Here is a 60,948-nt window from a genome sequence, read left to right on the forward strand (position 1 = left end):
CCTCCCAGCTGTGAGGTGGGTTGGTGATGTGTGCTGTTGACCTGCATACGTAAATCTAATAACACAAACGGATGCCTGGAGCTTGTAGCAGAGCAAAGAGGAGAAAATTACGTGAAATGCTGGACATTGGAAATGGGAGGGGGAGGATGCCGACTGAGGCCTCATCTAGGCAGGTGGTCCTTGCAATCTGTGCAGAGGGTTCTCTTTGATCATGATCTTTGGATGACCGGATTTTAGGAGCCAAGGCCACCTGTGAAGTTGCTGACAGAGAACAAATAGCTGAAGAAGCAGGGAGGAAAACATGTTTCAGTGAAAGTGCACTCACATCCAGCCACCCCACCAGGCCCCACTTCCCAAGAGACACGGTTCCTGTCTGGCCACATGGCCTTCACAGAGACATGGCTTGCTATGACAAAAACATGTCACTACTGAGGACTGAAGCAACTGCCTTCCAGGGACTCTATTGAAACTCAGAACTATGGTCTCCAAAACAGAGACACTTCTTTAGAGCTTTGAGAACTCCCTTCTATTGACTCAAACTGTCAACCTCTTGATGTCCTATCTGTTTTCCCCAAACTTAATTTAGCTGCTGTGGGGTCGTACAGGCTGATATATTTTTTTAAGTAGCCTTTGGATTTGTAACCCTGTCTGAGTCCCTTACTTCAACATGAACCTGAGAGAGGAGGCTCTGGTCTCAAGTTCTTACTGCAAGGAAAACTCAGGAGGCCAGGTAAAGCACTACAGCTCCAGACACACCTGTCCTGGAAAGAGGTAGTGATGAATAAGATGGGACAGGTATGGCCAGGCATGGTGGCTCACGCCTGTAATCCCAGCACTTTGAGAGGCCGAGGTGGGTAGATCAAGACCATCCTGGCCAACATAGTGAAACCCTGTCTCTACTAAAATACGAAAGTTAGCTGGGCATGGTGGCGCATGCCTGTAGTCTCAGCTACTTGGGAGGCTGAGGCAGAAGAATCACTTGAACCCAGGAGGCAGAGGTTGCAGTGAGCTGAGATTGTACCACTGCACTCCAGCCTGGGTGACAGAGTGAGACTCCATCTCAAAAAAAAAAAAAAAAAAAAAAGAAGATGGGGCAGGTACATGGGTGGACCATGATCTCCATTCCTTACCGTCTTCCCAAGTTGGGAGGGAATCTGAGCCATCATATCTGAGTCTTGTTTATTTTTTGTTGCAGTTGTGAAGAACTGGTCACAAAAACATAATCTGCCAGCATACTTCCTTTCCTTTTCCCGTCCAGCTGAAATTCCTTCGAAATCCTGTCTGAGTTCATGAGCCTTTAGTACCAAAAAGGTAGAGAAAAGCTGCCAAAACTGTGTATCACCAGGAGGCATAGTTCTAACACCGGTTCTAGGGTCCAAACAGAGATGGAGAAATCTCCCGTTTTTATTTCTAGTAGTGAGAAAGTGAGTCTTCAGTGACATTCTCTTACAGTTTACACACGTGCAGAAATGGGGAGAGACCATTACACACAGAGACCGTTTGATGGAGAAACATCTATAGAGAGGGAACTAGAATAGCAACAGTAGTGTTTTAAAGTCCTGATAATTATAATGCTTTTTAATTTCTAATGTTCTTCTGTGCATTATTTTTATAGCTTCTTTATTTTTACAGCTGCCCCTATATTGAAGAAATGAAAACAAATAAACACAAATCGATTTCCCTTAGAAATTTAATTCTAAACCTGAACAACTGACTGGAATTTTCTGCCAATCCTCTTGGAAACTGGCCAGGGGACCTCCTTCCGAGGCAAGTGTAGTCCCCCAGAATATTGGCACTCTGGAAACAGTCCACATGACTGTCAAATTAGTTTAATTTTCCCGGTAGCCATAAAGAGGATCAGTGCCCCAGTACCAGAAACAATGGTGTTCAGAGCCAAACCATTCATTTCTCTCTTTCTGCCTCCTGCACTCACTTTCTCCATCTGAGACTTTGAATTATTAAGCTTGGGCTCCATCAGTAATGAGACTGGTCAGCTCTTTGCAAGAAATTTGTGTAGCCAATTCAGCCAAAATTAATGATACTAGCTACTACTACTATTACTAACATTAATTGAGCTCTTACCCTGTGCCAGGCACTATTCAAACTACTTTCATGTATTAACTCATGTAATCCTCAGAATGGTTTATAAAGAAAGATACATCTTTCTCCTCCTGATATCTTTGTTCTATGACTTTTTAAGTTTGGATAGAAATAGTCCATGGTAACTAATAGTATTTTCTGAGAGCATAGTTCCTTATGAAACACATCATATTTGATCAGCTTTCTTTCTCTATTTTTTTCATTTGGGAATTGGAGAACACCCCTATTATGTTGGTGTGGGGACTCAGAAAACAATAACCCAAAGTGAAAGCCTCAGAAGCAGCTTCAGAAGCAAAAGTTTTTCCCTGACCTTTTCCTGCTCTCCTGTCTCAGTCCAGTTCTCCCTCTGGGCCAGCCAGAAAAAGTAGAACCCCCAGAACCCCTTTTCCCCAAGGGATGTCATAGAAAGCAGAACTCCTCTTTCCCCAATACCAGCCAAAAAACCCAAAAATATTACTCTAATCCCCCCTTCCACCTTTCTGAGTAAAAGCTAGCCATAAAGAAATGATCTGATCTACCTTGCTTGACTGTAGGTCATCAGCCCCCCATTCCAGAGGATTCTGCCCCATACCCAGAAGAAAGGAATAGATACTCAGACCGGCCAAGAAGAATCTACACAGACAGCCCTTGCTGGGTTTCCCCACTTAGGCTGTTAGCATTAGATCAGACCCTTTTTGTCCAATCGTATCTTCATATGACTATTCACACTTTGTTGAGCCTAAGCATAAAAATAGACAAACTCTCCTGTGTCTTTGGGTCTTCATTCCGAAGACTCCCATGTGCACATTAAAAATAAATTTGTATGCTTTTTCTCCTATTAATCTGCCTCTTGTCAGTGATTTTCAACAAACCTTCAGAGGGAGAAGGCGAAGTTTTCCTTGGGCCCCTACATTGGAAAGTGAAGAGTCTGATATGAGTTGATCTTTTACTATATGCTAGATACAGTGATAACAACTTCCATATACAACATCTCATTGAATTCTCACAACAATTTTGCAAAACAGATACTCTTATGCTCATTTTCTAGATAAAGAAACAGAGGTCCAGAATTTCAAACCTTAGTCTTTTCCCCTCATGATACTATTTTTGCTTCCTACTTTTGAGCAGGGTCAAATCCTGCCAGATCACTTCTCCTTTGCCCAGACCCGCTTTGCCTCTTACCTGTCCTTTTCTCCTTCTTGGTCTCCACAGCCAAAGTGATCAATAGAAATGACAGGATTAAATTCACAAAGACATGAAACCATTTCAATGCCTTTTCTCTACTTCCAGATTTAGAGAGGTATGATAGCCTGGTATGACAAGAGACAGCTGATCACATGTGCCCTCAATCAGGTCAATGTCATGCAACAGCAGCACAACTTGCCAGGTGGAGTGACTAGTCATTATATTACCTACTAAAGACCCGTTGGAGCCAAGTGACATGGCTTGTGAAAGGCAGTTTTCCCAACTACAGTATGCATTGCATAATGATGGGCATACATTCTGAGAAATGGTTTGCTATGCAATTTTGTGGTTATGTGGTTATGCCAACATCATAGGCTATACTTACACAAACCTAGGTAATATAACCTAGATGGTACGCACCTAGGCTATATGATGTAGCCTATTACTCCTAGGCTACAAGCCTGTACAGCATGTTACTGTACTGATTACCATAGGCAGTTGCAATACAGTGGTAAGTGTTGTATCTAAACACAGAAAAGGTACAGTAAAAATGCATTATTATAATCTTAGGCTGGGCTCAGTGGCTCACACCTGTAATTCCAGCACTTTGGGAGGCTAAGGCAGGTGGATCACTTGAGGTCAGGAGTTCGAGACCAGTCTGGCCAACATGGTGAAACCCCACCTCTACTAAAAATACAAACATTTGCTGGGTGTGGTGGTGGATGCCTGTAATCCCAGGTACTTGGGAGGCTGAGGCAGGAGAATTGCTTGAACCTGGAAGACGGAGGTTGCAGTGAGCCGAGATTGCCCCACTGTAGTCCAGCCTGAGCAACAGAGCGAGACCCCACCTCAGAAAAAAAAATACAATATTATAATCTTATGGGACCACTCTCATATATTCGGGAAACATCATTATGTGGCATGTGACCATACACAAGAAAATCACACTGGCTTTTCATGTGATATGGCTTGTAGTATGGATCATGTAAGCCCTCAATTTGAGCTTCCTGTGATGTGACCTGGCAGTTCCTTTCCCTGAACACACAGAATCCACCACGTTTGATGCATCTCCTGTGAGGAACTGAAAAGACTCTAGCAGCTGTGCTCACTGATCAGACCCTGTCTAACATCATAGTATCTTCCAACCCATATCGGTTTAACTATAGATGCATGCTTACTTAGCTGGAAATGGATCCTTGAAGGCCTTGACAATGAACTGTAATGTTTATACGACACAGCCTATGCTTGAGTGCTTTTCTCCCCCTGCAAAACCCCAAATCTCATTTTTATAAGACGACTTAAGACTGTTAATCATCCAAGGCTAAAGTAATCATTATTACCACCCCCACATCTGAATGTTACCTAATAGTTTTCAGAACAATTCCATTCACTGTGATAAATTATAATATTGTATTTGTTCAAAATTCTTTCTTTCCTCCCGCCCATGGCCTTCTCTGTGGGCTGAAGATGTTTCACTTCCCTGTTGACACTGGTCTTGGCCAAGGGACTTGCACTGACCAGTCAAATGTTAGCCTCAAGCTCAGACTTTAACAGTCATATCAAGTTTCCACTTGCTCTTTTCCACAGCAGTCAAAAGCCATGAGAAGAACATAAACGAAATAGCCATTCCATATTAAGCCTGGGTCATGGAATGAGAGACACCTAAGCAGACTTGAACCTAAGCCCAGCCCAGCTCAGATGAGCCACAGCTGATCAAAAAACCCATGAAGGAAAAATATATGTTGTTGCAAATCACTAAAATGTTAAGATTGTTATGCATTATTATAGCAAAATCTGATTATAGATTTGTATATGTCTGTGTAATTTCTTACTTTCTCAAAACATCTCTGCAAATGGGTAGGAAAAGAACCTTTGTTCCCATTTTACAGTGGAAGCAACTGAAGCTTAGAAAGGATTTGAGGCCGGGCGCGGTGGCTCACGCCTGTAATCCCAGCACTTTGGGAGGCCGAGACGGGCGGATCACGAGGTCAGGAGATCAAGACCATCCTGGCTAACCCGGTGAAACCCCGTCTCTACTAAAAAATACAAAAAAACTAGCCGGGCGAGGTGGCGGGCGCCTGTAGTCCCAGCTACTCCGGAGGCTGAGGCAGGAGAATGGCGTGAACCCGGGAGGCGGAGCTTGCAGTGAGCTGAGATCCGGCCACTGCACTCCAGCCTGGGTGACAGAGTGAGACTCCGTCTCAAAAAAATAAAAAAAAATAAAAAAAAAGGATTTGAGAAACATCTAACATCATGAAATTAGTAATTTGGGGAGGCTATCATCAAACCCAGATGTCCTGATGCCAAGAGTAGTGCTCTTTCTGCTTCATATACTGCCTCAGTAATGTCCCTCTCCATGGGAAGGCTCTAACCCATCAATAACCATTTTCTTTTCCAGACTTCCAGCTAACTAAGCACATAACTAACAGCCATGCAGTTATGAGGTAGGAAGATTCTCTGATATAAAAATGAAGATTCAATTTGTGTAAAATTTTATAGGAAAACATGCTGTATGAATGTTATAAATTATTGAATATTTCCCATCTCAATTGATTCTCACAGTGCACTGCATTTTTCTTCATTTCCTTTTGTAGTTGTTGTTAAAAATGGAAGGATTAGCTTTTCAAATGCCACCTGGGAAACTCCATGCATGGTCCTTTGCTTAAATAGGTTCACTGGACAACTGCATCTCCCTGCAGGGTGCTGGGCAACATAACAAGGGGTTTGTGGGCTATAGAAGCTGCAGTCACTCTTTAGCAAAAACCAGGCTAGTGACCAAGTGGCCTGAGTCCAGATGTCCAACTGACTGTGTTAAATAGCCACCCAGGCAGGGAGCATGTAAACACAATGCCATTTCCTCGAGATATATATTATTATTACAGTTATTGACATGTATTAAGTACTTAGAATTCCCAAATGCTAAATGCATGTTAATAACAGACTATCCCCACACATGTGATTCAATTTGGCATGTACCCTATTTCTCTTTCTCTACCATTTCATCCACAGGGGTTCTCTAGGTTTGCTGACTGTGACTTCAGCCCCAGTGGTAGCGATGAAGAATGACTTAACAAGGGCTCCACTTTGGAACAGAATTAAAGATGGAAGACCCAATATTTACACCTGTAGGTGATGGTGAACTGGGGTCACCAACACTTTGGGAAGTAATAGGATCAGAAATCCAAGTGAGTTAAAGTGACTAGACCCAAATGAAATGAAATGCAGCAAGGGAAGTGTCTCAAAGTCTGGGCCCCAGGCAAGGAGGCAAGTAAGATGGCAAAGGCTGGAGCAAAAGGCATGAAGTGGGCACAATGGATACCAAGGAGGACCAAGCCAGTGATATTGACCTGCAGAGCAAGGAGCGTAGGCCCTGAGAATTCTGTCCTCCTCCGCTGACAACCTCTGACCAAAATACCATGATCACAGCCAAAGAGTTCCTTTTTTTAAAAAATTTAACAAATATTTACTGAGCTCTTTGTCCATACCAAGCCCAGTGCTGGGCATTGTTTGCATAGAATTGTGGCCAAGCAGACAAGATATTTGCTTAATTGCTTAATTGGATGATACAATGTAGTGGAGAGCTTCCTCACAAAAGCATCAATATAATCAAGTAATAAAAATAGCTTTTAAGAAATATGAACATGAACTGTCTGATTCATGAAGTGATGTAAAACCTAAATTTATGAAGGACTGGGTTCAGAACAAGAAAAAAATGGGCTTCACAAAGAGCAAGAGAGATTTAGTTTCCTGGTGACAACGACTTTGAGTGCTGGAAAAGTTTACTGAAGAGGTTGTGTCATCACTTTCCGAAAATTAGAACTGGCCTCATCTGTTTAGTATGGTATTAGAAGACAACCTCCTTTTTTTTTTTTTTTGAGACAGTCTTGATCTATTGCCTAGGCTGGAGTGCCGTGGCACAATCACGGCTCACTGCTACCTTGACCTCCTGGGCTCAAGCAATCTCCCCACCTCAGCCTCCTAAGTAGCTGGGACTACAGATGTGTGCCACCATGCCCAGCTGATTTAGTTTTGTATTTTTTGTAGATACGAGATTTCACCATGTTGCCCAGGCTGGTCTCAAACTTTTGGGCTCAAAAGATCTGCTTTGCCTCGGCCTCCCGGGGTGCTGGAATTACAGGCATAAGCCACTGTGTCCAGCCACGCATGTCATATCTTAGTATGCATCAGAATCACCTGGAAGGATTTGTTAAGGCACAGACTGCTGGACCTCATCTTTAGATTCAATTTCAGATTCAACAGGGTGAGAGCTGGGCCTGAGAATCTGCATTTCCAGTAAGTTCCCAGATGATGCTGATCACATTTTAAGATACATCAGTTTGAAATTGTGTTTCCTAAATCTCCCTATTGATAAGAATCACTTACAAATGTAGAGCTGGGTGTCTCTTCTTTTATCTCTGCTCCAAAGTGGTGTCCCTTTGAGTCCCTTGGGTTTTATCCCCACTTTGGAGTTGAAGCCAGGTCTAGCAGCCCCATAGAAGTCATGTGGACAGAATGACAGGGAGAAGCTGTGTATACATCCAATTTCCTCCGCCTATCCTCTGGATATTTGTATGCTGCAGAACTAGGGTGAGGAGCAGAAACTTCCATTATGTAAGTATTTCAAGAGATGCTCATGATCAGGTAAACCTGGGAATCAGGGGTAGATAAACTCTGCAGTTCCCTTCCACGAATTTCTGAAGACTGGCCGTTGGTCATGTAGTGCGACAGGAAGAAATACAGGTCTCGCTGTCCTTTGCAAAGTAGTTTAGTAAGTAAAAAGATAGACTTGAATTCAGAGATCTAGTCAGTATTTAACATTCCTATGCTTTGTGATTGTGAGCAAATCTCTCTAAGCATCAGGGTTAGCTGTAAAATGCAGTGTTATATGTAAAATAAGCCTGATCATAATTCCATCAGCACTCACTGTGTGCAAGGTGGTTACTGAGCTAGGACAGGCACGGCCCCACCCTCACAGAGCACACAGTCCAGCAAGCAGAACAGGAAATAAGTGACAGCAATGACATGTGATGAGGTGTCCCAACCAGTTTGTGGGGTTTCTGTGAGGTAAGAGGAGATCATGTGGAAACACTGGAATTATAAAACGCAGCAGGTATACAAGCATTTACTTCACCACCATCATCCTTATTTTAGCAAGAGAGAGGGCTCTGTTAATGGTCATGGAGAAACAGAAATTAGGGACCAAAAATGGATGTCCTAACTGGGAAATGTTAACAGAATAAATAAAAAGGGGAGAAGAATAAAGAGAGTCTAGCATTATAGAAGCCAGGAGAGGACAGAGATTTTGAAAGAGGATGATTGATAGTTCTTTTTTTTTTTTTTTTTTTTTTTGAGACAGAGTTTCGCTCTTGTTGCCTAGGCTGGAGTGCAATGGCGCGACCTCAGCTCACTGCAACCTCCGCCTCCCAGGTTCAAGCGATCCTCCTGCCTCAGCCCCCCTAGTAGCTGGGATTACAGGCACATGCCACCATGTCCGGCTAATTTTGTATTTTTAGTAGAGATGGGGTTTTTCCATGTTGGTCAGGCTGGTCTCAAACTCCCGACCTCAGGTGATCCGCCTGCCTTGGCCTCCCAAAGTGCTGGGATTACAGGCGAAAACCACTCACCCAGCCTGATAGTTTTTTTTGTTTGTTTTTTGGTTTGTTTGTTTGTTTTGAGACAGAGTCTTATTCTATTGTCCAGGCTGGAGTGCAGTGGTGGGATTTCAGCTCACTGCAACCTCTGCCTCCCAGGTTCAAGCGATTCTTGATTCTTGTGCCTCAGCCTCCCAAGTAGCTGGGATTATAGGCACCCGCCACCACACCCAGCTAATTTTTGTATTTTTAGTAGAGATGGGGTTTTACCACATTGGCCAGGCTGGTCTCAAACTCCTAACCTCAGGTGATCCACCTGCCTCGGCCTCCCAAAGTATTGGGATTACAGGCGTGAGCCACTGCACCCGGCTGATGAACAACATTTCTAATACTTCAGAGATATCAAAGAGAGTGAGAACTGAGAAATGGTATTCAGAAGGCTGAGTTGGGCAGTCGCTGATTCAAGAGATGCAGGCAGATGGTAAAACAAAACAGGCTATTTTCCATCAGTTTTATTGAGTAGGACACTGAACAACAGAGAGATACCCCCAGGTAAATCATTTGCAGAAATCAGATCAAAATGCTCTGTCTTTCTAAAGGTCAAAGTTATATCATCGCAAATTAGAGAGTCCCAGTCGCTTGCTGCAGTCTCCATCTCCGGCACCGATACCAGCCTGGGGAAGTCCCGGGCACCACACAGGCAAAATGACTTTCTTTTTAGAGGTGGCTCCTTTCAGGTTAGGGTGGCACTATTTAACGCATAGGTAAGTGGCCTGGCACTCTTTGTTATGCGTCTGTAAGGTACTTTGAGGTTTAGGAAGCTGGCACACTCTACATTGTTATATCATTAATAATAAATTATGCTCTGCAAGAAACCTGCATTGCAGACATGAGCGCTACAGTGTTAAGACAGCTCTACCATAGGGTGAATTTCACAGACAGTAGTAAAAGTGCTCAATTCACCTGGGTGGGAAGGAAGAGCTCAATATCTAACATATGTTGGGACTGATGTTTCAAAATGTATATTTTTAAAATGTGGAGGGAAAATTCTGCCTCTAGGCTGGCTCTTCTTATTCTACTGGGCTGCTTCATAAACCCGAGGCATAAGTCCTGAAAAAGTCTGACGCCAACAAAATGTAGATTAACTGCAGGAACAGATGCGAGGCCACAGCAGCAGATCAAAGCGAGGCTGCTGAGGGAGCCGCTCAGCCCACTGTGATGGGGCATTACCATAATGAATTTTGTGAGTAAGCAGCTCACTTTAAAATCGTTCCTTTTGATCTGTTAAGAAGGTGTTTACTGTAATCAGGAAAAGCTTTACTTGGCAGGGGAAAAGAAAGAAAGAGGAAGCAAGATAGACAGTTTTCGATATGGTTTTAAAGAATTTTCTTTGCTCTCTCTGGTGTCTAGACCCTCTTCCTAGGTCCTTTCCTTCTCCAATTTCCTTAAACTTCTTAGAAAAGAAAACTTAATTTTAACTAAAGTAGTTGAGGGTTTAATGTGTGAGGGGAAGGAGCAGATGAGAAATGGATAAACTCAAAGGTGTCTTGCCTTAAAAAGTAAATTATGAGGCTGGGCACAGTGCCTCATGCCTGAAATCCCAGCACTTTGGGAGGCTGAGGCAGGTGGATCATGAGGTCAGCAGTTCAAGACCAGCCTGGGCAAGATGACAAAGCCCCGTCTCTACTAAAAAAAAAAAAAAGTTAGCCAGGTGTGGTGCCAGGCAACTGTAATCCCAGCTACTCGGGAGGCTAAGGCAGAGAATTGCTTCAACCTGGGAGACAGAGGCTGCAGTGAGCTGAGATGGCACCACTGCACTCCAGTCTGGGTGACAGAGCAGGATTCCATTTCAAAAAAAAAAAAGAAAAAAAGAGTAAATTATAGTTTCAAACCAAAGGAAACTACACAAGTCAGAATTGCTAATATGAGGTAAAAGGATAGATTAAGTGTTTTAAGAAAAAGGCAAATTTCTGCTCTGTTAACTGATAATGCTTCCTTCCTCTTAGGAATTTCTGGGCATTGCTAGGAATGTGTCAGTGAAAGAATGGTTTTTCAGAATGCTCTCCTCCACTGTGGATTGCTCTTCCCATATCATCTCCTAGAGAGGCAAAGTCCCTGAAAAGCTGAATGTTCCTTCTCCTGGGGAGAGAGGGCAAGTTTCTCCACTCTACTAAATCTGAATGTGTATATAATCCTTTTGTAATGTGGAGGACTGTAATTAAGACCCACTCTGTCAGGCAGCTGGATGAAGTTCTTCTCTTTCCTTCCTCTTCTCTCTCTCTCTTTTTCCTCCCTCACCCCTCTTTCCTTCCCTCTCCCTTTCACGACATCTAGGGACCTTAAGAGAAGTGGCTTTAGCAATAGTCAATTTGTCCCCAAACTGTATATCATCCAATGTGACATAAACCATTATAGGGGAGAGAAATTAGTATCTTTTCCCCAGTCATTGCAAGGTGTTGGTTGAGACCTTTATAACAAAAGATAAATGAACAGGATAAAAATGTACAAAATTATTTGATATAAGTTTTATGTGACACGGGAGCCTTCAGAAATAAAGACCCAAAGAAACATGAAAAACTGTATTTTTGTGATTAGGTTTGTTGAAGAGTAGACAGTCATGCAGAAGTATGATTGGACAAAAGGGTGTATAGTCTAATGGTAATAAACCAAGGGGAATCTAGCAAGGCCTGTTTGTACAGAACCTTCTCTGACGTCTCTACCTTCATTCCTTTCCTCTGCGCAAAGGAAGGATCCCTGTGGAATGAGGGTCCTATAGCCTCTGTTAGAGGAAAGTCAGAGCATTCTTTTATGGCTTGCTTCTGGAGAGAATACCATTCCACTGGGTACTATGCTCACTTCTGGGTGAAGAGATCGATTGTACCCCAAACCTTAGCATCATACAGTACATTCATGTAACAAACTTGCACATGTATGCACTGAATCTAAAATAAGAGTGAAATTATATTAAAAAAATAAAATGAAACATGGTACCAGAAAAAAAATGTGTTCTTTATATGAGAGAAGGTCAAAGAGACCTTCCTGCTTCTGCTGTTTCCTCAAATGCCAAGCTGCCATATTGGGGGGTAGCACGTCCTGAACTTCTTCACCATCTATCTCCACATGACTACTTCCATTCACATTATTACTGTGCAAAGACTAGATGGAAAGCTGGAAGGGTGGGACTTGCAGATTGCATCCATCCCATTTACAGGAGGCCCAGGTTTGGGGTCTGGGGGATGTGGACAGGAAAGTCATGTGAGCCCAGAACCAGCTTCTAACTGTTATCATGTCAACAGAAGAAGTCACAGTCCTTACCCTTTCCAAAAATTCTCTTAGGGGAAGCCTTAAGAATGCTGAAAAGTTGCTTTGACAAGAGAAAAATCCCTTTCTGTCCTCATCAGATTTTGGTAAAGAACACAGGAGTCCATGCACATCCAAGAACAAAAACACATTCACACACCCTCTGGGTGAACAGGTTGTGGTAGCAGCAGCCACAGAGGAAATTCAAGGAAGGCAACAGCTGGGGCAACTCACGTCTCAGGAAAACCCACTCCATGTGTTCTTTTATTTCAGATGAAATTCCTTAGAAAACAGATACTTTGAAGCCCCTTAAAAGTGAGCGACTTAATCCCAACACTTTAATGGCTTTCCCAAGAAAACTTGTTCAACTCCCTATTCCCAGTGACACCCACGTCTTTGAAGGTTTTCCTAAGAGGTATTCAGCAAAGTATCTGGACATAGAGGGCACTCAAATATTTGTTGATGGAATGCTAATGGTAAAATCATAAAAGAAGTATCATTTTGGAGCATGTCTCCCTCAAAAGAACTTGAAAATGAAAAATTTAAACACTCATAGAAAATGTGTCTCAAATTGAGGTCAGTGGCCTGATTTTAATGTCTGCCCTAATATTGGATTTTTGCTGGCTTTTAAACATTTTAAAACAATTTTAGAAAAGAAATTCAAATACAGAAATATAAATAGAAAATAAATAGAATCAAATATTGATTCTCTGTATACCCATCACCCAGTGTTAACAATTTCTTAGTTCATTTTGTGTTGCTATAACAGAATACCACAGGCTGAACAACTTATAATGAACAGAAATTTATTTGGTTCACATTTCTAGAGGCTAGGAAGCCTGGCAGCATGGCACTGGCGTCTAGTGAGGACCTTTGTGCATTATCCCATGTCAGAAGGATGAAAGGCAAGAGATAGAGTGCGAGTAAGAGGGTGCTGAACTAGAGTTTATAACAAAGTCAATCTTGTGATAACAACATGAAGCCATTCATGAGGCCAGAGCCCTCAGGACCTCTCATTAGGCGCCCCCCTCACAACACTCTTGCATTGGGGATTAAGATTTCAACACATAAACTTTGGAAAACACATTGAAGCCATAGCATTCCAATATTCTGCTAGTCTCAGGCCATCTGTATTTTTACCTTCTCCCCACCCCCTCACTTGGTTATTATTATTTACCATTGTAGCCAAAGTTTGTGTACACTGAAATGGACAAATCTTAGCTGTATAATTGTAATGAATGGATAGACTCATGCAACCCTCATCTCATTATACATTTAAATATTTTCATCTCTCAGAAAATTCCTTCATGGTACTTCTAAGTTATTTGAGACAATTTTTGCCTGTTTCAAGAACATCAGATACATGGAATCATAGTTATGTATTTATGTATCTTTTTTCTTCATTTTGTATGATATCTGAGATTTATCCATTTTTTTATGTATAGGTAGTTTATCACTTTTTTGCTGAGCAGTATTTCGTTATAATTCTTTTGTTGATGGACACTCGGGCTGTCTTCAATTGTCAGCTATTATGAAAAAAGCAGCAGTAAACACTCTTGCACAAGTCTTTTGGTAGACATTTGTTTTCATTTCAGTTGGATAAATAACAAGAAATGAATTTCTGAGCCAATATGTGTACAACTTTATAAGAAACTGTACATATAACTTTATAAGAAACTACACATCAGTTTTCCAAAGCAGCTACACAATTTTACCTTTCCACCAGCAATGTACAAAGGCTCTGATTGCCCCACATCCTTGTCCACATTTGGTATTTGCCCATATTTTAAATTTCAACCATTGTGATGCATATGTAGTGGTATCTTATTGTGGTTTTAATTAGCTTTTCCTCCATGATTAATGATGATGAACACTTTTCAAGTGCTTATTGGTCATTGGAATATCTTTTTTTAAAAATTGGGTTTTTCTTGTAAGTGAGAGCTACATATTGGGTATCCATAGACATAAACATGGCAACAATAGACTCTGGGCGCTACTGGGGTCGGAGGTAAGGGTTGAAAATCTATTGGGTACTATGCTCACTACCAGGTGAAGAGATCAATTGTACCCCAAACCTCAGCATCATGCAATATATTCATGTAACAAACTTGCATATATGTGCAGCGAATCTAAAATAAAAGTAAAATTATATTAAAAAATAAAATTAAACATGTTACCAAAGGAAAAAAATGAGTTTTTTTTTTTTTTTTTGAGACAGAGTCTTGCTCTGTCGCCCAGGCTGGAGTGCAGTGGCCGGATCTCAGCTCACTGCAAGCTCCGCCTCCCGGGCTTACGCCATTCTCCTGCCTCAGCCTCCCGAGTAGCTGGGACTACAGGCGCCCGCCACCTCGCCCGGCTAGTTTTTTTTTTCTTTTGAGAGGCAGTCTTGCTCTGTCACCCAGGCTAGAGTGCAGTGGCGCGATCTCAGCTCACTGCAACCTCCACCTCCCTGGTTCAAGTGATTTCCCTGCCTCAGCTCCCAAGTAACTGGGATCATAGGTGCCTGCCACCATGCCCAGCTAATTTTAATATTTTTAGTGGAGATGGGGTTTCACCATCTTGGCCAGGCTGGTCTCAAACTCCTGACCTTATGATCCACCCATCTTGGCCTCCCAAAGTGCTGGGATTACAGGTGTGAGCCACCATGCCCAGCCATGCCTTCTTAACTCAGTCCTCTCTTATATAGACATTATAAATAAGTGTCTTTTTTGCAGTCTATTTAGTGCCACATTGCATTTGTGTGCTTTTTGTCAGTGATTTTGCCATTTAAAATGTCCCCGAAGTGTGAGGTGAAGTGCTAATAGTCTTTGCACAAGAAGGCTGTGAGAAAATAGTGAGATAGATAAATTTCCTTCAAGCAGGAGTTATACTGCTGTTGGCCACGAGTTCAATATTAATGAATCAACAATATATATAAAATAACTTGTCTTCAAACAGAAACACACAAGATTAAGTATTGATCAGTTGATGAATATGTTATAACCAGAGGATTTCAGGAGCCTAATCCTGTATTTCCCCTAGGAGCAATAATTCAGTAATTCACTAATTTCATGTTCACAGCTGCTTTACAGAACATAACTACTATAAATAACAAGAATTGACTATATTACATATGTGTGTGTATGTATGTATGTATGCATGTAAGTCTTTGAGATGTATCCACATATTTTCTATTTCTAGAAATCCTTATTTTTTCATGTAGACTCAAGCATACCATTTTCTTTAGCCAAAAGAACTCTTTTCAGCATATTTTGTAGTGCAAGCCTGCTGGCAACAAGTGCACTGAGTTTTTGTTCATGTTAAAATGTTTTATTTTAGCTTTCAATTTTGGCAGATATTTTCACTGGATGGAAACTTCTGGGTTAACAGTTTTTGTTTTTCAGTACTTTAAAGATATGTACCATTGTCTTCTGCCCCCCACTGTTTCTCTAGAGAAGTCAGAAGTTATTCTTATCATTGTTCTCTTGTATGGAGTATCTCATTTTTCATTGTCTGCTTTCAAGATTGTCTCTTTATCTTTGTTTGTTTGTTTGTTTGTTTTTCAGCAGTTTGACTATGATGTATTTATTTATTTTTAATTTATCCTGTAAAGCTGTGGCTTTCTGTCACTTGAGCCTCTTGTGGAATAGGCAGTACTTTCAGACTGAATACCACAAACTTGCAAATTTTATCTTTCATGGTTCCTCTTTCTTTCTTTCTTTCTTTCATTCATTCTTTCTTTCTGACAGAGTTTTGCTCTTGTCACCCAGGTTGGAGTGCAATGGCACTTTCTCGGCTCACTGCAACCTCCACCTCCCAGGTTCAAGCGATTCTCCTGCCTCAGCCTCCCAAGTAGCCTCCTGAGTGGGATTACAGGCACCCACCACCACGCCCAGCTAATTTTTGTATATTTAGTAGAGACTGGGTTTCACTAGTTGGCCAGGCTGATCTTGAACGCCTGACCTCAGGTGATCCCCGCCTTGGCCTCCCAAAGTTCTGGGATTACAGGCATGAGCCACCACACCCAGCCTATGATTTCTCTTTCAAAGTAAACCCTCCCTGCAGTTTCTGCTTACTTTTAATCACTCTTCTGAGCCCTTAATTGTGTGTGTGCATGTGTGTATGTGTGTATAAAAATAGTTTTCCAGATCTTACAGCTTTCTTTTTGTAAGAGAGAGTTAGTTTGATTGAGCTACTCTATTATTACTCAATTCACTTGTTTATAATTGGAAAATAAGGCATGTTCTTGAAAGTAAAGAAACAGTACCATAAATACCTTATGAATGTTTACACTGCATCCCATAGTTTTCATTTTATATCTGAGATTGACTAGCTTGAATTCTGATAGTTTGACCAATCTAAACTTAACAACAATGAAAAGAAACTTGCAGCTTATAGTAGGGTTGTTTTCAGATTCAAATATAAATGGGACACAATAATCTGTCAAGATTAAGAGAGAAGATTAATCTCAGTCTTCTTAAGAAACTTTCACATTTGTGATTTTAAAACAACTTTTCTATACATCATCACACTCTAATCAGAAAAGTAAGTAACTTGATGTTTTAGTCCTTCCACGCTGTCATAGTAAGGTGGCAAAGGCAGCTTATAAACAACAAACACTTATTTCTTACAGTTCTGGAGACTGTGGAGATCAATGTGTTAGTGGGTTTAGTGTCCCGTGAGGGTCCTCTTCCTGTTTCATAGATGGCACCTTCTCTCTGTGTCCTCACACAGTGGAAGAAGTGAGGGATCCTCCTCAGGACTCTTTTATAAGGGCACTAGTGCCTTTCATGAGGATTCAGCCCTCATGACCTAATTACCTCCCAGTGGTACCACCTCCTAATACCATCATCTTGGAGGCTAGAATGTCAATGTATGCATTTTGAGGGATACAAACATTTAGACCATAGCACTTGATTTGAGTCAGAGTATTAGTGTGTGACATTGACCATAGCTCTACTTGGAAATCACTATAGTTCCTCACGTTTCGAATACTCAAAACCCTTCTGAGGCTTCTCAGTTCTAATAATGACCTACACCACCATGCATGATTTAGACCTTGTTTTCTGTCTAAATTACATTCTGTAACTCTCTCCTTTGGCCACTCCACTCCAGCCATACTGATCTCCTGATTTTTCTTTAAAAATACCAGGTGACCAGACAGGCTTATACCTCAGACCTTTTGTCCTTGATGTTCCCTCTGCCTAGAATTCTCTTCCCCTAGATAGTTTCATAGCTAGTCCTCCTTTTTCAGGTGTTTGTTCAAAAGTTAGATTCATAAAGCAGACTTTCATTTCCACCATACATAAAATTACAACTCCACCCTCCACAACAGAAAAGTTTCCCTTTTACTTCCCTTATTACATCTCTCTGACATAGTATATGCAGTTGGCCCTTGAACAACACAAATTTGTACTGCATGATCCATTTACACACATACTTTTTCAATAAATCTTTCTTGGCTCACCTTCTACCTCCTCTACCTTCTCTGCCTCTGCCACCCTGAGACAGCAAGACCAGTCCTTCCTCTTCCTTCTCCTCCAACTCAGCCCATTTAACATAGCGAGGATGAGGGTGAAGACCTTTATGATGATCCACTTCCATTTAATGAATAGTAAATATATTTTCTCTTCCTTATGATTTTCTTGATAACATTTTCTTTTCTCTAGCTTATTTTAAGAATACAGTATATAATACATATAACCTACAGAAGACGTGTTAATCAACTGTTTATGTTATCTGTAAGGCTTCTGATCAACTGTACATTATTAGTAGTTAAATTTTTAGGGAGTAAAAAGTTCTATATGGATTTTTGACTGCACAGGGGGTCAGCACCACTACCACTCACATTGTTCAAGGGTCAACTGTAGTTTCTTTCTTTCTTTTTTTATTTTTGGGACAGGGTTCCGCTCTGTCACCCTGGTTGGAGTTCTGTAGTGCAATCACGGCTCACTGCAGAATCTCCCTCCCAGGCCCAAGAGTTTCCCCCACCTTAGCCTCCTGAGTTGCTGGGACTGTAGGTGAGTGCCACCACGCCTGGCTAATGAAAAAAAAAATTTTTCTGTAGACATGAGGACTCCCTGTGTTGCCCAGGCTGGTCTCAAACTCCTGAGATCCTCCTGCCTTAGCCTCCCAAAGTGCTAGGATTACAGGTGTGAACAACCACACCAAGCACGCCCAGCCTAGTTTCTTATTTATCTTATTTTCTAGATTTGTTTACTAGTGTTTTCCTAGAATATAACCTCCACAAAGTTAGCATTGTTTATGTGTGTTAATCATGGTATCCCCATACCCTTTAATGTTACCACACACACATTAGTGCTAAATAATTTGTTGAATGAATAAATAAATGAAACTCACGTGAAAGTTTCTGGAATACTGTTAAGCACTTACCATCTAGAACTTTCTCAGTTGACTTCAATGAACACAAGCAGCTTTTGCTATTACAGAAGTATGAGATTAGTATTTTCAATTCACAGTTGTATTTTCAATTCACTTTCTACATCGGGAAATGTTGCTTTTTATTTCACCACAGGGATTTCTACATTGTTATTACAAGACAAACATTATTATTATGAATATCACTGAAACCCAAAATTTAGTCTAATAAAAATATCTTTATGCTTTGACCAATGGTCCATGATAATAGTACCTTGTTGGTCTTGTTATAGCAAAATTTCCTCATATATATTATGTGTATGCAAGACACACACACACACACACACACACACACACACACACACACGCCATCTCAGTACAATCAATGTTCCATTACTGGTCCTAGTGGCTTGTTATAATGAAAACATCTAACACCTGACTGACTGTGTAACATAATGCAAACTGGAAGAGAAATATAACACAGTGGTTCTAGCTAGTGTAGTACAAATAAAGGGTAAAATATAATTATCCTTAAAAAATTACAAGAAATTATATTTGCCTTGGTTCTCTGGGGAATAAAACCAAAAGGGAACATGTCAGAGGGCAAAGAGAAATGACTTCTGCAAGCCTGCATTTCTGCCTTGGTCTGCATGCTTGGGCAGCTTTAATGAACCACCTCATCTTGGAGGGACATTGGCTCCTGCTTTGTCCTATGCCTAGTCCTTGACCCTGGGAAAGTGGCCTGTAACTACTGGCAATGAGCTTTCTAACAATGTTGATTATAGTAAATTCCAATTGAGTGAACCATCTTTTACCCTCCTTAAAGTTCTTTGTGATGGGATTTTTTTAGATAGTAGATAGTAGATAGTAGATAATATTTTTATAGATAGCCATAAATGAGCAACAAGGGGATGTGTAACTTGCACAGCAGGACTAATTTCTCTGATTATCTAATCTTTGACAATTGAAATTGCTTACATTTTCTAATATCTTAAATGCCCCCAGGCAAGTCAACCTTCCCTTGACACATCCTCCCTGTAAGGGTTCCTTGGGACCTCTATTAGTTTTCCAGCTCCTGAAATGTGAGGACACTTTTCTAACTTGATATCTTATCCAGTTCACATATAAATATCACTCTACTTCCACATCTGCGAGTAGGAGCACATTATAGCAATTATAACAGCTGCAGTGTTCTTACTTGTCTCCTTTTTCATCAAAACACACTATTTGTGTTTTATTAAAGAGTTAGCCAAACCATAAATCCTAAACTCATTAATATAAATATTGACAAATTAATGGATTGGCCAGATAGGTTTAAGTCCAAGATCTACAAAATCCTGACTTCGATTCCCACCTGGAATGCTCAACATACCAAAATTTGGTCTCTCCAACTGAGCCTTCACTGTCACTCAAATTCTACCCCATTCCTCGAAACATTATTTTTAATCTTTACTCTCTTCCATCTAAAGACATCGATTTCTTTCACATTATTCCTCACCCTACTTCTTTATTCAGTTACTTAAATACCCCACTCTAACTTTAAGCAAACATATTATAATCAATTTCAAACGAAAATAAATACGTATTTATTGTAGGAAATGTATAAAATGTATAACAGCCAAACACAGAAAAAAGAAAAGAACATTATTCCTACCACTCAGAGATGGCCATAGATAATGTTTTAGAGTATTCTGTATGTTTCTATAAAATATTGTAATGTATATATAATATGTATAAATATGTGTCTCATATGTGTGTGTGTGTATATATATTTAGTGTCTCTCTATTTCTATATGTATGTCTTAGTCTTCCTGAGCTTCTATAACAACATACCATAAACTAGGTAGCTTACAACCAATAGAAATTTATTTCTCACAGTTCTGGAGGCTGGGAAGTCCGAGATCAAGTGCCAGTAGATTTGGTGTCTGGTGAGGGCCCGCTTCCTCATAGATTCATAGATGGTGTCTTCTTACTGTGTCTTCACATGGACAAAAAATGATGGAGTTTTTCTTGGGTCTCCTTTATAAGGGTACTAGTTGCATGAAGGCCCCACACTCATGAGCTAATCACCTCCTTAAAGCCCTACCTCCTAATACCATCACTTTGGGGGCTATGATTTCAATATATCAATTTTGGGGGGACTTAAACATTCAGACCATATCAGTATATATATAAAATATATGTATATGAACTGTATATGAAATAATAATATATGTAAGCACTGATAATTAGAAATTATGTATGTGTGTATATATCTATATATACATAATCTATCCATATCACTGTATATGTTTTTAATCTACTTTCAAAATAACACCTAATACTATCTTTGCATGCAATTTAAATATGTCACCATAATTCTAATATTTTCTTAGATACTATCTGTGGTTTAGAGCAGGGGTCCCCAGCCCCCAGGTCATGGACTGGCACAGGTCTGTAACTTGTTAAGAACCGGGCTGCACAGAAGGAGGTGAGTGGGGGAGCCAAGTGAGAGACGCTTCATCTGTATTTACAGCCACTCCCCATCACTTGCATTACTGCCTGAGCTCCACCTCCTATCAGATCAGGAACAGCATTAAATTCTCATAGAAGCACAAACCCTATTGTGAACTGCACATGACAGGGATCTAGGTTGTGCACTTCTTATGAGAATCTAATGCCTGATGATCTGTCATCATCTCCCATCATCCCCAGATGGGACCATCTAGTTGCAGGAAAACAAGCTCAAGGCTGTCACTGACTCTACATTATGGTGAGTTGTATAATTATTTCATTATATATTACAGTGTAATAACAATAGAAATAAAGTGCACAATAAAGTAATGCACTTGAATCATCCCCCACTCCAGTCTACGGAAGAATTGTCTTCCGTGAAACCATCCCCTGGTGCCAAAAAGGTTGGGGACTACTGGTTTAGAGCATGGCCTCTGGAACCAGATTGCCTAGTTCAAATCCTAGGTCCACTACTTACTAGCTGCATGATCATAGGTAAAATCACTTAACCTCTATGTAATTCAATTTCCACATTTATCAAATGAAAATAATACAAGTACCTTCCTCATACAATTCCTGTGTAGCCTGTGTAGATTAAATAAATTAATATTTGCATGGCACTTAGAACTTGGTTTGATGCATAGTCATCTTCTTATATTATTATTATTGTTATTATTCCATTTAGGGGTATATTAGTCTGCTAGGGCTGTGACAACAGAATACCTTAGGGTGAGGTATTATGTTGTTTTTAAACAACATAAATCTATTGTCTCACAGTTCTGGAGACTGGAAGTTTGAGATCAAGGTGCCAGCAGGGTTGGCTTCTGGTGAGGCCTCTCTCCTTGGCTTGCAGGTGGCCACCTTCTTGCACCTTCATATCTCTGGTAGGCACCTTCATATCTCTGGTGTCTCTCTGTCTTCTTATAAGGACTCCAGTCCTGTTGGATTAGGGCCTCATCCTTATGATATCATTTCACCTTAATTAACTCCTTAAAGGCCCTAACTCCAAGTACAGTCACATTGGGGTTAGGGCATCAACATATAAATTTTGGGGGAACACAATTCATCCCATAATAGGATATGTATGCTCATTCAATTATTATAAGACATTTAGGTTGGTTTCTGTTCTTGCCACAAAAATATTCATGCCTCAGTGAACACTCTCCATTATTATTTCCTCAGTATAAATTCATGTAAATTGAAATATCAAAGAATATGTGAAATATTAAAGCTTTTGAGACATATTGCCAAATTGCCATCCAGAAAGGTTATACCAATTTACATGTCCACTAGCCATATAAGACTTTTTTTTTTTTTTTCAATTTATTGCAGGAAATACAGGCTTTTTAGACATCACTGAAGCCTGGTTATGCCCTACCATCTCTGGACCTTGACCTACTCCCTCCCCCAATACACATACAAAGTTGTCCTCTTGAAAAGCAATATACCAGAAGGCAAATCAGAAAAAAATATATGTTGGCCTACCCAACATCAGCAAGAAGATTTATATTAATAGCATTCCATTTACTAGTATCAAGCTTTGCAACTAAAAAGTGTAGAAAACACCAGGATTATATCAAGTCAAAGCAGAAGAGGAATTTGAGATTTAAACAGCAAAAATTAAAATAAACATGCAAACAAATGTTATAGGGAAAAAAGTCTTAAAAGGAACATAAAATTAAGCAAATAAGATTAAAAGAGAAAGTGAAAACTGAAAGCTCAGTTTTACAAAAATTAAGTTACTTTTTAACAGAAAAGTAATTTAAAACAAATGAATTACTTTACTGTGTTCAAATATACAGAGAAATAGAAATAGTAGTACAATAAAAACTTTTATAAACCCACAACATAAAATAAACAATAGTTAACATTTTGTTTGTCTACAAACTATTGTTTATAAGAATAGGTAACATATTTGCTTTATCTATGTTTAAGTATTTTTTTTAATCAATAATTTGAAGGTTGACACTCCATTCACTGTCATTGCCTTTATTTCTTATATATCTAAAATCTTTTTGCAATTAGCAGGTAATCTAGGGCATAATACTTGGAAACATGTGAAAGCTCAGTTCCTTGTCAACTTTTTACTTAATGGGGTTAGCTTGTGGTGGTGATCTTTGATTGGATCAACTTATTTCATTGTGGGGGTCAAAATGGATTTTTTTAATTTTAGAGTTCCTTCTGTATTTATTAGCTGACAATTCTGTATAAATAAGAACTTCCTTCACTAATTCATTAATGAAAATATCTGAACACATGCTGTATTCATTTTTTATCAACAATTTTCACATTAAGAAGTTGATATAAGAGTCATCTTCAATGGCGATAAATGCCATTATTTTTCCCTGTGTTTTAAGGATCATCAGAGACATACACATTTTTAAATTTCAGTATTAGTTTCTTCCTCTTTTTATTCTCAAGTTGTCTTAAATATTGCCGGTGAGAGTTCTTTCAAGCCATCTTTGTGTTCTTTTGACATAACATCATTGGGTTTTGACTGTTTCCTTGCTTTCCCACAAAACAGGCTCTAAGTTCCCCTGTTTAACATCAGTTTGGTTTCTATTAAGTATTTCTCCAACACCTTTTTACATATATATGTATATATGTATATTTGTGTATATATATACACACACACATATATATCCCAAGAAATGTGAAATAAGGAAGCAAATAAGTACATCAGTTTGGAACAGAACATCAGTTAGGTTTCTATTAAATATTCCTCCAACACATTTTTACATATATATATACACACACATATGCCTGTATATATGTATATACATACATATACATCTCTAAATAAATGTGAAATAAGGAAGCAAATAGGTAATTATAATTTTTAATTTTATTTAATTTTATTTTATTCTTTTTAGAGAGAGGATCTTGCTCTGTTGCCCAGGCTGGAGTGCAGTGGTACAATCATAGCTCACTGCAGACTTGAACTCCTGGCTTAACTAATCCTCCTGCCTCAACCTCCAGAGTAGCTGGGATTACATGTCACTCCTGGTTAATAATTATAATTTGTTATTCTTAGTTGGAGTTTTCCCAGAAGCAAATTCTGAGACAGTGACTTGGGTACAGGTGGGTTTCTTGGGAAATGATTCCAGGAAGCCAGCATGAGGGAGAAGATAGAGAAATAGAGATGAGAAAGGGAGGAAAGTCTAAAAAGTAGGTTAATGACCTCATTACCACTGTGGGCCACAGAGGCTCAACTCCTGGGGGGCTCCTGAGAATATGGGAAGCTGAGATATTTATCAACTACATTTTCTCCTTTGTTGAGAATTTCCCTGGAACACTGACTCTTCTGGATGTAGATGATCAAGCATTTGAATGCCATATCAAGCCCTTAGGCTGAGTGGCAGAACTCTGTCAGTGTGCCAGGGTTATAGATGAGACAAAGAGATGGGGTTAAGGCATCAGGAGCATCTATTATCCTGAGAAATTAAAGTTGGTGGTTCCTTGAGTGGAAGGTTCTGTTTCTTTCTTTCCTACTTGGCCCTTGGTCTCTATCACTCTGAACGCCAATTATATCTGAATCCTGGTGTCCAAGTGGGCAGTTTCCCCCTGTATCTTCTACTTCCTAAAGACTGTCCATGGGGTTCTATCCCATGGGAGAGGCTATATTTCGCTTAGATTGCTTTCCATGCTCCACACTCACATTTCCAAGTATCTACTGCACACGTCCAGTTGGATGTCTCCTAGATTCCTCAAATCCATCACATCATCATGAGGGAAATTATCCCTTCCCCAGTCCTGCTTCCTTACCACTGGTAGCATGAATGGCACTGCCTTCTACCCAGTTGCCCAAGACAGAAGCCAAGCATTGCCTTGCTTCTTTCCTCTTGCCAGTGCCAAGTATTCATGTTCCAAATGCTTTTGAGACTCATCTACATCTCTCCATTACCACTGTCTCTACTCTATTTCATCTTCTTTTACCTTGAATACTGCATCAGTCTCCAAACTGATTCTCTGATGTTGCCTGGCTCTAATCCTTTCTCCATACTGCAACAAGTTGAATTCTCTAAATGCCACAAGAGCAACTCATCCTAACACTATTTTTCTTAGACTTCTGCTTGCTTTAAGTATAAAGTTAAGTCTTTAAAGTGGCTGGCATGCCCTTCCTGATCTAGCTATTGTCTTCATCTCTCTACCTCATAATCTGTCACCACCACCCACTCCAAGCCCCCCCACCAACCACATCCCCTACCTTGAACAACATACTCTGACTACTGGGTTTCTCTCAGGGCTGCAATGCACTTCACTCTTTCCTTCCCCATAGCACTACTGCCCTTTTAACATAGTACACTCCTCCTGCACTCCTTGACCTCAGATGACTACTCCCACCCCACCTTAAGGTCTCAGAAAACACATCGTTGAGGCACCTGCTATAACCACATACTTCTTTTAGTACCACATACTTCTTTTAACCTCCCTCTACCGCCATTTTCTCATCTATAAATGAAATACATAATATTCACCTTGTATGAAAGTTATAAGGATTACATGAATTAATGTTACAGGATCTTTGGGGTGTCACTATTCTGGCTAGAAACGTCTGTGGCTGTTGGCACCTTTGCCCGACTTTTTCTTGGGCCCACTTGGCTCATTGAGCCCACTCGGCCTGGCAGGCTGTGTTCAACTTACACTACTGGTCTGGATCCCATGTCTGCCAAGGAAGGGTGACCCAGGCTTGGAGTGGCAAGGAGTGTGTGTCAGATCTGGTCATTGCACACAGGAATGCCAGTGACTGCAGTGGGGTGGGCAGCTCCAGGTGCCAGCACAGGCACCGGCTCTCTGCAAGGCTGTGCCTGGACTAAGCGCACTGCAAGAAGCTTCCCCAGCTGGCACCAGGGAATATGGTAGCACTCAGAAGCTTGGAGATGCTAGGAAGCACAGGGCCTGAAAGAGTCAGTCACAGCTCTAGTTTGGGGAGCTCCCAGGTCTGGGATCCCCAAAGGGCCGCAGCTCTTCTCTCCCTCTTCACTGGCAACATGGCAAGCAAGGGGCATGTTTCAACCCTGTTTGTGTTCCAGCTCTTCCAGCCTTTCCATTCAGGTCGCAGGTCCTGAGTTCTTTTCCTGTGACCAGGAAGAATGAGGCATGCAAACAAGTGGAGGGTGAGCAAGACAAAGAGGAGCTTGATTGAGTAGTAGAACAGCCCAGAGACCCAGTGTTGGCAGCTCCTTTCTGAAGCCAGGGTGTCTTGACTAGTGTTCAGCTCCATGCAGAGAGGAGGCGGCTCTGGGGTGGGTGGCTCCTCTCTGCTGTTGGGCACCCTGATGTCTCCACAGTTTAGCAGACAGGAGGCCCTAGAGTGGGTTGTTCCTCTCTGCAGGCACGTCATCTCTGGAGTGGGAGGCTCCGCTCTGCTGTTGGTCATCCAGTGTTCTCCAGCAATCAGCAGAGAGGGTAGCTACTCTCTGCAGCTGGTCGTCCAGTCCTCTGCTCTGTTCTAGCGAGTCCAGGGGCTGTGACGGTCTTCAGAGAGGAGAAGTGCATGCTGATTAGTCCATGGGCAGCCAGGAGTGGGCCCAGGAAAAAGCATCGTGAGTTCCTCCTCTGGTCTGCAGGACTGGTAGTCCAGTCCCCAGGCTTCAGGCCATCCCTGGCCCAAAGATGGGGCCTCACCAGGGTCCCACCCTCTTCTGCCCAGGAGCTTGTCTGCCTCCTGCTGTGGTCCATGGCACCCAGGCTGCTTAAGCCAAGAGGTGCCTGCAGGCCAACGCTGAGCTTCCCTCAGCCCCCACTTGGCTTCCCTCCTATGCTCACTGGCGCCCAAAGTCCAGAGGGGTCCGAGTTGGCAGAGGGCTGGCGTGTCAAGCTGCCTCAAGTATGCGCCCCGTGGACTGGGCTGCAACAGCACCCAAGTGTGACCCCAGCCTTGCTCCATGATCGAAGCAGGCTCCAAGAGCAGGAAGAGGCCAGGCAGCGGCAGGAGGCACCTATAAGACTGTCGGGGGTAAGGTAATTTTCCTGGGCCCCCAAGAGCACAGAGACGCCCCAGTCTACAGCCCAGCCTGGGCAGCTCCAATGGCACCTGGGGAGGGCAGGGCTGTCTGCTCCGTGGAGTGTGAGGCCCTGGCCAAGCCGCCTTGCTGCAGCTGGCATCTTGGCAGCCGCAGACCATCTGCAGCAGCCACCGCCATCATTAATATATGCAGAGTACCTAGCAAGCATTCAATAAATGTTAGCTATTATTATTATTACAGTATTTATCATATTGTGTCTGGAATTTACGGGTTCTTGGTTTCACTGACTTCAAGAATGAAGCTGCAGACCTTCACGGTGAGGGTTACAGTTCTTAAAGATGGTGTTTTCCGGAGTTTGTTCCTTCTAATGTTCAGATATGTCTGGAGTTTCTTCCTCCTGGTGGGTTCATGGTCTCGCAGGCTTCAGAAGTAAAGCTGCAGACCTTTGTGGTGAGTGTTACAGCTCTTAAAGGCGGTGCATCTGGAGTTGTTTGTTCCTCCTGTTTGTAGTTGTTCATCCCGCCCACTGGGTTCGTGGTCTCGTTGGCTTCAGTAGAGCTGCAGACCTTCGCTGTATTACAGCTCATAAAGGTGGTGCAGACCCAAAGAGCGAGCAGCAACAAGATTTATTGCGAAGCGCAAAAGAAAAAGGTTTCCACAGCCAGGGAAAAAGACCTGAGTCGGTGCCGCTGCTGGCTCGGGCAGCCTGCTTTTATTCCCTTATCTGACTTCCCCCCTCCCCTCCACCCACATCCTGCTGATTGGTCCGTTTTGACAGAGTGCTGATGGGTGCGTTTACAATCCCTGAGCTAGACACAGAGTGCTGATTGGTGCAGTTACAATCCTCCAGCTAGACATAAAAGTTTTCCAAGTCCCCACAAGATTAGCTAGATACAGAGTGCTGATTGGTGCATTCACGAACCCGGAGCTAGACACAGAGTGCTGATTGGTGCATATACAATCCTCCAGCTAGACATAAAAGTTCTCCAAGTCCCCACCAGACTCAGGAGCCCAGCTGGCTTTGCCTAGTGGATCCGGTGCCTGGGTCGCAGGCAGAGCTGCCCGCCAGTCCTGTGTCAGGTGCCTACACTCCTCAGCCCTTGGGTGTTCGATGGGACCGGGCGCCGCGGAGCAGGGAGTGGCGCCCGTCGGGGAGGCTCGGGCGGTGTGGGAGCCCACGGGCAGCGGGGGAGGCTCGGGCATGGCGGGCTGCAGGTCCTGAGCCCTGCTCTGCTAGGAGGCAGCTGAGGCCCAGCGAGAATTCCAGTGCGGCGCAGGCGGGCCGGTAGTGCTGGGGGGACTGTCCGCAGCTGCTGGCACATTGTCATCTCTCAATGTCAAAGTATAACTACCTGTTTAATTGTCTGTCTCACCATCTGGACAGAAAGTTCCACAAGGGCAGCAATCTTTTGTCTTGTTCATAGCTGGTTCTTCAGCGCTGTGTCCATTGTCACATGGCAGGGATTCAGCCTGAAGCAAGGCAACTTCTCAGAGCTGTAAGGAGGTGGTGGAGAAATGAATGTGTGTATAACTGATTCGTGTTAGGAGAGGAGAGATATTTAGGGTGTTACACGTGTTCAGGTTTTCAGGGACAATTTGCAGCAATGACGGAAGAAGAAGAACACTGAATGATCTTATTTAACTCACAATGGTTCTGTGAAGACAATAGCTTTACTGAAGAGGCAGCTGAGCAGCGGAAGGATCAAAGGGCTGCTCTAGAGTCCTAAAGTAAGTGACACAGAGAAGCTGCCTGCCCAGCCTCTTCACTCATCTCTTCCCCAACTATGTTCTGTATAACATATTAGCAACTCAGTATGTTAAGAAAGGTTAGTGAAAGAATTTAAAGGCACAAATAAATATGGAGACCACAGGGTTAAGTAGAAGTGAATGTTGTTATTTTCTTGCAGGGTTGCTCAGAGCTTTTGCTATGCTAATGAGAATTGTGACTTTCCAAGAAGAGAAAGCATGGAGCATGCCTAGCTCACTTAAACACAGAACCCTATGTTCCTAGAGCCCTCCTGGGAATCAGCGTTGGCCCTTGCTCTTAGTCTTCTACCCATGTTGCCTACCTCCCTTCTGCCGTCAAGATTGGTAGTTTCTGATCCTTGATGTTTAAGGTTTAGTTATGATTCAATTCCGCAATAAAAACATAATTTCTGTTTAATGCTCATTTGATTCAAGAATTGTGCTAGATAATGTGGTAATACTGCAAAGGTGCCTGTTTTTCTGACAATATTGCTGAGAGAAAGAAAAACAATAACAGTGATAGCACAATCTTATAGTGCTTTGGTATTTTTTCAAAATACACTCATAGCTTGAATTTCATTTGCTCTTTGATGGGATGCATGCATTAGACATTATTAGCCCCACAGAACAGATGAGATTATCATCTCAAGAAGTCAGGTGACTTTCTCAGTCACATGACTATTCATTTGGGATTTTTTTTTTTTTCTTTTTAGGTTTTCCTCAACTTGAGGGCTGTTTACCCCCACGAATACCTACGGCATGATTCTGTGCAAATCTCAAATTTCTAATATAGTCAGTTTTATTTATGTATACATCTAATACAGCGAGAAATATATTACAATTCTTTATAGAATGGTGAAGCTGGAATAGAACCTGGGAACTTTTTAAAAGGTAATCTCCACATTTTATGGTGGATGAAACTGAAGTTCAGGGACGCTCAATGACATGCGTAAGATCACCCAGCAAGCTTGTGGCAGAGCAAGACTTGAATGTTCTGGACTATCCAAATCATCTCGTATTTTTAATTCTATCACTGCTTTTCGAAAAGTACATTTGTTTTTTTCCTGCCTAAGTGTTGAGCTTGAAACCACTCAGCAAGTAAGTTTGTTCCTATTGCTATTATCCTGGGTGGCTTTTGTTTACCCTTCTTTTTTTTTTTTTTTTTTTTTTTTTTTTTTTTTTTTTGAGGCGGAGTCTCGCTCTGTAGCCCGGGCTGGAGTGCAGTGGCCGGATCTCAGCTCACTGCAAGCTCCGCCTCCCGGGTTCACGCCATTCTCCTGCCTCAGCCTCCCGAGTAGCTGGGACTACAGGCGCCCGCCACCTCGCCCGGCTAGTTTTTTGTATTTTTTAGTAGAGACGGGGTTTCACGGTGTTCGCCAGGATGGTCTCGATCTCCTGACCTCGTGATCCACCCATCTCGGCCTCCCAAAGTGCTGGGATTACAGGCTTGAGCCACCGCGCCCGGCCTGTTTACCCTTCTATTGTTTGAGAAGATTTGGCCAGAAGGAAAACTGTTAAATCTTCACATTGGCAGTGATATTTAAGACCCATAAAAGATTAATCACCGAGGGAACCCATAACTTTGCATGATCAAAGTAAAAATTCAGTTTTTATGGCTGCCTGTGTTTTATCCTCTATAAATTTTATAATAATGATTAGGCTCAAAGTATGGGCATAATTTACATACATCAAAATGCCTCACACTGTCCTTACAGCCAGTTAAACACCTGCAGCAAATACAAGGAAGCATATTAGAAAGCAGAAAGCTGCCAGGCTCTCTCAGGCATTAATCAGTGGAACCTCTTTGAGGGAGAGAAGAAGAGAGAGGGAGAGAAAGAGGGAGATTGAGAAAGAATTGTGATGGTGGCCTCCTGTAACCAAGTTATGCATAGTGTGTTCACATAGGAACAGTACACTTCGCATTTGTCAGAAATACACTTCGTTCAGTCTTTTCTCCCTTCCCAAAATGATCAGCCTATTTCCCAGAAATGCTTTTTCTCTTACACTGACCAAGAACTCTTTGGAAATATCAGCACAGGAAAGACTTTAGAAATTGTTGCTATTTAACATGACTGGTTGCTCCCACCTGTGCCCAGAATATGTTGGTCTATTGACAGATGTAGTGTGGGTCCCTGAGTCTCTGTACCTTCCCTCTCCTCTATCCTCCCACTTAGTTCTACCTTGGATTGATTCTGCCTCCTAGCAAAGAGTTAAAGGTTATCATGCAGGGATTTAAGTCCGGGCATGCTGGCAGACATGTACCAAGGCAACGGCAGCTACAAATAGCGTGTGGTACAAGCTTTCAGGGTAAACATCAATTTCTCCAATTTGCTATAGCCTGAGAACCTTACAAGCCTAGCGAATGAATTGTGAGTGTGGGTTTTGTGCTGGATGGATGGAGCAGAGGTTGTTTTCATAAAGCTCTGTTAATGTACACTGATTCCTCAGTTTAAATATTGTGAGGGGTGAAAAGCCACAGCTGTTTCACACACTGAACTTCTTACATGCACCAGTTTTAGTCTTGTACAGGGGCTGCCCTGCAGTATCTCACCTGGATTCAGCTTCATACTGATGGGGGAGGTCACCAGAGCTTGTCCCCCAAACACCAGGCAAAGGGTTCCCTCATCTCTCTGCTTATTGAAACCCTATCTCCATCTTCAAGTCCTCTATCTAGCTTTCAGCTTAAACTATTATTAGCTACACATTTATCTATGAGTGGTGCCCTGTATTTGGAAATATTTTCTGGTTCCATGACATCTTTAGACTCCCACGATAGGTATTGAGCTCTTTTCACTCAGTGTGCACTGTGTTAAGTGCTTTATGAGGACCGTCTTATTTTATATGTATATTTCTGTGAGATCAGTACAATTATTATCAGCATTTTATCGTGAGAAAAAAATTAAACCCCTGGTGAAATGACTTGCCCCAAATCACAGAACAACTAAGTGCTAGAGCTGAGATCCCAACTGAGGCAGTCCAAATCCACTTAGAACTTGCATCCACTGCACTGTGTTTCTCTTCAAAGTCCTTTGTGACTTTCTAACCTTCCATGTTTATATCTGGGCTTTTAAATCAGAGCTCCCTGAGAACTGAATGTTATTTACATGTCTTTGTTCCCCCTTCCCCCAGTGTACCTAGGACACACGAATATTTATTAATTTCAAAGGGCCAAAGCAATCCTAGAAAAAGCCAGGACAACCACCAAAACCTACAAAACCAGTAGGCATAGAAATATGATTCTCCCCAAAGGAGACACAGCTTTTTCTTCCCAATGACATGAAAAGACTGGAATATGATAATTTAGCTGAAAGACAACTTTAAATATAAGTTTCATTAATCAGAATGGGTATTTCTGCAATAATGAGTCCTTAGTTGAATTTCAGAACCCTCTTTATGCTTTGTTAGTAACAAAGCTGTTATAAAAATAATTTGATAAGACAGTCCATTGCAATGGTGTAACTTAACTGTGTAAAAAGGTGTCTTAGCCTGGTGTCTGAGCACACCCAACTTACGTAATGCTAACATAATGGATTATGCATATTGTATTGGGTTAAAAATGAAACCCAGTGAAGTATTACAGCAATTTAAAAAATATATATTGGGGCTTGTTCAGCACAGATATTTAAAATTTAAACCTGTTTAAATATTCAACTGAAACTAAAATAAAATTCTGAAAAATGGAATTCAATAGAAAGGTTCCATTAAGAGTAAAAATGCTTCTCCAAATCCATTTGGTTCTAATAGAAACCCATCGAGTGAGGTTTTCATTGTCGCAGCACCAGCCAAGGGAAAAATCATACATACATTTGGGTAGGAGAAAATCAGCTGGACTTCTTGGTGGTATGAGCTTCCCTTAGACAAGGAGGAGAAAAGCTTTGGACCAACACTCACATTGGGCCACAGTTTATTTAAAATGGTCTGGAGCTTTTTCTTAAAGATTATCTTCCCCATTTGTTCTCTTGCTTCTGTGAAACCTTATTTCACCTTCCACATCAAATGTGATTCTAAAAAGAAAAAAAAAATTGGCACCTTTTGCTGCAATATCAGGATACTGACCAATCTGCCTTGTGAGAGCCAAGCTTTCTTTCCCTGATAAACATCCTGCAGGATGTTTTTATTCAATTAATTGGAATGATTGCTTACACAGAAATATACCGCTTTATCAAGGTCTGCTTGAATATCAGGCTTGGGCCGAGCCCCAGCATTTTCGTTACTCAGTTCTCCAGACACAAATGCAAGAGGATTCTGAAACATAATTAAAACAATCAGTGAGAATTAGCCAGCTCAGTTACTGCACTCAAACAGCAAACCCAGAGAAGCAAATAGGGAGATGTATGGGTAAGCGAACGGGAGCCTTCCAGAGACGAGGGAGGGCCGGTAGGAGACATAAAATGGAGGGTATTAAGAGAAGAAATATAGGATAATATAAACAGAGTCTCTAATCCTGAGGACTGTAAATCCCCTTTCCTTAATTGGTTTAGAAACTGGGGTCTGTAATGTGAGACGGAGGACTCTGGCTGCCTTTCTTCTTGGCTGCCCGGAATCACATTAAGTGGGAAACAATAGCAGGGCTGACAGCTCCCTTTCTGTGGGGGCACTTAGAGCTGATCTGCCATTGAGACTAATACAATTACACGGGATTAGAGCACTGCTGAGGATACCTAGATTGGGGAATTCTCAGTGGAAGTGGAGCTGGCTCTTTCAAAACAGGGTATGGGGCTGAAGAGAGACAGCAGACCAAGACCACAGTGCTCCTATTTTACAATGAAGGGAAATAACCAGGATTTTGTCATTAACTCGGTATCTTGACAATACATCCTAATCCAAACAGAATTCAAATTTGAGATTTCTTCTTTGGCGCCTCACACTGTTTTGCTTACTTTTAGTGATTTTTGTTGAGTTTAGATATTTCTCTGCAAGTGTATACCTTTCTACTTGTTCTCACGGTGTAAGCTTCACTTCAGTTTCTCAAGACAGAGAGAGAACCTATATTTAGGATTTTAGGAGTCATGACTGGCCAGAGGGTCATTCCTGGTTTCCAGTTGTATTCCTTTGCAAAGTTGAACTGACAGATACTGGTTTTTTTTGTTTGTTTGTTTTTTGTGTTTTTTTTTGGTTTGGTTTTAATTTCTAACAAAATGATTGTGGAAATCTATCAGTGCTGGTGACATGACCATAACTGACAAGTGAATTCAGGGTTTTCGTGAGAATCCCTGGGAACCTGACATTAGTCTCATGCTTATTACACCAGGGAGAGGTGTGATATTTATCAAGGGAATATATGAGAAGGGTACAATGCTTTGAAAAAAATATCAATTTTTTGAAAAAGCACTGAGAATTTCCTCTTTATTGGCCTCAGAAATATTTCCAACAAAAGTACTACATAATATGAAGTACTATGTTTCTCAATCATCTGGAAATATTTCCAACTAACTCTTACTTATCATTTTAAAATAGAAATAGCAAATATGGCATGCTTATCCCATCCTTAGACTAGTAGAACAATACTTTTCTAATTTAATTCCAAACCTATGGTCCTAAATAAGTACCTTTAGAGAATGCTATCATTATTTTGCCTTCTATCTGTTCTATTGAAATGATCACTGAATTTTGAACATTTTATTAATATATAATGATGAACACACACACATACATCAACATAAATCAATTCTGATACTAGAAAATCCATCTGATGGCCCAGCAATGGCAAATAACCTCTGGCCTAAATGTTCATCTACTCGTTGGGTTATGGTATTTTCTGCAAAAGGTCCATGTTTTAATGTAAATGTGACAACTTGGAATGCTAACTAAATATGACAATTTGTCTTTGAATGTGAAGCCCAAAAGGGAATGAGATGCTGGTAATTCTGATCTGTATATGGGAACTAGGGAAGGAAAGGAGAAAAGTGGAGAATATTACATGAAGACGGACATTAAGGATTTCCGTATTAATTAATACGAAGTTTACCCAGTTCTGAGCAAAGCAGCTAAAGACCCTTTTTGGTTTACTTTCTGTTCAGTGCTGTCACTTGTTCTTAGCTTGTACTTATTCAAGGGAGCTGGAATCACCTCTTCAGCCCTGGGAATGAGAATGAGTTGTCCTCCAGTTCTGCAAGGAGAGGAGCCTTCCATACCTTTCCTCCAGAGGCCTCTGCTGGGTAACAGAGGGTAGCAAATGCTGATACCAGGCTCTCTATACCCACGCCCACTATCCACAGGGCAACCCTAGGTGATGGGTAAGAATGAAATCTTCATTTTATGGTGGAGGCACCTGAGGCTCAGAAAGATAAAGTACCTTGCCCCAAGACTGTGACTTAATTCATGTGGTTGTGTCTTACTCCATTCAACACACTGTTCTGTGTGGCTTCCCAACATTATCATTACCATCTTTATCATCACTACCACCATGACCGCTGCTTGTAGAGGCTCTACTGTCTGCCGGGCAGCGGGCTAAGCACTTAAATGCTTTGTTTCACGTCAGCATCACAACTCTGCAATGTAGGTAGGTGTTTTTATGCCCACTGCACATGAGAGAAAACTTAGTTTCAGTGAGGTTAAATAACTCAGCTAAAGCCACACCTCCAGAACTGTTAAACTCAGGATTTCAACCCAAGACTTTGTGAAGCTGGAGTTTTGTTGTTTTTTTCTCCCATTACCCTATGGTACCTTTTCAGATAGTATGTGACTATGGTGAATGCATGATGCCGCATCAGTGGTTTTGCCATACTCAGCATCAATTCCTCCAACTTCTCACTGGGAAATGTTAATCTCAACTTTAGGAATGGGCACATGACCAAGTATTACGAGGTAGAGCATATCATCCCCCAGTCACAGTGATTGGCAGGGCCAGGGCCAGGGGTCAGTGACCAGTGTATTGGATTGGACCCCACACTCACAAGGGTCCCATGTTTGACTTAATGCTCAGCTGGCACCATATTGAAATTCTTAACAATTTTTGAGAAAAGATGCCTTGCATTTTCATTTTAGACCAGGCTCTACAAATCATCTGGTTCTGGTGGTTGGTTTAGGGCTGGACAAATGAAGCAACAATCTACATCAATGATACTCAATTCCAGGACTCTTCTGGACTTTTGAGAAAGTAGAGTTCTTTCTGTTGGAGTGGTAAGCCTGGAAGTTCTGGGGGCCACCATGTGCTGAATCTGCCTGAGAATGAAAATTGAGAAAAGCAGAGCTAAAAGAATAAAGAAAAGATAGTGTCTTGATTAAACCATCTGAGACCTTGGGCGGAATACAGTTTTTATTAGTTTGTTTTTTGCCTAAGTCAATTTGGGCTGAGTGTTTGTGCCACTCAAGAAGCTTGAATGAATACAGTGGCAGGCTGGGTTCTCCAGAGCAGACAGAGCCAGGGTTTAGGGTGCAAGATGTTTATGAAGGACCTGCATCCGTGGAGGGAAGGGGGAGGTAGCGTGACTGCACAGCAGAGGGCAAGCTTCTTCCTTTTGCTGACCTTGCAAAGCCTCAGCCAACCTGGTAGGTGCTCTGGACTGACTATTGGCTGTCTGAAGTATCCTGTGTTGGGCCGGAGTGGCCCTACTTGTATAGCCTGACTTGCTCAGTCTCCAGATGGGGCTGCCCCAGGAAGGGTGTGTCCTTGAGTGAGGTAGCTCTCTGAAGCTCAGGCAGACCCTGAGCGAGCTGACAGCTGGAGGCTGTCTGCTGACCTTGCTCCCTGCAGCTGGGCAGCAACTCCTTCTTTGAAATGGTCACTATGCAGCCCATCTTAACTTGAGCTCTTTAGAAAGCAGAAATCAAGACAAAATCTTATATATACTCTTTTATTGGGGTGTAAGGAGGCAGAAAATTGTGAGTGGTGAGACAGAAAGCAAGGATAACCAATAAAAAGATGTATTATAGAGTTGGCCTCTACTTGGTGCCAAGCATAACTGATGCTCCATCTCAAATCGTGTCCACGGACAGTCTGTCCTGGGAGAAGAAGGGAGAAATGCATCTGCAGATGGCCTTCTCCTTTGGATAGGAGATAACAGGCACTTAGGCATGCATAAAAGGGGCCAATTCTGAGTGCTAGGAATACCAAAATGTATAAATTTAAAATCTCTTATCCTCATGTTCACCATCTAGTTGGGAAGAGGGAACACGTACCAAAAATTATGACAATATAGATTGAGTAGGCAATTTGTGCCAAAATAATGGTTCTGATAATAGGTACTCATGGTACCTCTGAGAAGCAATAAGTGATGGAAATGGGCAGTCAGGAAGGTGTTTACCTAGACATGAGACTGGAGCTACATCTTAAGGTTAGGACTTCTGTAGTTGGAGAGAAAAGAAGCAGAGTAGGGGAAGTAAAAATGCAAATGCACATCTTAGAGCAGCAAATGCATGAATAGGCTAGTTTTACTATAGAGTCAGAAAAGAAATGGAGGCATGGAAAAAAAGAGAATGGAGAAATAGGGGAAGAAAGGCCAGGGAGCTGGTGGGGACTGCTACTATTATATGTACAGAGCTAATATCATTTTAGGGCTGTACGGTTAAATTCATTTCAAAAAAGTGTGATCTTACCCATCCCCAAGACCAGTGGTGTTGAATTGCCAAGTGCAGGTTCTATGTCTACACATTGCTTATGAGACTTTCAGTGTAGATTTTGGAAGTGATTAAATTCGTGAAGTTAGCAATGACTACATATCTCTTTTCCTGGAAACATAAAACCCCTCTTTAAACAATTAAAGCTCTGTAATTTGCTGAGAGTCTCCTATTTGGCATGCCAAGGTTTAAGGAAAGGAAGCAAGTACAATTACACCCATACATTACTTGCCAACTGCTAGACAACACTGAAGAGATATTTCAATCACCTCTTAATTTGTTTCTCCATGTGTGTTCATATTTCATGAGTGTTCAAATGCAGTAATTGTATTGAATAAAACATAAAAATAGGATCCTTAAAAATGTCATTTATTCAGGAAATGGGGAGTTATAGATTCCAGGTCTGGCCTTCTAGTCTCTGCCAGAAACTGTACACCTGTGGGGTAGAAAATTCCATTTTTTTTTTCTGGAAGTTGAAGTGCATGGAAAAGTTTTAGGGGGAAAGAAGCATCATTGATTTCCTTTCCTTTAAAGTACCCACTGTGGATGCTCACATAACTCTATGATGATCTTCCTAGTTTGGCTAGTTTATGCAGAAACCTTGGTGTATTGACAGATAGTTTCAGGAAACCATGAATATAGGAGTGATTTAAGGATTTCTCAAATAGACATAGTGGTTGGGTGAGCATAAGGCTAAATTTAGGGATCCTAAAGCCTCCTTCTTAAACATATTCGAAGAAGACTTGTTTTCTTTGCTGCAGAAGAAACAGATCATTAAGACATCACTGCTCTGTAATACTCACAGCTGTAGAGGATGAAGCCCTGCATTCTTCATGTCATCACTCTATTCACTGATATAACTGGCACCTGGTTATTATTTGTTTATTATTTGTTTAAGCGAACAAAAAGCCTCAGTCCTCCCAGGCGGTAGGGAAAGGCACTCCTACCTTCCCTTCCTATTTTCATAAAGCCCCAAAAGCCTTCTCCCTATATGCAGCTATCCAGTCCCAAGTTTGAAGAGCGCCCCCCACCCCACCCCAGTATGTCATCAGAGGCTGCGTCCTTGTTTCGTAAGTCACCTTCCTGATGCAAGGTCAATATTATTATTCCCATTTTGCACATTTTGCACAGTAGATAAAATTTCAATTCCCAACAACTGAACTTCCCAAATTTTTATACGATGGAACTTAACTCCAATTGTATGGGCATAAAAATATGCATGCCCATCAGGGCATTGTTAGATTTCAGAAAGAAATTTTATTCACATTAAAATATGGTCTATAGCAGCCCAATTGTTAAAAAAAAAAAAAAAGAAAAGAAAAAGAAAAAGAAAAAGAAAAAAAGATCACATTGTGTGTGGGCCTCTTTTGCATATTTAGATATGGAAGAATGTGAGCAGTCGCCAGATAATATAATTTTCATCCACCCAAATATCGTGCACAATTCAGTGAAGGAAATGCAACTTTTGCTGTGAGATTTATACATGCTTATATACCCTTCATTTTGAGTCTATATGAAATGCAGACATTTATGGTTCTATAACCAGAAGAATAAAATTTGAATGTGTAGTAAAACGAGAAATGTATTTTAAATGGGCTTTAGAAACAGAACTGAGGAAGTCATCAGGAGGCCACAGTCACTAATGTGATTGGTTATTTTGCTAGATGGCCACTCAGATGGAGGCCCGGCAGGCACGGGATTGAATTCAGGCTGATGGGCATGGGAGATGAAGTGATGACTTCCTGGAAAAGATTGAGATACAGCAACACAGTAATCCAGACTGGCCATAAAGCATGCCATAAAGCCACTGTGAGAAATTCCTCCTACCCATGTGATGCGTCCTTATTTTTGTACTTTAAAAGAAGACTGATTTTATGATTTGGCACAGATCATTGATCACAGTTCTTTTCTATTGCAGATACCTCCCAGCTGTGTTCTGTGTCAAATTTACAAAAGATATAACCATTATTTCCACAAACTATTGGAAGATTGAGTGGCCATTTGCCCATCGGCACCCATCACTTCCAATATAACTCCTTTGGGCAGGCACTATAAAAGCCACTTACCAGCCCCAAGTGATGCATGGTAAAGGGGATGCCTTAGAGTGATCCTGCTGTGATGGGCAGCTGGTGTTGTTGACTGGCCTGCAGCTCTTCCCCCTTGTCCTGAGAGAACTCGGCATTGCAGTAGAAAACCTGCATCATGTCAGTCGAGTGGAGATGAAGCTAGTCACTCTTCACTCCTTACTACAAGATGACATGTGACACAAGCTGAGCCAATCAGAGAATCCCATCCTGGTGAAAGTCATTGGTAGAAGGATATGCTTGTGACCCAAGCTGGACCAATCAGTGTCCTCCCCCAGAGTTCTCCATGAGCACTTGAAGGGAAGACCTGGCTCATTCCAACAATGTTACTAAGCAGGGGATATGGGCTGAGGGCTGCTGGCAGCCATTTTTACTAACCACATAGGGAGAAACATTCTAAAGACTGAAGCCAAGCCAAGACAGGATAAGCTCAGAAATGGAAATAAACCAAACATATTACCCAATTTGAGTTTCTGTATCCAGTCATGCCTGCTTTCAGTACTAGACACCTTTCTTGGTTTTGTGAACTAATAAATTTCCCTCTTTGCTTAATGTAGTTTGAATTGGATTTCTTCTATCACTGGTCATCAAAAAACATCCTAAAACACTCGAAGTTCATGTAGAGGCAAACTATGTTCTCCCATATTTACCAGGCTTCCTTGTAGCCTAGGTGGGGGCCATGTGACTAGTTCTTGCCAATAGACTATGAGCAGAAGTAATCAAAAGCTGAGGCATTTAAGAGATGGTGCTCCTCCTTCAGCCCTCTCTTTCTCTTTTGCTGACATTTAGAGTTCATGTTTACCAGATAGTATGGCTAAATGATGGCAGAGCCAGCATCAGTCTGGGCTACTCAAACTATATAGAACACAGCTTTCTGCTATCCTTTGCTCTTTTAAACTGTGAAGATTTCAGGACTAGTCTGTTACCCAGGCATATCGGGACTTGTGATAGAAATGAAGCTCAGCTATGGAAAAATTAAGATCTATCTCTATCTCTATCATCAATTTGCTCTCCTGAGTCTGTGGCTGAGATCCATGAGTCTTTTGTGTTGCTTCTTCCTACCATAAGAAGTAGAGGTAGGAGGTATCAAAGAAGACATAAAAGAACAAAGAATAGGGAGACAATGAGGACAGAAGCCCTCTTTAGTATTGTGCCTAAAGACAGTGGTAAAGATCTCAGCCTCAAAGGAAACCAACGTTCAGAGTCCAACTGTGAGTCAAATACTTCACCTATATTATTTCATTCCATCCTTACCAATAGACCATTAGATGACATTATTGTCAATTAAACTAAATTCCAAAGAGATTAAGTCAAGTCACAGATTCCTGACTAGAAAGGGCCAGCTTGGAACCCTATCTTTTCAGCTGCACAATCTAGCCCAAATTAGTTCCATTATTACTATTAATAGTAGTATAAATATTACTTAGAGATAATACTTTTCAGATACATTCAAAATGCCAGTCTCTGCCACCTGCTCTCTATGACAGAGATAGAGATAGAAAAAGCAAGATCCAGCTATGTCTGGTCCAAGTTCTTTTTTTTTTTTTTTTTTTGAGATGGAGTCGCACCCTGTTGCCCAGGCTGGAGTGCAGTGGTTTGATCTTGGCTCACGGCAACCTCTGCCTCCTGGGTCCGAGCAATTCTCCTGTCTCAGCCTCCTGAGTACCTGGGATTACAGATGTGCACCACCATGCCCGGCTAATTTTTGTATTTCTAGTAGAGACGGGGTTTCACCATGTTGGTCAGGCTGGTCTCAAACTCCTGACCTCATGATCTGCCTGCCTTAGCCTCCCAAAGTGCTGGGATTACAGGCGTGAGCCACCACGCCTAGCCTGGTCTGAGTTCTTGAGTTCAGTTACACACTAGGGCTTTAGGAGTGAAGTACCTGCTGCCCAGTCTCCTGACACCACTAGTCCCTTGTCCCTGGATTCTTACATGCCTTGCCTGGTGACTGTTGGAATGTACCAGTCTCTCTCTTCAATACCTCATCTGGGACATTTTCCTTCCTAGCTTGATCGGTTTTGCTGTTGGGCACACAGCCAATTCAGATTCCATCATCCCTTTCTCCCTGTTTCTCATATTATCTAGGCTATTTCTCCTTGCCTTGACAAATGTCTTGAACTCCTGTTGGTCCCCACTTCTAACTAATTTGTCAGCCAGTGTGCTCCCTGCAGACTAACCTACAATTCTCCAATCTGGACCCAATCATTTTTTCTGAATTTGTGAAAGACTGCCCCATCATTCTTATCTCTTTGCAACATTAGCATTCTCAACAAATGCTTCCAAGTGATCACCTTCTGAGTTTCTAGTAAAACTAGATAGGATTAAATTTCAATCCAAAAATAGGACTGAAATTTCAAATTTACAGTCATTTGGTGAAGGACATTATTTCTCCAGACTTCTAACTTATCTTTAAGTTAGTAAGAGTCTCTCACTCCAAATCCCATGCAATTTATGCCAAATATAATGTGCATTGCTCTCCAAAATGCCAAGTATGAAATTAAGGGGAAGCTGGTCATTGTGGAATCCCCTAAACTAGACACCAAGCATGAGAGTATGCTTGATTGTTTGAGGGGGAGTCTGGGGTTTACAATAATATGGAACCAGGCAAAACTATCCACTGATTCATTGCCATAGTTAAAACCAAAACAAAGCCCTGTAGATAAAAATATAACTTCCCCAAATGGAAATGTGGGGAAGAGACTGGGATTAAGTCTCTGAATTGCCATGAAAGTATTTGCAAGCAGTCAGGGCGTTCATGCAGTCACATCACACTTAAGTAATGTCATTGTGCTGTGACACAATTAGGACTCTTTATGGGCTATCACTTAAATCAGTATTTATGAAGCGTTCAGGCTGAAGATTAGGAGCCAGATCTGGCCTTTTCCCCACTAGTGACTAAAATAATGAATAAAAAGCTCATTTAGTACATCTCTGAGAACATCACATTGTCATGAACTCCTCCCTGAGACAGTGAATTCTATAAGCATTAATGGCTTTTATTCAACAAATATCCATTTCGCAGTCAGACAACTTTTGCTGCTGACACCTGCCAATTCATATTTTAAGAAGAAATCCCTGAGCTTATAGAGTTGTCATTTTAAAAATGAATGTGGCTCATTATCTTTACTTATATCCTTCTTACTGCTCCAAACTATCAATCCAGAAGGCCTCTGAAGTTTTTTATTTTGGAAAAAATACTATGTTTCTTATTTAAAATCAAACACTGTACTTGGTTAGTTAACAATGGGTTGATTTCTGCATTAGGTTCTCATTAATTTTATTGCAATTGGAATGTGGGCAGAGGCGCCAGCCATCTGGACCTAAGCAGATATGTTAGCATTGGAAAGTTTCTCCAGGGCTTGAATCGGGGAAGGAGACCTAGTCTTCAGGAGCCTAGTCCCTGGTGGCCTGCCGCTCTAGCCATTGTCCTTTGGGCAAGTCATGGCCCCTCTTTGGGCTTCCTGTTACCTCAGTTGTCACACACTGTGTCAACAAAAGAGTTTCCGTAAGGTCTCTTCCTATCCTGAGATTTTGTAACTTCTGGTCCTCTAGAGTGATTCCCTTTCTGTGAGCTGATAGGATATCATTGTCCCCACTTTCTGCAAAGCTTTTTCTGATGTCTCTATCAGGTAAAGTTCTATTCAGCCTTCAAATCCCAGCTCAACGGTGCCTCTTTGATTCTCACGAGATTTAGGATGCCTTCTTCTAAGCTTACGTCTTACTTTGTGCAGAGGTTATTCTTTATGTTATAACGAATACTGTGGTAGACAAAATAATGGCTCTCCAAAGATTTCAATGTTCAAATCCCCAGAACCTGTGAATATGGTACCTTACAGGGCAAACGGGACGCTGTAGATGTGATTTGGTTAAGGAGCTGGAGATGGGAAGATTATCTTGGATTATTCTGGTCGGCCCAATGCAGTCACAAAGGTTTTTGTAAGAGAGAGGAAAGAGGGTCAAAATCTGAAAAAGAAGATGTGATAATGGAACCAAAGTGATGTGGTTTGAAGATGGAGGAGGAGGCCATGAATCAAGGAATGTAGGCGGCCTCTAGAAACTGGGAAAGACAAGGAAACAAATTCTCCCCTGAAGCTTCCAGAAGGAACCCAGCTCTGTCAACACCCTAATTTTAGACTTCTGACCTCTAGGAATGTAGAAGAGTAAGTCTGTGTTGCTTAAAGCCAGTCGATTTGCAGTGATTTGTTACAGTAGCAATTGAAAACCAATAGAGACTATGATATTTAATACTACCACATTAGCACTCTTTGTATGACTGCCCCCTTGCTAGCCAATGAACTTTTTGAGTGCAAAGAGCACACTTAAAATATCTTCAGTTATTAGAGGGTCCTTGGCATATAGGAGATAGTCAAAATATATTTGTTGAATGAATGAATAAATAAATACAACTAGTTTTACAAAGATAATGGAAAAATGTAGGGAATAAATGACTTGCCCAAGGCTTCACAATGATGGGAATGTTGCCCAAATGCTGTACTTTCTCTGGGATGTAGTATTTATTTTGACTCATTTTTTCACAGACACTGCAATACCAACAATGGTTTAAATACTGTTGTTTAAGTACCATTGTCCCCTTTGCTTCATATGAAACCACGCTACCTAAATCTAGACACTTGGGTAGAGACTGGTTTTTATTTATTTATTTTAAGCATAACTTTTGTGATTTTATAAGAAAAAAACATGTAAGCATTGGCAGAGTGTATTACATTATACAGTTTTACTTGGAGCTTTTTCAGTGATTCAATGTTAATGCTAAGTTGTCCAGATTTTGAGTAACAAAAATATTATGTGCACTTCATCTGTTTGTTTAAAATGGGCTCTCTAAACAAAACAAAACCTATACTTCGCTCAAAGTTATCCATGCTAGTGGGTGTGAATGTATGTATTTACATATGGCAGAATGGAAAGAGGCTTGGAGGTGGGGTGGGGCGGCAGGGGGTGGGGGAAGGCAGAAAAGACCAATTCCTATCCCTTCCCCTCCCAAAGGCCTTCCAGAGTGAAGGTCCAGCTGAAATCACACTGACTCCTCATTAGGGTGCTCCATGCAGGCCAGGACAGGAAGAAGAGCACATTTTTGAGCACTAGTCCTTGGAGGGATGTGAAAACGTGACTGCCATTTAAACTGCAGATGGTCACAGTTGTCTCAATCTGTGTGTGGACAGCTGCTTGCTGTCCTCTCAGTCTTCTAGGAGAGTTTGTTCTGTTGTTTGGCGAGTCCCTTCATCCAAAAGGAGTACCTATTTGAAAAGGAGAGGAGTTGGCTTGATGTCGCTTTGTAAGAAGAGTTTGAGTATTTTAAAGCAAGTTTCACAGAAAAAGAAAAGTCTACACATGTCCTTTACAGGGATACATTTGAATTCAAATGGTTAGACCCTGCTATAATTGTTCAAAGAACTTACTACTTTAGAGCTTCGAATTCTGATTTTCATTAGAAAAACCATATTTAAAACTCTGTTTGTATTTGAAGATAGAAAATCTTTAGGAAGCATCTATCCACAAGTATTTTTTTAATGCTAGTAATCAATGGTGAAACAAAAAAATAAAATGCAGTGTGTTTCCACAATTGAACTTTCTTTTTTTTGAGATGGAGTCTTGCCCTGTCACCCAGTCTGGAGTGCGGTGGCACGATCTCAGCTTGCTGCAACCTCCACTTCCTGGGTTCAACTAATTCTCATGCCTCAGCCTCCCAAGTAGCTGGGATTACAGGGCCGTACCACTATGCCCGGCTAATTTTTGTTATTTTTAGTAGAGATGGGATTTCACCATGTTGGCAAGACTAGTCTCGAACTCCTGACCTTGTGATCTACCCATCTCGGCCTCCCAAAGTGTTGGGATTACAGGCGTGAGCCACCGTGCCCGGCCCACAGTTGAACTTCCAGTCTCATTGAGGAGATAGGGTGTCACCCCTACCAGTGCAGAACAAAAAACTAGCATACAAGGTACACATATCATATACTTTTATTGAAAAGCCATAATAAATATTTAAAAATTGGGGGAACAAAAAAAACGCTTATTCTCCTACTACCCTAGCACAACCATGTTCATTTGCATATTTCTGTCTAGCCATATGTGGCCATGAACAAGAAAGCAGTATAAGGAAAAACAGTATGTTTTGATTCCACCATTACGACCCCACAGTTTGTTCTTTCCTTCCCACATGGTGTGGGAAAGGGAGACACAGTATATTTGAAATTATTTGAACATTTTTATAATTTTAGCAGTATAACCATTAAGAAACTTATTCTATGCTTGTCACCTTGTCATTCAGGTCTCAGCTCAAATATTACCTCTTCAGGGAGAACTTTCTTGACAACCTGATCTAATGTAGCTTTCTAAACTGTCACGGTCGCATTATGTTGTCTAATTTTCTTCACAGTCCTTATTTCAATATGAAATTCTTCTGCCCCTTTGTTTGTTTGTCTGTCTCTTCTTTTCTAGCCAACATAAGAAAGGAAACTGCGTAAGAGCAGAAACGTTATCTTCTTTCACAGATATATCCTAAGTGCCTCGATTAGCACCCAGTATGTGATAGGACCTCCCTTGCTACTTGTGATTCAATTGATGAAATACAAAGTATCACTTTTTGGTCTAATTCATAACGAACCTTACTCATAGTGAAAAACAAAATAAAATTGACTGGCTAAAACTTGCAAACAGTAAAAACTATTATAAATGAAAACTGGCAAAAGAATCAAGCTCATCGGTAATATTGGAATTTAAAAATGGATCTGAGGCTGGATCCATTTTTGGTGGCTGATGCCTGTGGTGGCTGATGCCTGTGATCTCAGCACTTTGAGAGGCTGAGACAGGAGGATTGCTTGAGCCCAGGCAAGTTTGAGACCAGCTTGGGCAACAAAGTGGGCCTCCATCTCTACAAAAAACAGTAAAAGTATTGGCACAAAAAATATGCCAACCATGGTGCACATGCCTGTAGTTCCAGCTACTTGGAGACCTGAGGTGCGAGGATTGCTTGAGCCCAAGAGGTAGAGGCTGCCGTGAGCCATGTTTGCATCACTGCACTCCAGCCTCAGTGACAGAGGGAAGACCTGTCTCAGAAACAAAAGTAAAAATGGATCTGAGAAAAAATAGAGTTGGCAGAAATAATCAACACAAGACAGACAATGGCTAAAATTGCAGATGGCACATTTGTCCTTGGCTGAAAAATGACAGGAGAACTAAATCTTCTAAACAAAACTATATCATAAATTTTGACCCTGGACAATTATACTTGGTGGTCATAAAAGAAAACTCATAATAGAAAAAGATATAATAGGTAACATTTGATATGTTTGGGGAAAAAGTGATGGGTAAATCAAATATTCATCATACAATTCATAAGAATTGATGTTGAGTAAAATAATTTTGGTTACATGTAAATGAATAAAAAGGAAATTGTTTAAATGGTTTATACAGAAAATTCGATCAAATAATGGAATTGGCTTAATGGATTTTGATTTAAAAATGCTTTCTTGGCAATGGTAATAAAATTATAATTTAAATGATTGTGCTTTCAAATATGGAATCCATATATTCTTATGGGAAAATGGTAGGATAGCAATTTCCTATAATCTAGCTGAATATACAGCTATGGAGCTAAATAAATAATAAAGCACTAATTTGGGAAGCATAAACAACCATAAAATAGACCAGTGTACACTGTACTAAGAATAAAAATGTATCATTCTGGAATTATCAGGGGAGGCTCCCAGGAAAGCAGGGTAGCACTATCCAGATGGCTGACCTTGGGCAGGTCACTCAGTGTTTCTGGGTTTTGGACATGTTCAATGAGAGTCTGAGCTACAATTTAGACTCAAGTCAGAGAAAGTACATGTTACTGAGGATGGGAACGGAAACAGTGAGTAACGGTACATCCTGGGCTAACCTTTAGGAGCTGCCAACATTTAGGGGTTATGAAGATGACAAACCCCTGGAAAAAGAAGCAAAGAATGAGCAAAGAAATAAGATAATAAGATAGTGCAACGTGAGAGGGCCCTGAGACCTGAGCATATGTGAAAGCAGACAGTCAAATACTATTGGGAAATATTGTCAACAACAAAAAGAAGTCTCCTGAATTTGACTAGAAGTCTAATTTTGACATGGAGGCAATTGTCTTGGGAAACCATAGGAGGAGGTGGTCACTGAGGACAAGAGAATAGTAGGAACTTGAAGGAGAGGGCTTTTGGTTAGAGATATTTTGTTTCCTGCTGACAATAACTGAACTTGAGCAAGCATAGGCAATAGGGTAAACTTATTGACTCACCTGTTCAAACCAGGTAAGGCATGGGTTTGAGAACTTTAGGGATGATTATCACCAGGGAATGAATAACTTCCAGGACTCTATTTTCTTCTCTTATCTCTGCTTCTCTCTCAGTACTGGCTTCATTTCCTCCTACTGTAGACTAGCTTCTTTCATTTGGCAGAGGAAATGTGGCTGGTAGATCTTTCACGTCAGCTTTGTCACTAAAGGATACTTTTTTTTTTTTGAGAAGGGGTCTCGCTCTGTCGCCCAGGCTGGAGTGCAGTGGTGCAATCTCGGCTCACTGCAAGCTCTGCCTCCCAGGTTCATGCCATTCTCTTGCCTCAGCCTCCCAAGTAGCTGGGACCACAGGTACCCAACACTACGCCTGGCTAATTGTTTTGGATTTTTAGTAGAGACAGGGTTTCACTGTGTTAGCCAGGATGGTCTCGATCTCCTGACCTCATAATCCACCCACCTTGGCCTCCCAAAATGCTGGGATTACAGGCATGAGCCACCGCACCCGGCCAAGGATTCTTAGTTTCAATGTTAAAATCCCAGGGCAGGACTGACTGGCCAATAGCTATCACCAACAACATAGGACCATGGAAGAAGACACAACTGAACAAGACATTCTCCAAAAGAAAGGAGATGACTGATTTCCAAAAACCAAAAATAAACAGTGTAAGCAGTTAGGAAATGGAAATGCTTTTTAAGACATGAGAAAAGAACATGTTTAAAGACAGAAAGGAGAAGATGAAATTGTGGAGAATAAATAAAAAGGAAGAAAAGACATATGGAGGAATTCCCACTTAGTGCCAAATTAACCAGAATGGAGCCTTACACTCACAAGTGGCTTGGAGTATTATTTTTCTATGTAGTTTGAGTCCTTTCCTGATTTCTGCACTCTTCCACTCTTCCGGTTTGGTCATATCCTTGACTAACTCTCCTGCTTCACTCCCTAGTCCAGAGTTTATCTTCTTCCCCTTTGACTGGTCCTTCATTCAGACGTATCTTTTTATAATGGCTCCCCCTGGCTTTGCATTTCTGGGAAATGCCTAGAGCCTCAGACTCTTTCTCCACCCCAGTTTAGGAGTAAGAAGGCTGGGCAGGGACAACCAGGCCTTTACAGACCCAAGAAGGGATGGGATCAGTGGCACAGATGAAGAATTCAGCTATGGCAAAGAAGGGAGGGTGGGCATCTTTCCCTTAGATAAACCAGAAGGAAGAAACAAAAGGGTAAATTTCTGCAAAAAGACAGATTTGAGGAGTGAAGGAGATGGGTAAAAGTTAAGGTTAAAGGAAAGATGAATGAGGGATTTGGGGGAGGATGGCTTCAGTCTTTCAGAATAGTCTAAGTCAAAGCCATCTACTGCTAGAAAGGATGGCCAGTGTAGGAGCTTAAGGAGTTTATCAGTTTCCTAGGTGGCCACAACAAATTACTACAAACTGGGTGGACAACATAAATGTAGTTTCTCACAGTTCTGGATCCCAGAAGTCTGAAGTCAAAGTATTGTCAGGGCCTCATTACCTCTGAAGGCCCTAGGGGAGAATCCCTGCCTCTTCCAGCTTCTGGTGGCCGTTGGCATTTCTTGCTTGAGGCCACATTAATCCAATTGCAATGTTTTCACATGGCCTTTCCTCTGTATGTGTGTCAAAATGTCCTCTGTCTTACATGGCATTGGATTTAGGGTCCACCTGGATAACACAGGGTGATCTAATCTCCACTCTTAATTTAATTATACCTTTTCCCTAAATAAGGTAATGTTCACTGACTCCATGGATTAGAGCATGTACATTTCTTTTTGGGGACCACCCCAAAACCCATTCAACCCACTGCAAGGGGAAAAAAGGTGGATGAACACATACAGAAATGTCGTCTTGGCGCATGCATAGAAGAATGAATAAATATGATGGCTGAAAAGAGACAAAGGCCAAGTTGGAGTTGGACACGTGACTTTCTCTTAGGCCAAGACTGCATGATTCCCCAGTGGCTTTTGGCAGCCTAGAAGCAGGAGCAGACAGTGGGGTAACCCAGAACAAGGTGTTTATAGGTGGGCTTCACAGAGGGTTAGGGAGATGAAAGGTTTGCCCTTTCCTACTTCCAGCTGCAGAACATAAGATGTCTGTTTATTGGAGTGAAATAATACATGTTAAATCACCTTGTAAACTGTAAAGCATTTAATGGAATAAGGAGGTATAATTTTTACTTGTATCCCTCACTCCTCCCTGTACCTTATTCTTTTTTTTTTTTTTTTGGAGCTGAAGTCTCACTCTTATCGCCCAGGCTGGAGTGCAATGGTGTGATCTCAGCTTACTGCAACTTCCGCCTCCTGGGTTCAAGCAATTCTCCTGTCTCAGCCTCCCGAGTAGCTGGGATTACAGGCACCCACCACCACACCTGGCTAATTTTTGTATTTTTTAGTAGAAACAGGGTTTCACTGTGTTGGCTAGGCTGGTCCCGAACTCCTGACCTCAGGTAATCCACCTGCGTCGGCCTCCCAAAGGGTTGGGATTACAGGCGTGAGCCCTCACACCTGGCCGCCATATTCTTCTATCCCAGAGATATTCTTACTGTCCAACTCAACACTCCTTCCTATCCTCTCCTAAATCCTTAATGAATAAAATTTTAAACAAAATCTCTATGCCAGTAAATCCAAACTTTTTTTTTTTTTCATGATGATGCCTGCGGTGACCACAGGACCCAAGTAAAAGAGTCATTGATAAATACTCTGAAAAAAAATACCAGCTCTCCAGTACCCTGATGCCAGAGAGTGTACATCTGTATCACAAGTTTCTAAAAAATGTGTTAGAAAATTTTCATCTATTGGTAGGACCAGGGAGAGCTCACAAAGCAAGCCTCCAGGTCACATTTCCAGGGCAACACTCAGTAGTCCCACCTCATGGGAGAAGGCTTGCTGTCAAAGTGAAAAAGCATGGGATACTTCACAAGCCACTAGATCTGGGATTTTTAAAGTTCATTTCCGCCTTTATCCTTTTCTATCTTTTTATTTTTCTTAAAAGCAGCAGAGCTCTCTCCTCCGACAAAAATTTATGTCAAAACAGATCAAAGTGGAGGTGCCATGGTTGTTGGGGGAGGGGAACCAAGAATGGCTCCTGCAGCCTGCCTTCCCAGCCCCTGGTGTCTTTTCTGACAGGCCCTCAGAGAGCAGCCCCTGAATACTTCTAGAAATGATTTTGAAGCAGTTGGAGTAGGCTTCAAGGACAGGAGCAGCTCTTCTGGTCCTGGAAAGTTCAGCATCTCGTCTGTGAGGAGCCTGACTCAGACTGAGCCTTTATCAATTAACTTTACTACTAAATAGCAGAATCACCAAATATTTACATGGTGAGAGACTTTAGATAACATCTAGGCCGACTCTCTCCTTTTTGACCAATTCTGAGAATGTTCAGCAATAGCTAACTCGAGTTCAGTTGCTCCTTCCAACAAGAACATGGAACTTCTTTATTTGTTCTCTCTGTGATCCTTGGCATGAACAACATTAAAAATATCTGATATAAAAGTTTCCAGGACAAATGTTTCTATTTCATTTGTGTTGACATCCTACCATTTTTTGAGAGTGCTCATAGTCTCAATTAAGGCCTCTGAAGAAAGTATGTCAGTCCAGGCGCCAAGTTATACTAATAGCCTCATTTCAATCAAGCTACTTTCTGGAGAAAATCCTTGCCTCTACCCCCATCCCACCTCTTCAAGATATACATGTATATATGTTAATTACCAAACATCTTTTCTCTAATCTGAGGGTATGTGTTTTCCTTAAGGTCTATTTATTTCTTGGCCATTTGACACACCCAAGATAGCACAACTTTCCCGGGGCCTGTTTTTACTTCACTACAATTGGCGATGTTCCCTGCTTGAATAAACTTGCACACATTAAAAGTTTTAATAGAGGATTGAGGATTGCAAGTAAGTGTTAATAGGGCAGACCTCCAAAATGAGCCAGATACAAAGGTATTTGGCAGAGGAAAAACAATTCACTAACTTGAAATAGCAGATAAGCAGCCAATGCAGTTAGAATCAAATGTCATTATTTGAGAAAGGCGTTCAGTAAAATTCCTTCATACAAATTAACAAATATTTATGCAGAACCTCCAATGTGAAAAACACTGTGCCAGGCTCAGTTACGGGAGTGGGGTGGGGAGGGGAACACGAAGATAAATAAGACAATTTCTTTTCTCAAGGAAATGACCACATAATTGGAGATATTGGCCAATAAACTATAATGCAACACAAAGAAGTTAGTTAAGATAGATTAAGAAGAGGGAGAAACATCATCTGCATGAAAAGTAGGGTGACTCTCAGTAAGGATGGAGAGAGAAGATATTCAGATATTCAAGATATTCAAATATATGAGGCAAAATACATTTTTATCTTAAACTGGCTAGAGAAGGTGATAAAGAGAGATAAATCAAAGATAATATCATGTTTAAAGCCTGTGTTAGTTTCTGATAATGTCATTAGCAGAAAGGTGAGTTAAGGGTGGCAATGAAATGATAAAGTTTTGTTTTGAATGGGAAAAGTTTAAGGTGGTAGATCAATGTAGGTGCAGATACTGATAATCAAGAAATTACTGATTATCAGTAATCTGATAATAGCTCACACCTATAATCCCAACATTTTGGGAGGCCGTGGTGGGAGGATCACTTGAGCCTTGGAATCTGAGACCAGCCTAGGCAACACAGCAAGACTCTGTCTCTTCTGTCTCTTTAAAAAACAAACAAAAAACAAACAAACAAACAAACAAAAACTGGTTGTGGTGGAGGGTGCCTATAGTCCCAGCTACTTGGGAGGCTAAGGTGGGAGGATCACTTGAGCCTGGGAGGTCAAGTCGCAGTGAGCTATGATTGCACCGTTGCACTCCAGACTGGGCTGCAGAGCAAGAAGAAATTCAAAGTAAAAAAAAAAAAAAAAAAAGAAAGAAAAAAAGGAAAAAAGAAAAAGAAATGAGAAGAATAGGGTCTTAAGTTGACCTTAAGAGAGAATGTAGCTTGAATCATCTCCGTCCAGTAACTCCCAAGAAAGTGGACAAGATTTTCAAAGAAATAAGGATAAAGATAGAAAGGGGGAAGAGTCAAAAGCACTGTGGAGAAGAGAGTTTCAAAAAGAAAACACAAAAGCATCCAAACTTGCAAAGAGGATGAGGGAGATGAGGACCCTGACCTTGTTGAAACTGGCAATTAGCAAGCCACTGGAAACTGTTATGAGTGCTGTTTGAAGAGGATAGTAAGCTTTCCTTACTTCATTGATCTGTTTACTCAAAACCTCTGCTGCCTCATAATTTGAGTTTGCAATGGTCCTGACTTGACCTCACAACATCTCTCTATGCAACTTTTCAGCTCTCTCTGCTAGCTGCTTTCTTATTTCCTCAGAATTTTTGAACTCAAATTCCTAAAAGAAAAAATTCAGTAGTACTGGAAGTTCATCTTGGTTGTGTGCAGGCATCACAAGTTGCCCAAAGGCACCTACAGATTGGAGCCTTTGGATCGGGTGCCTCTTGGGAGCCAATGGTCTATAACCAGGGGATGGCACCCCTCACCAGCATAGGACTGTCCCTTCAGCACAAGCTGGGGTGAGGTCAGCACCAAAACAAACACATCTAGTGCACTATGTCCCCAGTATAGCCTTCTGTGTCAAAGTGTAAGGATCCAAACTCTAAATGGTTCCAGGAATCTTACATAGTATCTACCAGGAAAAAGTTCTCTTTACTTCAGCATCTAATCACTTGACAGGTCAATATTAATAACATCTTGCATTTGCATAGCACTTTAAACTTTTCAAAGTGCCTTTGCAAAATGTTATTCTAAAGGACTTTCAGAGACAGAAGGATACGTATAAACATACTCTACAAGTGCAAATAATTTATAAGCCTTACTTTATGCAAATGAATTAATAAAAAAGTGTATGATGACTACATTTAAAAAATGCTACATAATAAATTGCTAGTTTTAGGTGCTTAACAAAACAATAAAATCTATCAATTTCCTAGTTCTGTACATTTCATGATTCTCTCAGCATTTCTGCAGCTGAGCGGTAGCTACTGCTAGTTTTCAGGCCAAAGAATTTGCCTCTCCAAGTGCAGTGTTACTACAGAAATACTACATACTACTCTTTATTGAGCCACAGGGATCAATGTCTCTTCCTCTGGATTTGGTGCCCTGGAGGTGGTGCTGAAAGTGGGGAGAAATCCCAGGCCCATACAGAACAAACCAGTCCAGTCTGAGTATGGTGGGCCTTCGGAAGGCCACAGCTGCAGTGAGACAAGTGAGATATCATGTATTCGTTGAGGTCATACCAGCAGCTGGACAAAAATACATGATCTCCCAACTCTCCGTCCAGTACTCTTCCCCAAATCTCATCATTGAATAAGTAATGTGACTTTAGAAGACGGAGCAAGCAAAGTGGAAAGAAAGAAATATTTTAACTTCTGATCTGCCCCAGTCTTCGTTATATTAAATGGTACCACTCTTCACCCAGTTATGTAAGCCAGAAACATATCCCTTTTTCTCCTCCCACACCCCACCCACAACATCCCATAAACCACCCAGCTCAGTTAAGTTACCTCCAAAATATATCTTGAATCCCTTCTCTCTTTCCTGACTTCACCATCACCATCGCAGTCAACCACTAGCTATGGCTTTGATGACAGCCAAAGCTTCTTGGTTGGTCTCCCTGCTTCGGCCCACCTACAGTGCATTCCTAACAGACTGGCCAGGGTAATCTTTTTACACAAAAATCCTATCTTGTCTTTCCTTGGTGTCCAATTCTTCGCTGGCTTCTGACTTCATTTAGGATAAAGACTAAACACTGTACTCAGGCTCTGCATGATCTTGGCCACTCCGCTAAGATCACTCCCTCTCCCCATCATTGACAGCCCTAGGCACACCAGCCTCTTGGTGGGTCCTAAGATGTGCCCAGCTTGTCCTGCCTCCAGCCAGCATGGAAACTCTTCCATCTGCCTGGCTGTTCTTCCCCAGCTTTTTATCTATGAGGTTCCTTCTCAACCTTCACATCTCATCCTTATGGGAAGTCATCCCTGACCACTCAACTTAAATAGCCACCCACTTCCCCCCAGTTATTCTCTACTGCATCACTCTTTTTATTCTTTCCTAGAGATTATTAAAATCTATATATTTTAATGTGTGCAGATATTTATTGTCTTTCTTCCTCACTGCAATATAATCTCCATAAAAGAAGAATTCTCATTTGCATGATTTACTGCTGTAGCCTCAGGGCCAAGCCCTGTGCCTGGCATACAGCTCGTCTTGTCAATTCCACCTCCAAGATACATCTTAAAAACATTCTCTCTTCCTTGCCTCCACTATCACCACCCTAGCCTAAGCCACCATTCTCTCTCCCTTGGGCTGATGCAGTAGCCCCTGATTGGTCCTTCTGCTTCAACTCTGGTCCAGAACTCAGTTAGTACTTGTTGATAGAATAAATAAGCCTATCACGTTAGGAACAATAATACCTAAAAGAGATGGGAATCCATACCCCGTAGGAAAATCACTTAGCTTTTCCCAAGCACTGAAAGAACATCAAATGCTCACCAGCTTTCACACTCAAGTGATAAAATAGGAGGCATTTTATCCAACTCAGGCACAGCACAGTTGAAATGCCACATGGAGAACAGAGAGTATTCAATTTTCTACAAGCTACTATTCCAGTGGTATCCACAGAGCTGCTGGGCTCTAAAGGAGGAGGTGTAGGAAAAAGAAAAATGCCTACGATCTTAACCACAAACATCCACAAAAATAGTAATAACTTTCAAAGACCTCCACAACCCATTTCTGACCACATCAGAGAAGACTCATCTGGAGACCTTTCTCTAATATCTGTATCTGCCATGAGGTTAGGGATGCTGTAAAAATAGATAGAAAATAGGTGCACTGTTAATTAAGGAGACAGCTCAAAAGCTTTCTAATACTCATCACACCTTTGAACTAGTAATAAGATGATTATAGTTTCCAATACCATTTCCCCATCATCAGACCCAGAAACAGCCTTTGGCTGAGAGGTGAGAGAGTGGAACAAGGGCCTGTGTAATCCCACGTGCCAGGATGTCATTTTATAAAATCATGCCAGGTCTATTGCGCAGTCTTCACATGATTCCCACTGATTTCAAGACACCCAGGGCAGTATCCATAACATACTCTCACGTAGAAAGTGAAAACGCGTGTGTCTGTGGGCTGTGGCAGCTGGTTGGGTTGGAGGCTGTGGGTACTTGAAACTGGTGCAACCGGGGCAAGAAACACCTGCTTCTTGCCTCATTTGAAGTGACTTGAAGGGAAAAATTGCCTTGAGGTGACAGAAATAATTATGTAAGTTTGTCTGGAACTGACAAAAAAAAATGCATTTGACTGTCACAAAGCAAATGAGGCTGTCCTCCAAGTTGGCACCCGGCAATTGCCCCAGGTAAAAGATGCCACAGATAGGAAAGTGAGCGCCAGCATCATCTGGGCAGCACAGTGGCTTTTCAGCTCTTTCCCACTCCCAGTCTCATTCAACACAGTTGTGGGAGGCCACCCCCGTGTCCCAAGATAATATTCCAGAAATCACCACTTCCTTTCATTTGGGGTCTCTCCCCATCCCCTGCACAGATTTGCAGACTGGCGTTGACCTGAAATCCAGCCCAGGAATGAAACCTTAGAGCTTAATCCACTAAGTCGGTCTGGCTTTGAGCCCCAGAGAAAATGGGATTTCTATAAAATGTTCACTTTAAAGAGAGATTTGCTCCCTTCACAGCTCCTTTTCTGCGTCACACACCATTAACTCACAAAACCCTGGCCATTGCCGAGGCAGAGGCTCGAGCTGGCTATGCAGAAAGGGGCACACGCCCGCATTTGCTGTGTCTCTGAATGAGGCACTATTTGATTCGCACAAGCTGTGGTTCTCTGCCTCATTATCTACACTGCAAAAACATCCTGGTTCACTCACTTCCTTGCCTCCGCTGAATATCATAATTTGACATAGTGACAAAAACACGAAGACTCCATTGTGACTTTGACTCCCCCCGTCACTTCTCCTTGTGATAGAAGCTTCAGGAAGGCTCGGCTCACAGCCCAGCACAAGTGCACAGTGAACTAGGAGCTAACACATTCCTCACTGAGAATCTACACCATGCATGTAAATCCCTGCAGTGTTTCAAAAGCATCACTGGTTTGCTATCGCTGGACTACTACTCACCACTTGGGGAGTGCGGTGGTTAGTTTTCTTTCATTCTTTCCCCGACCCCCCTCCCACCCACCCCGTTCCTTCTTCACTGTTCTTTGTCCTCTTTGGTGTCTGGTAGACTGACCCCCTTGCAGGTTGCATCACCCTGGCTTGCTTGCCAGAGTGCTAAGGGAAGCCCCCGCAGCAGATCAGAGTTGGGGCAGACAGGTCAGGTAGTTCTCCCCTCACTCCCCGTCAACTTGCCAGCCAGTCTCTTGGAGGAGCTGTTTCCCTCCAAGACTAAAAATACACACCGGGAAGTTCCTCCTCCTAGGCTCCAGCTCTGGGTTCCTGTGCCACCATTTCCTCCCCTTGCCACGTTAGTCCTAAGTGTGCCTCACTTCCAGTCTCTGGGGGCGCCATCATCCACTGAATGTCCTTTAATTCTGCATACACCTAAACAAAAAGTCCCTTCATTAAGGGCTCTTCATCTGAACCACATGAATCCTGTTTCTTGCTGATGCAGGTAGGACCACTTGGTGCTGTCAAAAGTCCCCATCCCTGCTTCAGGGATTCTCATTTTAATACTCAAATAACTCTGCATCTGGTCACTCTTGCTCCCGGTGTGGTCTATTCTTGTGCCTTACTCCTAATACATGGTTTGTGCATTCTTCTGAGATCATGCAGCTGGCTCCATTCTGCTAAGTAGGGGTGTGTCTTATGACCTTAGGCCTGGTTCCCAGCCTGGGCAACCTAACATCCCAGACCTTCTAGAGATTGAAGGCCACTTCCTCTTGATAACTCCCCCTGCCCCAAATCCTGGTACCTGAATTCCAGCCAAGGCTCAGCTCCTTGATTCTTAGAATGTGCATCTAGTCGGATATCTAGATAGTACCTGCCTCTTGTTTCTGCTTTGATATTGCTGTTGATTTGCTTGTCCACAGAAATACTGACTTGCTAGGTCAATTGGAATAACCACCTTTTGTTTTTGTTGTATTCTCCAGAGAACATGTTCTATCTGTTTCACTGGACTTCCACCTTCAAATCCACTTCCTAGGACCAGGAATCTCCCCATATATGCCATCTTGTTAACATTTATTTTTGCTTCTCTAAAGACAACTGCTTGCCAGGATGACCACCTGGTTTTAATATTTTTCATATTTTCAAGATGCCATGTCCTACCTGCTGCTTAATCAATGGCAACTTAGACACACTAATTGATGACCACTTGTTTCAGCTACATCTGAGTGCCAACTCAGTGATTCAGTGACAGTCCCATAGTTTTGAGAGTCAACCAATCAGTGGTGGAGTCACGCCAGTGACAGTTCTGAGACCTAACCAATCAATAAGTCTTGCCTCCTGCCCCCCGCCCCCCAAAACCACGCTTTTATGTTTGATGTCAACCAACTACCGCTTCTGTAACTAACATAATCTCAAAGCAACCCCTCACCTCAAATCCTGTCTAGCATGAGCAGGCTGCTTTGCTCAGAGAGATTATGGCTAGTGGTATTCTCTTTCTTACTTGAGTAATGAATTCAGCTTTTTCTTTCAGTTATTGAGTGCTGATACCTTCCCTTTGCAATACACAATAAAACCTTTTACACAAGCTACGAATAGAAGGAATCTTCTTTAGCTTGACAAAATAAATTGACTAGATCTGTAACAAGTATCACACTTAATAGTGAAACAGTAGAAGTGTCTCTATTAAAGGCAGAAACAAAGTTGCTGTCACTGTTGTTTCACAGTGTGAAAGGTGACACTGGGGCCAAACAAGAAGATAAAGACATAAGGACTAAATATAGAAATTGTCATGATTTTCCAGGAAATTATTGTCTACTAAGAAAGTCCAGAATCAATTTGCACATTCTTAGAACCAAAAAGAATGGTCAGTAAGGTGGTTGGATACAAGCTCAACAAAATACTAACAATATCAGTGGTAATCACTAAACTGTATTGAGTGCCTATGATGTGCGGGTGCTATTCCACATGCTTTACAGGTTTCATGTAATCTAAAACTCACAGTAACCCTTTGAAGTAAGTACTGTTATCCTTACTGCTTAAGAGGTGAGCATACAGAGATACAGCAAGATTAAGTTGCCAAAATTACCCAGCTTGTATGATGTTGCTGAGATGTGAACACAAGCAAAGCAGTGTCAGAAATCATGCTGTTAACTACTGTTACACTGATCTCTATGCTTTTTACTCATGGATCCCAAGAATAAAAAAAAAAATTGAGCGAGCATCCATATATGTATATGTTTATTTTTTAAATTATATGCACATTATAGAACAAATTTAAAAAAAACGTTTAAAGGACAGGATAGAGATGAACCAGACAATATTTTCAACACATTCTCAATGAATTAATAATTGGAATTATTAACCTTATTTTATGACACTCTCCTGGACCTGGGAAGGTTAAGAAAACATTCCTAACTTAGCTTACCTCCCAAGACACGTAAGGCAGCATTTGCAGACCCTCCTATGATCCTGGATGTTGGCAGGCTTCTGTGTCACCTCCAATGCTGGCTTCTTCCTAGTCCCGATGACGCGGGTTGAGGTGGCTAGATGACCAGTTTTGGCGTGGGTCTTCAGTTTGAGCAAGGAAGCATTAGTGACGGCTTCAGTCATCTGTATGGGTGCCCTTTTGCTTGTTCAGCAGTGGCTGTCTGAGTTTGTTTTCCCCAAAAATGAAGCCCAAAACATGGACTTGGGTGGAGCTAGTTTATTTGGGAGATGATCACAAAAGGAGGAGAAAGGAGTTGGGGACCCTGAGACAGGAAAGGAAAAGCCAACAGGAAGGCACATTATCAAGGTTGCTGCTGTAGGCAATGGGAGCTCCTTTCGCTGGGACTTCTGGGGAGTATAAGGAACTCTTCCCAGAAATACCTTTCAAAAGGTACAGGCTGGAGCTTGTGTCACAAGCTCCCATCCCCCCTTGGTAAAGGGCTACCCCTGGGTCGTCATCCTGAACTTGCAGACTGCTCAACTTCTCAGACATCCACCTGAGTGCCACCCACAGACATGCAGCGAGATAGTAATAGTCACAGCGAACAAGTGGCTCTGATTTGTAATTGTAACCCAGCTACCAGGAAGAAAACTTCTAGGGCAAGCATATTTCACACAATAATCAGAAATCTGGAATAGGAAATGCAGACACTAAAGGAAGACACTCTTGGTGATGATGATCATGGCTCTGCTCAAATTGACAATTTAAGTTTGTGATCCTGATAACTAGGGAGCAGGCCACCCTGCGTTTCTTACCAAGATGCACTGATTTGAGTTCTCCCACAAGCCCCTGACTTCTCTTTCCTCCTGTATCACAAGAGTGACAAGTCACAAGTGTCCCAGTGAATAAGGTCAAGAGGAACAAAGAGAGGCTATTTCCTGCCTAAACTTCATATACTTTATGTGTGATTGCATGCTCTTGGATGACAGCTACTGCCAAAATGACTGCAAGCCCAGAGCTGAACTTCAAGAATTACACAACTTATAATGTAGTTAAACATCCTATAGCTCACATCTGGAGCTCTTTTCTTCCCTGACTCTCTTAATCTCCCCACAGCTCACTGCCCACTTCTCTGGCTGATTGCAAAGGCAGCAGAACTATCAAACTCTCAGATTTAAAGATCTCCTGATGACACTTCCAAGGTCCTTCCTTTTCAATCTATGTCTGGCCACCACCAGCCAGGGCCACCCCCACCCTCACTCCCCACCTCACAGCCCCTCCTGCCCAGAAAACCTCTTTAGCCCCCATAGGACGATGAAGCCTTCAGAAAGCAGGTTTGTAACCTCTCTGTGTTTGCAAACACTTCCTGAGATCTCTCTCTCCCATACACAGGCTCTTGTGCTACTCGTTTGACAAGTATTACAAAATCACAAACCCATCCCCTCACTGCAGGTGATTAATGCACTTTGGTCTTTCTGCAAGCACAAAGTACTCTTCCTTCAGGCCACAACATTTGATAAAGAAATGAATCTTTGAGATCATTAATTCCCTGGGCTGAGATTTTGTTTAATAACTTTCTGTCAGTGATAGATCTGAAGAGGTAGGGCATATTTGGGGTGTGTGTGTGTGTGTGTGTGTGTGAGAGAGAGAGAGAGAGAGAGAGAGAGAGAGAGATGGAGGAAAGTAGGTAGGAGGGAGTGAGACAGAGAT

The 60,948-nt window shown here is 41.7% G+C and overlaps 2 long non-coding RNA genes across 2 annotated transcripts in view; both read right to left on the minus strand.

Annotated features, from left to right (window-relative positions):
* LOC144333323 (uncharacterized) overlaps window positions 1-1,412 on the minus strand; it is a 4,842-nt gene extending 3,430 nt beyond the window's left edge. Inside the window, exons 1-2 of the long non-coding RNA XR_013401901.1 lie at window positions 1,131-1,412; window positions 1-279 (exon numbers count right to left, since the gene is read on the minus strand). The exon at window positions 1-279 is cut by the window's left edge and continues 3,430 nt beyond it. This is a non-coding gene — a long non-coding RNA (uncharacterized LOC144333323). The remainder of the gene's footprint in view (window positions 280-1,130) is intronic.
* Window positions 1,413-44,002: 42,590 nt separating this feature from the next.
* Window positions 44,003-59,992, minus strand: LOC114671528 (uncharacterized). Its single transcript, XR_003721577.2, has 2 exons — window positions 59,236-59,992; window positions 44,003-44,621 (listed from the first exon to the last, which is right to left on the minus strand). It is a non-coding gene; the product is annotated as an uncharacterized LOC114671528 (long non-coding RNA).
* Between the last annotated feature and the right edge of the window lie 956 nt (window positions 59,993-60,948).

This window comes from Macaca mulatta, chromosome 12, assembly GCF_049350105.2.
Source record: "Macaca mulatta isolate MMU2019108-1 chromosome 12, T2T-MMU8v2.0, whole genome shotgun sequence".
Classification (NCBI taxonomy): Eukaryota; Metazoa; Chordata; class Mammalia; order Primates; family Cercopithecidae; genus Macaca; species Macaca mulatta.